A 70,320-nucleotide genomic window follows, 5' to 3' on the forward strand; every position below is an offset into this window, starting at 1 on the left:
CAGAATTCTAATTCAAATAACTGCAGTGAATCCGTGCACCCATGGTGGATTATATACATTCAGACAGAATTCTAAATCAAATGGTTGATTACAACATACAGGGCTCGAATACGAAATATACAATTTATTTTTTACGCAGACTTTTAAAAACAAATAATTAGAATTACATCAGACGATGTCGATTGGATGATTCGAATACAGATACAATAAAATTAATTCAGAGTGGCGTTGTCTGGAACAAAAATAAGATGGTACTAAAATGATTGAAATAGATATTCTGATACAAAAAGAGGTAAACCGTAATATGGGGTTAATTGGAACAAAAAATTATTGTGAATCAAATTCTATAAAACCCGTAAAGTTTCTAAGATTGTAATCAAACAACTTTTTATTTGAAATACCAGACGTTTCAACCATTTTGTTGTAGTCTTTCTCAAGGGAATTATCTGCTTGCTATTATTGTCAATATCGTTTTTTTTCTTCCAACGGCTACACAGTAAAAAAAATTGAATCCTTAACAACACTGAAATAGAAAACCTTTATCATTACATGACATGGAACACGATTTATTAATGTAAATTTACAAAATAAAAAAAGTTGAATCCTTAACAGCACTGAATTCTAATGACACAAACATTACTTGACATGGAACGAGATTATTTGATGTAAATTTACATCACATATGATGTAAATAAAAAGAAGCATCAGGTGTGACGGAATTTTCAGTGCGAATTAAATTTTACATGTCTTACATATTTTACATGTCTTTCATATTTACACGTTTGTTGAAGCTTACAGATATTCAACAATTCCATCATATGTGATGCTTCTTTTTCGTTACATCATATGTGATATAATTTTCCAACATTTTTCTGGTCACATAAAATTCTTAACAGCACTGAAATATAAATTTCTTAAAATTACACGACATGGATGTTATAGGACATTGAATTCGAATTTAATTAATATTACAATACACTGAACGCGATGATGTCATGTAAAAATACAGACTGTCGAAAACAGGCACACACAAATGTCAACAAATTGTTGCGTCAAGTCGTGCACAAGAGTGTTTTATTAAAATAGTTTTCCGCGATTAAGTTAATCGATCTTGCTGGTTCCTGGAGATCTTCGAGAAGCATGAATGGAATTTTAGAAGCGACGTTACTAAATTTTGGATCCGGTACTTAAGAAAATAAAAGTAAGAATGTGACTTCTAACAAAAAATATTTATGAGATAAAAAATTTTGCCACTTAATAAAATGAATAATTATAGAAAGATTTCATTTTTTATTAAGAAATGAGAAAATTCCACTATTTAATCAAAATAACAAAAATAAAATCCTATTGAAAATTTTTCCTTCCAATATTCAGTGAGTTTATAATTTACATCATTTTTATTTTACACGTTTCTAAATTTTACATAATTTTTTATTTTACACGTAGCAAAATTTTAATGACATGTAATTTCCAACAAGGTCATGTGATGTGATTTTACGGATTTTTTTTCGTAGTGTGATAGGTGAATTTGCAGCTAATTTCAACCGGATGGGAAAGATTACTTCTCATCCGATTTCCTATGATCGCACTTCAACGAACTATTTGAACTATAAGGTTTTCGTTTCGTCATTTCATAAAAGTTGGTATGAAAGTAGGTTAGGGTGGCAGCCAAATGAGTCATGTCGAATTCCGAAAACCGACCTTGTACATCTTTTAGATTGGTCAACAAAAAGTGACCTCCGCAAAATTTCAGCTCATTCGAACCTGATTTAGAACTGTCTCAAAGCTCTCAAAGTTCCGTATTTGAGGCCTCAAATATCACCTAGGAAATCGAAAAAATAGAAATTTTAATTTTTATACCAAATGACTCAAAATTGCATAAAACGTCAAAATTTAGAGTCAAAATGACGAAATTGAAAAAAAAATTTTTGTCAAAAATCGAAAAATGGACCCAGTTCCTGAATGTCGATTTTTGGCAAGACTTTTTTTTTCGAGATAACACCAGATCTCGACGTTTCATGCACTTCTAAGCCATTTGGCATCAAAATTAAAATTTTGATTTTTCCGAATACCTTTGATTCCTCCTTAGGTGATTTTTGAAATACTAAAGTCGATTTTTGGTATTATGTATAGGAGAAAAAAATTGGTGAAAAAACTTGAACTCGTTTAATTGGTGACAAAATTTTACATAATGTATGTAAGCGCAAAGTGTGCTGAATATCTAACAGTCTGAGTAAAAATAAAAATTAAAAATGAGACAATCTATCTTCAAGTTGATTCTAAAAATAACAGATTTCCAGTAAATCAAACATATAAGATTTCAGTGAAACTTCTGTTAAGAGATCTAAATTCTACTGAAAACTAAAGCGATCATATTTCAAGGGTTTAAAAGCTAGCATCGTACTAATGCTTACACCATCAGCACATTAAACGCTATCCTATAGACCACGGTCGGTGGCACAATATTTGAATATTAGTTTTTGGGTGAAATTTGAGATACAGCTGAATCTGTAAGTATTTGAATATGGAATTCGAAATCTAATTTATGCAATATTGAAACCAAAATAACAACTCTGAATTCCATAGGCGTCTTTATATTCTGGAATTCTGTTTCATGGTCTAGGATTTTAAAATTTGACTTTATGGTCGAGAGATTTCTATTGTTCCGTTTATTGAATAGAAAAAACGAACACTATTCTTTGTAATTAAAAATATTTGTACAGTCATTATACAGATTCAATACAGTTATACAGTTACTGGTGTTTGCTGATAGAACCTTTGAAATGCAGGTTTATTTTTAAATCAAAACACAGTTATACATAACTTCAGGTTCTACATGTACTTATAAATTATGCAAAGCATGAACTTCGCTGCTCAGCAATTGCTCTAATTTGTATACGACTCCAATTTGAATATTCTTGAGCCCGGCAGCAGCCTCACGATCATCTCTAACCGTACAAGTTGACTGAGTCCGCGTGTCGCAACACCACAAGATGTTTTGAAGTTAATTGCAGTCATCTCACGTATTTAGTCGTCGTCTTCAGGAGTCACTTGGCAATTGCAATTTCCTTCTGCACAAAAGGGCGCCTATTTTCATTGATGGAGTCGAGAGTTAACCAATTTGCACACAATAGTTTGATCTTTTACAACTGATCTGATGCCAATTTCTACACGCTCCAGTGAGGTGACGCACCAAATGGCACTTCAATTTGCCATCTGTCCCGCCACGCCGGGTGAAAACATCAACGGCGAATCTCAATGGATCGTCTCTCTTCACAGCACTGGGTCAACATCACCATCACCTCCCATGTGATGGGACTCTTCATCTCCTAACCCAAACAGACAGACAGACAGATCACCCGCGCACTCTTGACACAGATTTTCGTTAATCAACTTCACATCCCATCATCGGTACAATAATTTATCGCAGTCATTCCAAAGCTCATGGCTGTCAACATTCTTCGGCCGAAAGCGTGAAGCTGCGAGGAGAGTCGATCCCCATCCTGCTTCCTTCCCAACGCTCTTTCCCCCCAGAAACGGCCATGCGGAACTTGAATAGCTCGCGCGAGTATTGTGCGTTTCACGATGGGGTCACCACCATACACCCTGGAGATATTTAGAGGGGCTCCAAATGGTGACGATCCCAGTAACTAAACTGCCGACCTACCAAACCAAATATCAAACCGATCACGCTCGCGATGAAAACCGAACTAAACGGAAAGGTTGGTTTTTAAACATTTATGTCGTCAGTCAAGTCATGGAGGAGTCCGTACTCCGGATGGATGGAACCCTAAACTCGAGAGAGAAAGAAGCAGAAAAGAGCAGTCGCTTAAACTGAAAAAGTTTAAACCACTCAACTCACCTGACATCACAGGTGAGTGTTGGTTGGGGTCCAATAAGCAAAACTCCCAAACTGTACCCGTACTTCTCATATAGAATGGAACACAACACAACAGAGAGAAGAAAGAGAGTTTGAAGTACAAATAAGTTCTAATCCGTTTAATACGAACAACTTGCTTAGCTGGATACCTGAAGAAAAGAAAAATCTTGTTTGTTGATGGGTCTGGTTGGTACCCTAGAAGCCAATCAGGCTTTACCTCTCTTCTAGAGGTGTTTTCATAATCTTGTTCTCTGTTTTGTGTAAACTTTTCAGCGATCACGACGCGCTCAATCAAGAAGTTGGCGCGGGGACAGGTAAATTGCTGCCTTAGGGTCGGTTTGGTCCCGATGGGTTCGGTGTGACAAATTGGGAACCATTTTTCGACAATACTTACTCACATATGCACTTTTGATTGAGGAAGTTTTAATGATCATATTTAAATTTTTCCGGTGTCCCGAAAGGTCGTGACGACGTTTGAGAACACAATATTTTAATATTTCGAAGGCATTTGAAAGGAGTTTAAATGGGAATTTTCGGTTTTTATCCTCAAAACCACCTGAGGGAGGACCATAGTAAATCGGAAAAATCGGAATTTTATTTTTGATGCCAAATGACATAAAAATGCATAAAATATCGAAATCTAGTGTTATCTCGAATACAGAGTTTTTGCCAAGAATCGACTTTCTTGGTTTTTTATTCCAGAAAGATTTCCTTTGATGAGGGACCAGCTAATTTTTGAAATTTCAAAGTCAATTTTTGACCAAACATTATTTTTCGAGATAACACCAGATCTCGATATTGTGTGCATTTTTGCGTTATTTCATATCAAAATTAAATTCTTCACTGCATGAATATTGGAAAAAGGTCATAATCGAAACTAATTTGTGCAATATTTCAGCTGAATTGGACTTCTCAAAGGGGGTTTTTAAAGCACTAAATGTTTCGATAAATTGACCCCCAAAATTAAAAAAAGGAGAATTTAAACATGAAGGATATTCAATGTAAAGTTCAGTAGAATTTTGGTGCGTCCAGTGATACTCGGAATTGTTGGAAAACCAACGATATTTATATATTCACATTATTTTCAAAGTAAGCAGAACTCTAAAATTTTGTTATGATAAAATTTGACTTTTGAATTCAAACACAAATGATTCGGAGTTATTTTTATCGAAATAAACCTTTAAAAAATTGTAAGCTTTTAATTTATGAAAAACTAAAAATTTCAAGTAATTCCGACATTTTTTCCTGATTATTTTTTTTTATCATACCTGGATTTTGCTTTCATCAAAATTCGAATATCTCGCCAAAGCTAGGATATATTTATATGAAGTATCGACAAAAATTATTCTAGAAATTGAAAGAAAATAGCCCATGGTATTTTTATTACGATATTTTAAAATACCTATGTGTGAATTATCGATCAAAGTATGCGGAAAAGTTGCAAAAATAATTTTTTTTTATTTTTTGAAACAAGTGGTTTTTGGAAAATTGCTGTTATTTCTTAAGATTTGCAAATTCTGTCATTTTATTATATTAAATCCTAATCAATTTCAAATAACAATAACAAACTTATTAGGTGCAGGAAAAAGTTTGGAAAAAAATTGCAAAATTGTACTGCAATGAATTAAGAATTTCTTAAATAATTGCTAAACTTTTATTTGTCATAACTTTTATAATACTCAATATAACGGCTTCAAACTTGTTCAGTTGTGTAATTCTTATTGAAATGTTGTTATTCCACTGAATGAATCGATAACTGTTATTTTCATTTAAAAAAAGTAATGCATTGAAGAGTTAATACAAGAGTGGTTTTCAAGACAAAAAAAATATTTTAGGTTTTCTTGTACACTCCAGGAGTTTGAAATGTCAACTAGTTTTTCGAATGACAAACAATCAAAATGACGAGATGGATAAAAATGAAAATAAAAACCTTTTGTTCTTTATTGAAAAATGACAAAAATGACCAAAATGACAAAAATGACAAAAATTTCAAACATGACAAAAATGACATGACAAAAAATGACAAAAATGACAAAAATGACAAAAATGACAAAAATGACAAAAATGACAAAAATGACAAAAATGACAAAAATGACAAAAATGACAAAAATGACAAAAATGACAAAAATGACAAAAATGACAAAAATGACAAAAATGACAAAAATGACAAAAATGACAAAAATGACAAAAATGACAAAAATGACAAAAATGACAAAAATGACAAAAATGACAAAAATGACAAAAATGACAAAAATGACAAAAATGACAAAAATGACAAAAATGACAAAAATGACAAAAATGACAAAAATGACAAAAATGACAAAAATGACAAAAATGACAAAAATGACAAAAATGACAAAAATGACAAAAATGACAAAAATGACAAAAATGACAAAAATGACAAAAATGACAAAAATGACAAAAATGACAAAAATGACAAAAATGACAAAAATGACAAAAATGACAAAAATGACAAAAATGACAAAAATGACAAAAATGACAAAAATGACAAAAATGACAAAAATGACAAAAATGACAAAAATGACAAAAATGACAAAAATGACAAAAATGACAAAAATGACAAAAATGACAAAAATGACAAAAATGACAAAAATGACAAAAATGACAAAAATGACAAAAATGACAAAAATGACAAAAATGACAAAAATGACAAAAATGACAAAAATGACAAAAATGACAAAAATGACGAAAATGACGAAAATGACAAAAATGACAAAAATAACAAAAATGACAAAAATGACAAAAATGACAAAAATGACAAAAATGACAAAAATGACAAAAATGACAAAAATGACAAAAATGACAAAAATGGCAAAAATGACAAAAATCACAAAAATCACAAAAATGACAAAAATGACAAAAATGACAAAAATGACAAAAATCACAAAAATCACAAAAATCACAAAAATGACAAAAATGACAAAAATGACAAAAATGACAAAAATTACAAAAATTACAAAAATTACAAAAATGACAAAAATGACAAAAATGACAAAAATGACAAAAATGACAAAAATGACAAAAATGACAAAAATGACAAAAATGACAAAAATGACAAAAATGACAAAAATGACAAAAATGACAAAAATGACAAAAATGACAAAAATGACAAAAATGACAAAAATGACAAAAATGACAAAAATGACAAAAATGACAAAAATGACAAAAATGACAAAAATGACAAAAATGACAAAAATGACAAAAATGACAAAAATGACAAAAATGACAAAAATGACAAAAATGACAAAAATGACAAAAATGACAAAAATGACAAAAAATCATTTTTGTCATTTTTGTCATTTTTGTCATTTTTGTCATTTTTGTCATTTTTGTCATTTTTGTCATTTTTGTCATTTTTGTCATTTTTGTCATTTTTGTCATTTTTGTCATTTTTGTCATTTTTGTCATTTTTGTCATTTTTGTCATTTTTGTCATTTTTGTCATTTTTGTCATTTTTGTCATTTTTGTCATTTTTGTCATTTTTGTCATTTTTGTCATTTTTGTCATTTTTGTCATTTTTGTCATTTTTGTCATTTTTGTCATTTTTGTCATTTTTGTCATTTTTGTCATTTTTGTCATTTTTGTCATTTTTGTCATTTTTGTCATTTTTGTCATTTTTGTCATTTTTGTCATTTTTGTCATTTTTGTCATTTTTGTCATTTTTGTCATTTTTGTCATTTTTGTCATTTTTGTCATTTTTGTCATTTTTGTCATTTTTGTCATTTTGTCATTTTTGTCATTTTTGTAATTTTTGTCATTTTTGTAATTTTTGTCATTTTTGTAATTTTTGTCATTTTTGTCATTTTTGTCATTTTTGTCATTTTTGTCATTTTTGTCATTTTTGTGATTTTTGTGATTTTTGTCATTTTTGTCATTTTTGTCATTTTTGTCATTTTTGTCATTTTTGTCATTTTTGTCATTTTTGTCATTTTTGCCATTTTTGTCATTTTTGTCATTTTTGTCATTTTTGTCATTTTTGTCATTTTTGTCATTTTTGTCATTTTTGTCATTTTTGTCATTTTTGTCATTTTTGTTATTTTTGTCATTTTTGTCATTTTCGTCATTTTCGTCATTTTTGTCATTTTTGTCATTTTTGTCATTTTTGTCATTTTTGTCATTTTTGTCATTTTTGTCATTTTTGTCATTTTTGTCATTTTTGTCATTTTTGTCATTTTTGTCATTTTTGTCATTTTTGTCATTTTTGTCATTTTTGTCATTTTTGTCATTTTTGTCATTTTTGTCATTTTTGTCATTTTTGTCATTTTTGTCATTTTTGTCATTTTTGTCATTTTTGTCATTTTTGTCATTTTTGTCATTTTTGTCATTTTTGTCATTTTTGTCATTTTTGTCATTTTTGTCATTTTTGTCATTTTTGTCATTTTTGTCATTTTTGTCATTTTTGTCATTTTTGTCATTTTTGTCATTTTTGTCATTTTTGTCATTTTTGTCATTTTTGTCATTTTTGTCATTTTTGTCATTTTTGTCATTTTTGTCATTTTTGTCATTTTTGTCATTTTTGTCATTTTTGTCATTTTTGTCATTTTTGTCATTTTTGTCATTTTTGTCATTTTTGTCATTTTTGTCATTTTTGTCATTTTTGTCATTTTTGTCATTTTTGTCATTTTTGTCATTTTTGTCATTTTTGTCATTTTGTCATTTTTGTCATTTTTGTAATTTTTGTCATTTTTGTAATTTTTGTCATTTTTGTAATTTTTGTCATTTTTGTCATTTTTGTCATTTTTGTCATTTTTGTGATTTTTGTGATTTTTGTCATTTTTGTCATTTGGCGTCGTACACAAATTACGTAACGCAAAAAATCTAGAATGTAGACCCCCTCTCCCCCCTATGTAACAATAAGTAACGTTTGATATGACCCCCCTTCTATTGTTACGTAACGCTAAATACCCCGCCCCTCCCCCCCAACCATATTCAATTTTGAAATTAAAAGTAAAAGTACACAAAAATTTATTTGATTTGAATTACACTGCACATAAACACTGAATGAGCTGCAGTCGATGACGTGACAGTAAAATAAATTTAACATCAAAGCTCACTTTGTTTCATTCGCGCAGTGCGATTTTTCTGAATCAAACTTTATTTGGTCGCAATTCGACCAGACCGAACTGAACGCCAATTTGAAAAAAATTGAGTTATCTATTGCAACAGATGCGAAACATGATAAACTACCTATCCAATGAAAATCAGAACATTTTTACTATTTTTACTGATTTTATTAGAAAATTTCAATGTTGCAGACAGTGGAAATGGCAAAAATGCGTTGCGCCAAAGTGAACTGAGAGCCAGCTTTGAGGTGAAGATGAAAAGCATGTTTTGGTCATGAAACTGATTTTGTGCGAAATAAGCTTATGTGTGTTGGTTATTTTCTTTTCAAAACGGTTCTTCGGTTTGTCAGGAACTAATATCTAATAAATTAAATGGTAAGAAACGTTCCCGTAGCTAAAAACTGCATGTTGCGGATTGTTAACATTTATAAAAATCTCGTTTAGCCAGACTGAACCGAATCCCTTGAATTTTGTTTTCCAATTTACTTAAGGGAATGTTAGGATTTTTGACATTTAACGATAAAAGATGCTTTATTTTATTGCTTACTGTCGTTCAGAACGCAACCGGTAAGTTAAAATCACACATATTCCGCTTTTCAAAAGTGCGAAATTTGTATGGCTCGGTTCACTCTGGCTCAACGAAAAAATACATTTTTCAAGCATCAGCCATACTCGTTGGGTGCTGCTTGTAAACCGCCTATAAGTAGGCTCCTACGTTTAGAACAAATTGCCCAGTCAAATGATAGTGCATGACATTTTTTCAAACATTTTTGTTCGACCGGAGTGAACTGGGTGCAAACATAATGCTATTAAAGTTCAGTTTTCTGCTTGATGTGTAATCAGGAATCGACCAGTATAACCTCGATGGCTTTATAAGAGTCTAAATGTGATGGTAAAATGATTAAATAAGATATCTGATGAAATGGTATCAATTGGTAGGGCTGTGAACTTCGAACTCGATTTTCTCGAAATCAAGTTTATGGCGTTCAGTTCGGTCTGGTCGAATCGCGACCATTTACAAAATACTTAACCACCATTGACGCTTTCGAACAAGGGGTGCGTAGATTTGCTCGCCAAAAAAAAGAAAATTACAATTCTTTTCTTTATGTTTTTTCCATTAATTTGTTACGTAACTGAATCAAGTACCCCCCCACTCCCCTATGTAACAGTAAGTAACGCAAACTCAACCCCTCTCTCCCCCCTACATGCGTTACGTAATTTGTGTACGACGCCTTTTTGTCATTTTTGTCATTTTTGTCATTTTTGTCATTTTTGTCATTTTTGTCATTTTTGTCATTTTTGTCATTTTTGTCATTTTTGTCATTTTTGTCATTTTTGTCATTTTTGTCATTTTTGTCATTTTTGTCATTTTTGTCATTTTTCTCATTTTTCTCATTTTTGTCATTTTTGTCATTTTTGTTATTTTTGTTATGTTTGTTATGTTTGTCATTTGTGTCAAAAAAAACAGTTGAAAAAAATTCATCAAATCTTAGCAACACAAAATTTACGGATGTGTTGTCAAAAACGAACGGGGTCTGTATTTACAAAAATTCAAATATTGGTAAAGATAAAAAAATTTAAGTAACGTCAGGGATACCATTATAAGGAAATGATTTAAATTTCAATTTTACCAACTAAAAAAAATAAAATTTCCTTCACAACAATGTAAACAATTTTTTTTTTTGGAATTTTATGTTTTTTTGTTATTTTTGAAAGTTTGTGGTTTTGATCTTTTGTGTGCATTTGTGTTAATTTTTCTCTTTTGTTATTTTTGTAATTTTTTCAAAATCTTTGTTATTGGTATCCGTTTTGTGATTTTTTTTTGTCATTGTTTTAAATCATTAAGGTTTTTTGTGTTTTTTTTCTATTTTGTTTTTATCGTCATTTTTGTTTTAAATATCTTAGAGATGACTGTTTTTATTTTTACAGTTTTTCGTTGCCTTTGTTATTTTAGTAGTCATGATTTTTTTGCTGTGATTGTTATTCATCAAATTATTTTGTGATGTTTTAAATGTTTTTCATATATTTTTTATTCTTCATCCTTTTCGTGTTGCTCTCATCTCTTTACTTTTTTTTTTGCTTCTTTTTATCAGTTTTGTCATTTTGATAATGTTTAGAGGTGTTATCCTGTTTTTGTTTGTTAGATTTTTTATCAGCGATGTTTTTCATTTTGTAATTTTTGTACAAAAATCTGTATTGTTCTGTTGAAAAATGTTATAAAATTCTCAAAGATCTTGAAATTATACCTCCAACAGCTTTGCTCACATTTCTCTTTTCAAGACAGATGGCTATTTAAAAGTGAGATATATGTATGAGGTGAAAATTTTATGACGACAAGAAATTAACCGTTATGCCCTATACAGAACTTCTTAATGCTTTATGAAACTAGAACTAGCAGCACACTGAAGGCCAAAGTGTGAGTCTGCTAATGAGTTAGAAAGTTGAATTACTGTAATTTCGTACCAAAAGTTGTGGTTCTGACTAATTGGTAAAATGAAGACTGTTCTCGAGCGAAAGTGGACACTGGTTATTTTATGTTATGAATTAAATATAGAAACTAGAATTGTTGTTATGTTGAAAAGTTGTAAGTTTAGGTATTCATTTCGGTATGGGTCGAGAAAACAAATCATGTGGCAGATAGATTATTCACAAATGATAAATGAAACAGTTGAAGGATACGGAATTCACCATGAAGTATTCGGAAAGGCACTTAATGTTACAGTCGACTCTCTAGTACCCAAAACCCCCTTTTGGTGGAGTTTACTATAATTGTCAAAAAAACCACAAGGAATAGTTTTTTTTACTGTTTTTATTCGCTAAATGATAAAAAAGATGTAGAAATGTAACAAAGATGCCGGATTGATTATTTGAAAAATTTATAAAAAATGTCCGAGTTGGTTAAAAATTGTTCGAAATTTCACAAAATCATTTTTCAAAAAAAAATCATGCTATACATACTAGAGGTAAGCCGTTAAATTTACATACATCTGTTGAGATGTACACTATTTTACTATTTTTCAACCTAATTTTAAGATTTTTTTTCTCAAATACCTTTTAAAATAAGTGTCATCTTTTCTGAACACTCCTTATCTTTTCTGATAACCAACTTGAAAATATTTAAATTTTGACATTGTTTTTTTTCAGTTCAAAACAGTATATTTTAAAAGAACATTGGAAGTATTCATTACATTCCTCAATCGGGTTTCTCGTTCTGAAAAGCTCGCGAAAACTTTACCAACCGACCAGTTTCGGCACACGTGCTCTCCTCCACTTTGAATGCTCATTCCATTTCGAATAGATACCTACTCAATCCATATCGAATCTCATTCACCCGAACAGCACCGATCCTTAAGAGGAATCTCGTGTGGTTCTGGGCCACGATCGACCAAAAAGGAAGGGACTCAAGTCCAAATCCAAAACAACCAAGCAACGAGGTTAAAAGTAAACGATCGAATCTGCTGGGCTGTCTCTGCATATGCGGTGACTTTCGGTGTGTGTATAGATCAAATCGAGAAAAGCTGTGTTGTTGTACCTTTAAGAAGGAGAGAAACTGGTTCTTGAATGGGATGAGAAAAATGAAAGAAAAAACCAGTTTTTTTCTCAACTGCATTTGCAATATCCCGGAGTTTGGACCCACACGTTTCGTCCCCCGTTGAGACCAAGACTGACTGAAATGACCATAGCCGGACTGTTACGTTGCATTAGAATATTTATGTGCGTACATATTAAATGGAACAACTTACTTGCGTACATATAACTGTTAAATTATGAACCTCTGAAGCTAATCTAGTAATTTGCATGTTTTATAATGCTAAATGTTGATGTATTTTATTCCTTCATTAGAATAACAGAAACGGGAAATCAGGGAAATTCAAAACGATTTTTTTTTGAACAAATAACATAATTTGTTAAGTAATGGAATAGTTCGATTGAAATACTTGCTTTCAACCATTTATCTTAACCATCCGATGACAACGCTCTTCAATTAACGACCATAGAGAGGGCTTGTCAGCTACGATATCAGTCCCTTGAATGTCAGCATCATGAAATGTCTCAAATAATCTTCTCAAGCAAATAACAAACCATCCCTAATGCCATCTTCATCAGCTACGATTCGTGTGCCGTCGATGAGATAGTCGTCATTATGCTCATTTTATGCTTCATTCAGTGTTTGTATACGAGCAAACGGTGTTCTTACCTTACCTGAACGAGAGATAGGCTGAAATAAATAGTAAAGCTCTTTTAAGAGCTTTGTAGTATACCTATCAACGGATAAGACGGAGTGTTGATTAAAGGTTTTAATTGAAATAAAAAAAATCAATATAATCACCTGCAATATTTAAGTGTTGCATTTTTGTTTTCTAGTACACTCCTTATTGATTTTTAAAGAGATGATAAACGTGATTTAATGATCTTGAATTTTAAACTAAATATACCAACCGCTCCAACTAAACAGCAACATGCGACTTAACTAACCGATATTCTAAAATGCGTCGATGACGTGTATCGACGTCGCATTTTAGAATAAAAAAATAGAAAAAAGATAATTTCGCTTAGTGACATAATTGGACATGAGAAAGTTCGAGTTAATAGTTCTGAGCTCTTCCTACCTTAAAAAAGGGACCCTCCCATATAATTTTCGTTTTTGTTTCCACGAACCAAAAGTTAGGCACCCATTTTGTCAACCGATTTTTCCCCTTTGGTGGGTTGTTTCCACCATCACCATGGGCCGGGCATTAGAAGCAACCATCTCAAGGATGCTGAAATCACAGAAAAATCTGAAATTTCACAGAATTTTTGTAGTTATGATTCTCGACAACTTTAATAAACGTTTCATCTACAGTAGAACGTGGATAAGCGAGAGTCCAAGGGACTGAACTTTTTTTCCTGCCTCAAGAGGTTTTCCACTTATCCACTTTTACTTCACTTTTATGTAGGTTCAGTAACACATTTGCTCGAAAGATAATGGGCAAGATTCGTTCGAGCAAGTATATTACCGCATAATATGATACATATCTATATGAACTAATGTGATTAGAATACTAAATGTTCACATACAACAAAATCAATTCAATATTTTTGTCATTTTGATTTAAGTCCACCCTTACAAAAAGAGGGTGCCAATGTTTGAAGTTTTCCTAAAAGTGCTGTTTTTTCGGACCTATGAAGATCTATAAATAACTAAACTAACGTTTATTTCTCATTATTGTTGGAGTTCTTTTCCAATTGACTTTCAATTTAAATTTTTGAAAAATTTCAAAAGGAACTTCAATAGAAAACAGAATCTAAGGAGTGTATTCGAAAAAAATGCAACACTTTGTTTTGTGAATAACTTTTGAATGCATTTATTGATGAAATTTTCAGCAAAGTTACCTGGTAATGTAATGTTTATCTATGCATATTTTTGTGGTGTTCTGTCAAGTTGTTTTTGATGAAGTTTTTTTTTTTTAATTTTAATCTTTGGGCAATACGTGCGCCATCTATCATGCATACTATGAACCACCTTTTTCAAATCAAGGTTACTTTTTATTATATTTGCTGTTTCCTGAAACTTGACCTTTTAAATAAGGTACACCGGGATAAGTGGGGACGCGGGGTAAGTGGGGACGATGGCTATTAAAACAATACAACCTTTAGCGCAAATCCAACATCATATGTCAATAACATGATTTAACACGTTCGTCGCCACGCTCATTTTGGTAGTTTTGCTACCGGGCCCAAAGAAATTTTCAGAGAGAGAAAGTAAAGAGGGAGAACTCCCATATTTGAAACGTGTGGCGATGCTGAGCGGTAAACTCAAGTAAGAGAGCGTCACCTGCTTTTTGATGTGACGGGGCCCCCAAGGAAATACACCCGTCTGCCGAATATGGGTGACGTGGCGACGAACGTGTTAATAGGAAATTTCCCTGGCTACAATTTTTTAGAAGACATCACAGTGATACAAATTGAGAGAAAAGAGTTGGAATGTCACAAACAGAGTGATGATTATTTCATTTGAAAAATCTAATAAAACTTCTCACCAGTACATATTTTCGTGAAACAGGCATTTGAAAAATGTTTTTAAACCAAAATGGAACCAACTGGTCCGAATACGGTTGCGGAACAGTGTGGTTTTCGTAATTCCGTTTCCAATAGGATTGTTTTCATCAGGGATCAACTTTTAGCAGTTTTTATGGCCTGTTCGAGATACTAAGTACTTTTTGACAGACAATTGCACTTTCCAAGGTCTTCTGAAAGCATATGGAGGATCAAACCGATAAAAAACATGAAATATCTGAAGAAACTTATATGTCCATTTTACCCGATCTTGAAGTGTCCGTCTTACCTGACCTAGCAACTTTTTTTTTCAAGAGGTTTTTGCCCTTCGACCTAAATTCGATGGTTTTCCTCCAGCTGGTCAATGAGAATCCTAATAAAGATTGTAATTTTTGTCATTTTTGTAATTTTTGTCATTGTTAAGAGAATCCTAATAAAGATCCCGCCGTTGAAAACGCTTGAAATTTCCGATAATGTTGCGAGTTCTGGACTATTTTCTGAGTAGAGAAAAATACATCGAATGGTGCAGCCTGAAGGTTTTTGTTTGTTTTGTTTACTATTCTGAATCTTTGCTTGCTGCAAATCAACAAAGGGTCTCGAAAGTGTTAATACACCTAGGAAAAAAATTTCCCATCATTAGATTTTTCTTAACATTGTAATTTCCGAAATACTGAAAGCGCCCGTTTTACCCGCTGTGTCCGTCTCACTCGACTTTCCCTAGGGGGCCTTCATTTATTACGTAACTCTCCTAGGAGGGGGGGGGGGGGTTTGCGAATTGTGACATAGGTGAGGGGGGATTATGCTCATCGTTACGTAACGATTTTTTCCTTCGAAATTTTTTATTAAAATCGCAGTCATTTTGATGTCATGCAATTTTTGCAAGGGAATGATGAGCAAACCAAATTTGTTAAATTTGTATGCTTTAACAGCTTCAAAGCCGCAGCCCGTGGCGTATAGGATAGCCTTCAAGTCTTCTAAGACTGCGGGCATGGGATCGAATCCCTGTCACGGCGTACATAGTACACTTTTTGTGCGTTGGTGGTTGGCAATTTGTAAGATGTAAGATGTAAGATTTTTTTTTTTTTTTTTTTTTTTTTTTTTTTTTTTTTTTTTTTTCGATTACAGTCGTTTTACCATCTTTATGGCATTCGCGACTTTATCAACGTTACAGTTGGCGGATCGTTATTGAAAAACTCATCCGGTACAACTGTGTTCGATGTTTGCTCTTGGGCTCGAACTCACGGACATCGATTTGTAAGATGATAGCCATCATATCTTCGAAAAATGTACGTTTAGAGCTCAGAATTAAAAAATTGTTTTTTTGCCAACATTTTTGAATATTTTACTTTAAGCGAGAGTTTGTTGAGAACTAATTTAGTAATGCAACGAACGATAACTGATTTTTTTAAAGATATTGTACATATTTGTCTAAGACATATGAAAGTTGATTTCTCGGCACGAAAATCATCACTTAAGATTTTGGATTATGTTTGCATAGAAATTTCAGAAAATAAAATAGACTTATAAAACCGTCGAAGCATGAGCAGATTATTCCTACTCGATCTATTCAATTTTGAAAATCTTTTCATTTCAATCGATTTTCATTGAACAGCTTAATCTTGAATAAATGAAATAAGAATGAAGATCACCATCACCAATGTTCAGGAAATTTTTAAATCAGAACAACCAAAAGCTTAAAGAGGAATAGTTTATTTTGAAAATGGGTTAAGTAGGCATACATATGTCCCTCAGAATAAAAAAAAAAAAAAAAAAAAAAAGAGAACATTGCCGTGATTAGGTCAAATTTTCGAATAATGAAAATCTTAACGTACGTTTTTCGGTCGGATAAATAAAATACATATTTTTTCTTCTTTCAAAACCAATCGTTTCCTTGATTCATTGCGTTAAAGCTTATATGAATTTAATTTGCATTTTTAGCTTGAATAAAGAAAAACATAGTAATTTTCAGTTTAAAAAATCGCTAGAGATTTCATACCATGACAAGTGCTGATATGACAAGTGCTGATAGGACACAAGTTTAGAAATATGATACCACACATGGTCAACCATTTTTATAACATGGTTTTTACGGTATTTGGGTACGAGATATGTTTCTATGATTGCAGTGTGGAGAAGGGAGGGGGTTCTATTTTTTTTTTCACTTAAGAACTTATCAACCAATGAGGGCTTCCATACAAGTTTTTGGCATAAATCAAGATCAATAAAGCAAAAGGAAACATATCTTATATGTAAGAGAGGTTGTTTGAGTACGAATAAGTTTGAGTACCCTTATTCAGGGCTATTTCAGGTAGAAGGCGGCGAGTTTTTATTTATATTACCTATATTTGGCAAAAAAAACTTATCAAAAAAATGGAACATAATGTTACTAAACAAAATTTTTCTTTCGTAGTTCGTGCAACACATATTATGAAATTATTATAAAATCCATGAAGCTTATAAAAACAGAATAAAAGTTTTAGATCTTGAAAAACGAATGAGGAGCGTTTCATATGTTGCTGCATAACTATTTGTACTGACTTAGTGCTGAAAAATAATGGACCGATTTTTATAAATTGCAGCGTTTTGGAACCAACCATTTGCATATAATTGGATTTCCTCATAGAGAAAGAAAAAAATAATTAAATTCTGTGTTATAAGTTGAAGACTGGAATCTCAATGCTTTGATAGTCGTGTAGGAATTTAAATGGGGGATTAGACTATTGAACGTGCTTTGTCTGGAAAAAAAGAAAGGTAATAAAAATTACATTACAAAGCTTACATTGCTAAACATGGGGCTAAATTTCTCATAAAGATGCTTCCAAAATTTCGCAAAGTCGAACGACTTATTTTAATTTATATTTTATGTGAACCCGATTCAAATCAGCTATATAAAAATACAAAATCAGATTGTGAGTAGATTTTTAACATTTTTTTTTAAATTTATAATAACCCAAATCTAAGACTAAAATTAGGAAAAAATTGGAATAAAATGTTGTCATTGCACAGGACATGTCTATGTTATGGTTTTACTAAACCCAAGCTTTTCGAAAGTTTTGTTTATGGCATACAGTGCTAGCAATCCTATAAGAGCACTAACATTTTTGAGGTTTATTATCAACTGGAATAACAAATCACAAAAATTATTCAATTTGATTATCTTAGATTTTCAATACTACTTTGTCTCTTTAACATGTTTTCAGCCCATGAACTTCCAATAGAAACCAGATTTGCAATCTGGAAAATAAATTTTCTTCTCGGAAAATCCTTCCAAAGTACTCTTGAAAACATGAATCACGGCATTATTTTTCTTAAATTTAACGTCCATTTTATTATTCGTCAAAAGGACTAGGAGTTTTGTGTACATTATATTTTGTACATTAGTTAGACCGCTGCAAGCCCATACTTTTATTCTGTTAACTATATCGGGCTAACATCTGTTTCCACATACAGACAGAATTCCCATAAAAGGCACTTTGGTATTTGGAAAGGCCGAACCGCATTTCATTGTCGTGTCGTGATCACCCCCAGCAGCAGCAACAGTGAGTAGGAGTTGCTCTAACCTTGATAAGTAGGTATCTATGTGTACAACGTATAGCTGACCATTATGCTGCGGCACAAATTTGCATCAATCAAACAAAGCTTTTCACTGGGCTCCAATGTGAGTTGGTTTGAATGAAAACGATGAAAGAACAATACTATTTCAAACGTCAATGAACAAAAGTGTTTGGTTCTGGGGAGGTGACCTGATGTTTTTATGGTGATTCGAGAGAAAAAAAATTCTGATCGGTTTGGATATTGAATCTCCACTTTTTCGACCCTGGTTGCATGTTAATGCGATTTTTTTGGACTGTTCTTTTACAATTGATTTTTTTTCAACAAAATGTCTCTGTGACAACTGTAAGTACCTATTGTATTTTGAAATATTTTGCAAAGTGTCTTCATGTACATATATGAATGAGAAGTGGATTTCGACAAATTCGTTTTAATTTAACCATAAATATGGTTGAATAAAAATGACTTTATCGATAAACTTTTTCAATAATAGTTTCATTCAACCACACTTCACAACGAAAACTATTTCTTCACGTTTGTTTGTTAAACTCCATCCTATGCCAGAAGTAGTCAATCCCTTCAGTTGCCCGCTGGACATTGAATTCCTGGTAGTGTGGCATATTCTTTTCCAAATGCTTCATGTATGCTGCCAGCTTCGGATATTTGCCGGAATCGACCGGAAAAAGGCCAGCTGCCGTTGACAGCGAAGTGCTCACACTTATATCAGCCAAAGTTAATCGATCTCCCACGAGATAATCCGACTGCAGGGTTGCTTCCAACAAGTCATATGCGGCATGGATGGCATCGACCTTGACCTGTGGAATTTCCGTAGATCCTTGGTAGATAACTGGTTCCAAAATTGCTCTAACTCGGGGAAACATAACACCTGCTTCGAAAAATAGAATCGAATTTATCCGGGCACGCATCACCAAATCCTCCGGGTACAGGTCATCATTTTTGGCGTATTTTGATACCAGGTAAATCATTATCGAATGACTGTCGAACAATGGCACTCCATTATCTGTGATTGTTGGAATCGTATGTTGGGGATTCATCTAAAACAAAATTACTACATTAATCGTATCTTCGAAAATGTACCTTAAATTATGTGAGCTCACCTTCAGGTATTCCGGGGTGAGATGCTCCTTTTTAGTCAGATCAAGCCACTTCACCTCCAGCTCCAAACCGATAAGCTTGGCCGTCAGTTCTACAGCTCGACCTGGCGGTGTTCGGCGAGTTGTATAGATCACTATTGGAGGCATTTTTCTTGAACTTCTCAGATCGGCGACTCAATGAAGACTGACTTCGCTTTCGTCTTAAAACTAGAGACAAAACAATTCAATCTAATCGTTGCCAAAAAAGAATAACAGATTCAAAATGTGCATATGTTTTCGAAGATAAGATAAATCATCAACACATCAGCTTCTTTCAGCGTGGCTTGATGGAGCGTGGAAATCCGAATCTGAAATTAAAAATCAGAATCTGAACCCGACATCTGATTCTGGAATCTGAATTTAAAATATGAAATCTGAATCTGAGATCTGGATCTGAAATCTGAATCCGAAATCTGAATCTGAATTTTGAATCTGAATTCTGAATGTGAATCTGGAATCTGAAATCTGAATCTGAAATCTGAATCTGAAATCTGAATCTGAAATCTGAATCTGAAATCTGAATCTGAAATCTGAATCTGAAATCTGAATCTGAAATCTGAATCTGAAATCTGAATCTGAAATCTGAATCTGAAATCTGAATCTGAAATCTGAATCTGAAATCTGAATCTGAAATCTGAATCTGAAATCTGAATCTGAAATCTGAATCTGAAATCTGAATCTGAAATCTGAATCTGAAATCTGAATCTGAAATCTGAATCTGAAATCTGAATCTGAAATCTGAATCTGAAATCTGAATCTGAAATCTGAATCTGAAATCTGAATCTGAAATCTGAATCTGAAATCTGAATCTGAAATCTGAATCTGAAATCTGAATCTGAAATCTGAATCTGAAATCTGAATCTGAAATCTGAATCTGAAATCTGAATCTGAAATCTGAATCTGAAATCTGAATCTGAAATCTGAATCTGAAATCTGAATCTGAAATCTGAATCTGAAATCTGAATCTGAAATCTGAATCTGAAATCTGAATCTGAAATCTGAATCTGAAATCTGAATCTGAAATCTGAATCTGAAATCTGAATCTGAAATCTGAATCTGAAATCTGAATCTGAAATCTGAATCTGAAATCTGAATCTGAAATCTGAATCTGAAATCTGAATCTGAAATCTGAATCTGAAATCTGAATCTGAAATCTGAATCTGAAATCTGAATCTGAAATCTGAATCTGAAATCTGAATCTAAAATCTGAATCTGAAATCTGAATCTGAAATCTGAATCTGAAATCTGAATCTGAAATCTGAATCTGAAATCTGAATCTGAAATCTGAATCTGAAATCTGAATCTGAAATCTGAAATCTGAATCTGAAATCTGAATCTGAAATCTGAATCTGAAATCTGAATCTGAAATCTGAATCTGAAATCTGAATCTGAAATCTGAATCTGAAATCTGAATCTGAAATCTGAATCTGAAATCTGAATCTGAAATCTGAATCTGAAATCTGAATCTGAAATCTGAATCTGAAATCTGAATCTGAAATCTGAATCTGAAATCTGAATCTGAAATCTGAATCTGAAATCTGAATCTGAAATCTGAATCTGAAATCTGAATCTGAAATCTGAATCTGAAATCTGAATCTGAAATCTGAATCTGAAATCTGAATCTGAAATCTGAATCTGAAATCTGAATCTGAAATCTGAATCTGAAATCTGAATCTGAAATCTGAATCTGAAATCTGAATCTGAAATCTGAATCTGAAATCTGAATCTGAAATCTGAATCTGAAATCTGAATCTGAAATCTGAATCTGAAATCTGAATCTGAAATCTGAATCTGAAACCTGAATCTGAAATCTGAATCTGAAATCTGAATCTGAAATCTGAATCTGAAATCTGAATCTGAAATCTGAATCTGAAATCTGAATCTGAAATCTGAATCTGAAATCTGAATCTGAAATCTGAATCTGAAATCTGAATCTGAAATCTGAAATCTGAAATCTGAATCTGAAATCTGAATCTGAAATCTGAATCTGAAATCTGAATCTGAAATCTGAATCTGAAATCTGAATCTGAAATCTGAATCTGAAATCTGAATCTGAAATCTGAATCTGAAATCTGAATCTGAAATCTGAATCTGAAATCTGAATCTGAAATCTGAATCTGAAATCTGAATCTGAAATCTGAATCTGAAATCTGAATCTGAAATCTGAATCTGAAATCTGAATCTGAAATCTGAATCTGAAATCTGAATCTGAAATCTGAATCTGAAATCTGAATCTGAAATCTGAATCTGAAATCTGAATCTGAAATCTGAATCTGAAATCTGAATCTAAAATCTGAATCTGAAATCCGAATCTGAAATCTGAATCTGAAATCTGAATCTGAAATCTGAATCTGAAATCTGAATCTGAAATCTGAATCTGAAATCTGAATCTGAAATCTGAATCTGAAATCTGAATCTGAAATCTGAATCTGAAATCTGAATCTGAAATCTGAATCTGAAATCTGAATCTGAAATCTGAATCTGAAATCTGAATCTGAAATCTGAATCTGAAATCTGAATCTGAAATCTGAATCTGAAATCTGAATCTGAAATCTGAATCTGAAATCTGAATCTGAAATCTGAATCTGAAATCTGAATCTGAAATCTGAATCTGAAATCTGAATCTGAAATCTGAATCTGAAATCTGAATCTGAAATCTGAATCTGAAATCTGAATCTGAAATCTGAATCTGAAATCTGAATCTGAAATCTGAATCTGAAATCTGAATCTGAAATCTGAATCTGAAATCTGAATCTGAAATCTGAATCTGAAATCTGAATCTGAAATCTGAATCTGAAATCTGAATCTGAAATCTGAATCTGAGATCTGAATCTGAAATCTGAATCTGAAATCTGAATCTGAAATCTGAATCTGAAATCTGAATCTGAAATCTGAATCTGAAATCTGAATCTGAAATCTGAATCTGAAATCTGAATCTGAAATCTGAATCTGAAATCTGAATTTTTATTCTGAATCTGAAATCTGAATCTGAAATCACCCTTTAAAATGAACGTTTGTTTATTTTATTTAGGATTTCAGTACGTGGTTTTTTATTTGAAAAAAAAAAACTGAGTTAAGTTATTCTTAAATGTTATGCTTGTTGAGATTGTTAAATTATACAAGGCCAAAAACGAAACTACGGGTAGTAGACAAAATCCGATAAAAGTTCTCCAACATCAGTTATTGAAACATAGGCTCCAAAAATGCTGTTCCCTCGTGTTATAAGCTTATCGCTAAAATAAATAAAACACAATTATTTGCCGACATTTCTAATATGAGTTTATTTCTTTTTGTTCTCCTCCATCTTCAGCTTGAAGTGCGCTTGTGCTTCTCCAGCACGGACAGTGTTGTACTCTTGGTAACCGGGGATGGCACTTTCCAAACGTTTCAAATAAGCCACTAGCTTAGGACACTTTCCAGCATCAATTGGGAACAGCGTGGCCAAAGTTGACAGTGAAGTGCTGCAGCTAATATCGGCCAAGGTTAGCGAGTTTCCTACCAAGAAGTCCGACTGAAGTGTCGCTTCCAACAGATCGTAAGCTCCATGGATGGCGTCCAGCTTTTCCTGTGGGACTTCCGCTGATCCCTTGTAGAAGATGGGTTCAAGCATTCCTCTCAGGCGCGCGAAAAGAATCCCTGATTCAAAATGCAGCATAGCATTGATCCGAGCTTGTGCAACCAAATCTTTCGGGTACAGGCTATCATCTTTGCCATACTTCGACACCAGATAGATGATTATTGCATGACTGTCGAAAAGTGCCACTCCATTATCGACAATCGTTGGGACGGTGTGTTGTGGGTTGAGCTAATAACAAAAATGTATTTAATATATTTAATGTAATGTATTAATGTATTTAATGTTATTTAATCAAATCTACCTACTTTGAGAAATTCAGCAGTCAAATGTTCCTTGTTAACGAGATCCACAATTTTAACATCCAGCTCCAGACCGATCATCTTGGCGGTTATTTCGACAGCTCGACCGGCCGGCGTCCGGCGAGTTGTGTACAATACAATTGGGGCCATTTTACTGGAACCGTGCCACCGGGAAAGAACAACTTGAAGCAGTCAACTCTCTCGACCGACTACCAAACAGACACTGAGTGAGCGCTCTGTTGCGTGGCGCAGAAATTTGTAGAAACGTATCTAATACCTTCATATAGGGACCTACTAACGCTTAGTGAGAGTATTTATAGCAACAACGATGGCAACAGACCGGTTTCGGTTTAGTGTTGAGTCAAACGGTCAAAAGTGCGCACCGGTACAGTCAACAACGTTTAAATCTGAATTAAAAAAAAAATTCAGATGGTTGAAAAGGAAATAAGAGGTTGGAAAATCTGTTGGAGAGAGTGAGGACTCCTCACTGAGGAGACTTCATCTCTGGGGTGACTCCTCGGCCATGTCGTAACTGGAATATCTTAAAAAAATCAAATGTTCTTGAAAAATTTGCCCTAAACGACGTAGCTGTTACCTTGAAAATAAAGTTATTAAACTGTCAGAGGCCGGCATTAAAACGCTTTTGGCTAGTTAGTCCGCTACATTTTTGTTTGTATATTAATTTTTTAACTTTGGTGAAATTACGGCTAAAAAAAACTCCACCACCTTGTGGAAAATAACATTTATCAGCATTATTACTTGAAGAATTTCACCTAGTGGAGTTTGTTTATCCGTTACTTCACCAGAAATCCCGTGAGAAAATAAATTTGTCAACAAAAAAGTAGCGGACTATTAAACGCCAGAGACTGGACAAAAGCATGTATTAGCATTCTTCTTTGACTCATTGCTTGTGGTAGAGTTTTTTCATACGCAAGTACAAAAATTTTATGAAAATCTAAGTGAAAACGATAATTATCTAACAAAAACGGAGCAGGCAAATTAGCGATTAACGTTTTAATGCCGAACAATGTTAACTGTGTTAAGTGTTGTAATTGTGAATTTTGAAAGACTACTTAAACAAAATCTAGATTTATGTCTATATTTTAGCTCTTTATGTCGATGCAGGTAAACATAAACATCTTTAAAAAAAATACCAAATTCTAAATATAGACAGGACGAAGCTCATAAAATGTTGTTTACTGTTTACCGATGGGTTTCTAATAGAGAAATCAACGGGATTTGAAGTTTTTAACGAAATATCAAGCGCTTCATAAAACCTTCATTCAATATGCACACAAATTACGTAACACAAAAAATCTAGAATTTAGACCCCCTCCCCCCCCCCCCCTAAGTAACAATAAGTAACGTTTGATCGTAACGCTAAATACCCCCCCCCCCCCCCATATTCAATTTTGAAACTAAAAGTAAAAGTAACGGGGGTTCTCATCTGGGCCCCCGTCAACGGTAATAATTACAATGGGCTTGATCTCTCCTTGATAACGCATGATTTCATCGAACTCTGGTAGTTTATACACCCAGTTGAAATCCAGTCCATGGGAAAAAGCTGTTGATGAACAGTGTTTCCCTGAACGCACCTACTTAACCACCATTGACGCTTTCGAACAAGGGGTGCGTAGATTTGCTCGCCAAAAAAAGAAAATTACTAGGTATTCTTTTCTTTATGTTTTTTTTCATTAATTTGTTACGTAACTGAACCATGTACCCCCCCTCCCCCCTATGTAACAGCAAGTAACGCAGACTCAACCTCCCTCCCCCCCAACATGCGTTACGTAATTTGTGTACGACGCCTTACAGAGTAGCAGCTATGCATTGGACTTTGGACAGTGTCGCTTCACGGCCTGCTGAACCTTGCTATGTCGTAACGGATAGTTCGAGTTCTGTTAAAGCAATTACTCAATAAAACTGGGAAAGCACTCTCCGTACTTTCTCGAGAAGATACGGGATGATTTGAGTGCTTTATCAAAACGTCGCTTTTCCATCACCTTTGATAGATGATGATAAGATGACACATTTCTCACGAGAAAACTAGCCTACAGGTTAACATTTTCAAATTTCTTCACTAACTCGATAAAGTTCTTGGTGAGGACGGCTGGCAACTGCATGGCGGAAAAATGTCCTTGATTCTCGAAATGTTTGCTATGCATCAGATTGACGAAGCGATCTTTGAGGGCCCAATCGATAGTGTGAGCCAGCTCATAACGAAATTTGGCGCATCTCGTGGGTACTACAGCATGATGTTGTCCAGCAAAGCATCCATAGTGAAGTACTTCTCCAGACATCTCCGGCAAGCTGTCGGTAGGCCGGATTGGTTCAGGTCGAGACTCCAGAATGTTTGCAAGTCCTATGGGATTCCCAACGAGATTCGAGTCGATGGTTTGGTGGCCTGGATGTTCATGTATCCTGACTTGACTAAGCATCAGCTCCTTCAATTTTGATAGAGCAGGAAAATAATAAGGGACATATTTCGATGACATATGAAGGCTGGCGATGACGGTTTTCAGCATCGTGGTCGGGCTATCCAAGGCGCACATGTTCATGTGAGTTTCTAAAACGCCATCGCGGAAAAACGTAGTCAAGATGCTCGCGATTAAAGATCCCCAGTCGCCACCTTTAACGAAGAATTTCGAATGGCCGATCCGGGTCATCAATTTTTGTATAAAGCTTGCTTCAGAACAAAAACAATTGTTTGTATTTCAGTTAGTTATTATTGAATTCAAGATCTTGTTTATACAAATGTAGCATTTTCTTCATACTTTTAAAAAAAAATACGGATAAAATCATTTGTCACGGTTTCGAAAAAAACCTGATTTTTCCAGTAACACGGCTCATAAGGCGGCGCCTTCGTCCATCGCTTTAGCTACCTTATTCCACCAGGTCCATTCCATTCCAGGCATCTTCATTCATTAAAAGTCGTGAAAGCCACTCGTAATCAAAGTTGAGTCACTCGAAGCCACTTAAACCAAGAATCGCTCGAGATACTTGCCACTCGAAGCAAGAAATGTGTGGCTAGTGAACGGTAGACAATGTGCAACTCGAGACCCTATACACCCAACCTTCGGGTAGTGGTCATATAACCTCTTGTCTGCAACTCCGATTCTCTACCTCCCCGTGGTGCTAGCTGGGGTGCGAGCAACTTTAGCGGAGATCGGGTACCCAACCCCGGTGGATGTTTTGGTCGCATGCAGACTGAGTTAGGGGGCTTCGTACGCGTCTGTTCTCCATGTCAGGGGCGGCGTGCGGAGTGCAACAACGTCCTGGTGGTGTTCGGGACCCAAAACAGCAACATCACGACGGTCCTCCTGCGAGATAGTGGGGTTAGCTGCGGGCCTAGCGAGCCTGTGACTACAAAAAACATAAGCAACGAACAACGAACAACAAATTTCGGATGGAAATCGGCAAGGCCCACGCGACGAAAAGGGACTAGCGATTGGAAACTTGGAACATGGAACTGACGATCTCTAAATTTTGTGGGCAGTACCCACGTGCTCTCCAACGAATTGAAGAGCCGCAAATTCGACATCGTAGCGCTGCAGGAGGTATGCTGGAAGGGCTCCACGGTACGAACGTATCCAGATGGTCGTGCCATCTACCAGAGCTGCGGCAACACACACGAGCTTGCAACAGCTTTTATAGTGATGGGAATGATGCAAAAGCGCGTGATCGGGTGGTGGCCGATCAACTCTCGAATGTGCCGGTTGAGAATCAAGGGCCGGTTCTTCAACATCAGCATCATCAACGTGCACAGCCCTCACCTCGGAAGTAGCGGTGACGACAAAGACGAATTCTACGCGCAGCTGGAGCGTGAATACGACCGTTGCCCAAAACATGATATCAAGATCGTCATCGGGGATTTCAATGCTCAGGTCGGCCAGGAGGAGGAATTCAAACCGACAATTGGAAGGTTCAGTGCGCACCAGATGACCAACGAGAACGGCCTCAGACTTATTGATTTCGCCGCCTCCAAACGAATGGCCGTACGTAGTACCTTTTTTCAGCACCGCCTCCCACACAAGTACACCTGGAGATCACCGTACCAAACGCAATCACAGATCGACCACGTTTGGATTGACAGCCGGCACTTCTCGGACATCATCGACGTCAGATCCTGTCGGGGCGCCAACATCGAGTCGGACCATTATCTGGTGATCGTGAAGATGCGCCCAAAACTTTCCGTAGTGAACAACACGCGAAACCGGCGCCCGCCTCGGTTAAATATCGCGCGGCTGAAGCAACCTGAGGTCGCGGCAGACTACGCGCAATCAGTCGAAGCAGCGCTGCCGGCAGAGGGCGAGCTTGACGAAGCCCCTCTCGAGGACTGTTGGGATACCATCAAAACAGCCATCAACAGTGCTGCGGAGAACGTCATCGGTTATGTGGAGCGATCTCGACGGAACGACTGGTTCGACGAGGAGTGTAGGAGGGTGATGGACGAAGAGAATGCCGCGCGGGCGGCAGTAGTGCAGAGAGGCACCCGTCGAAATGTGGAAAATCACCGACAGCGGAAGAGGCAGCGAGTCCGACTTTTCCAGGAGAAAAAGCGCCGCCTGGAGGAGGAGGAGCTCGAGGAGCTGGAGCAGCTGCATCGTTCCCAAGAAACACGAAAGTTCTATCAGAAACTCAACGCATCCCGCAAAGGCTTCGTGCCGCAAGCCGAAATGTGCCGGGATAAGGATACCCCCCCTGACGGACAATCGTGAGGTGATCAAAAGGTGGAAGCAGCACTTCGATGAACAGCTGAACGGCGCACATGCAGGAGATCAAGACGGTGGGGGAAGGTACATCGCCCGGACAGGTTGGCCGATTGCCTACACCGGTTGATAATACGGATCTGGGACATAGAACAGCTACCGGAGCAGTGGAAGGGGGGGGGGGGGTGTAATATGCCCCATCTACAAGAAGGGCGACAAATTGGACTGTGAGAACTACCGAGCGATCACTGTCCTCAATGCCGCCTACAAAGTGTTGTCCCGAATCCCACTCCGCCCCATAACACCACAAGCAAACAGATTCGTGGGAAGTCATCAGGCCGGCTTCATGGAGGGACGGTCAACGACGGACCAGATATTCACATTACGGCAAATCCTCCAAAAATGCCGGGAACACCAAGTCCCTACGCACCATCTATTCATCGTCTTCAAAGCCGCACACGACACGATCGACCGTAACGAGCTATGGAAAATCATGCACGAGAACGGCTTTTCCGGGAAGCTGATCAGACTGATCAAGGCGACGATGGATGGAACGCAGTGCTGTGTGCGGATCTCCGGTGAATGGTCGAGTTCATTCGAATCGCGCAGGGGGCTTCGACAAGGTGATGGTCTATCCTGCATGATGTTCAACGTGGCGCTAGAAGGTGTTATTCGACGAGCGGTGGGCGAAATGCGGGGCACGATTTTCAACAGATCCAGTCAACTTATCTGCTTTGCCGATGACATTGATATAGTCGGCAGATCATCTGCGGCGGTGGAGGAGATCTACCGCAAACTGAAATGCGAAGCAGGAAGGATTGGGTTGATGATTAATACGTCCAAGACGAAGTATATGCTGGCCTGCGGATCCGAGACCGACCGAACCCGCTTGTCCAGTAATAACAAGGTCACGATCGACGGCGACGAGCTGGAGATAGTCGAAGACTTTGTCTATCTCGGCTCACTGGTGACCGCAGACAATGACACCAGCCGTGAGATCCGGAGGCGAATTATCAGCGGAAGTCGTGCCTACTATGGACTCCACAAGCAACTGCGGTCGAGAAGACTTAGCCCTCGCACGAAGTGTAACCTGTATATGACGCTTATTAGACCGGTTGTTCTCTACGGGCACGAGACATGGATATTGCTCGAGGAGAACCTGCGTACACTCGGAGTATTCGAGCGACGAGTGTTAAGAACCATCTTTGTCGGCGTACAGGAGAACGGAGTGTGGAGGCGAAGGATGAACCACGAGCTCGCGCGACTCTACGGCGAACCCAGTATCCAGAAGGTGGTGAAAGCTGGCCGGATACGCTGGGCAGGACATGTTGCGAGAATGCCGGACGACTGTCCTGCAAAACAGGTGTTCGCTACGAATCCGGTAGGAACAAGACGAGCGGGGGCGCAACGAGCGAGGTGGTTAGACCAAGTGGAGCGTGATCTAGCGAACGTGGGGTGCCCAGAAATTGGAGAACGGTTGCTATGAACCGAGTGAATTTTAGGAATTATGTTCGTCAAGTTATGTCGTGAGACGGAATACTATGTAAATAAAATAAATCGAAGCAAGAAATACTACCACTCAGAGTCGTGAAAAGGCCACTCAGAGTCAGAGACAGAAGCCATTCAGAGTCAATGTCGGGCCCCTAAGCCACTTAAACCAATAACCACTCGAGATACTTACCACTCGAAGCAAGAAATACTACCACTCAGAGCCGTGAAAAGCCAAATCCCAAAGGTAACCTGCTTTCATAGATTGAACCTAAGTTGGGATTTTATTCGTATATTTTCTCGTCTCATGTCCAAATATTTCTTGATATTGCTGGCAGCAATTTGTGTGGTTACTGATGAACTGGATTTAACATACAATTGAAAACAGACAAAATAAGTATAGCTCCTTAAATCCTAAAGGTATGCCTTTTAGATAAAGATTTGCAAAAATAAGGCTGGAACAAATATAAATTTCTTCTTTTGTCAAACCACCCCCCTCCCCCCTCCCCCGAAATTTTATAAAAAAACCGAAGGGGGAAATAAATAAAGTTTGAAGTATTTTATGTAAATTTAAAAAAAAAATACTGGTATCTGAAAGATTACAAGACCAAATACTAAATTGTGGAAGATAATCGTTATTTTACCTTCTGTATTCTTGATTTTCTTTAATTTTTCGTTAAAAAATTACTTGATTTGTAGGTTCCGTGCAATGATATAGTATGCAACATTGTGGCATATAAGAGGCATATTTCGTGCAATTTATTTCAAGTTCTTTGTTTTTCGCATTATTTTTTATTGACCCCCCCACCCCTCCTCGCGATGTTCCAACTCCTAGTGACAAAAGAAGGATTTGAAATTTGTTCCGGCCTTAATAACGCCATATGTTTTAAGAGAAATTGTTCTAAAAAAGGAAGCTATCCCTTTTTTAGAACAATTTTTTATAAATGTCACTTATGGATTCTATTAATCCCTTGAGTTTTCTCGTAAATTGCATCAGACCATTGCTGAACAGGATATTACTTCTATTGGTATGTATATTGTATGTTGATAATCCTCCATGGGTTCACGGATTCACCGCAGTTTTACCAAAGTATGGATCCATATACATTATTTAGATAGCTTGACAAATCTTCAATGAAGTGTCCATCATATCTGGCACTATGACTTTGTGTGAGCTGATATGTAGTGAATATATGACATGTAACTGTTAGTATAATCTGTATATTTAAGTCAATCAGGTGAATTTATAACATTTTCAATACTGTACATTTTCCACAGGTGTCACGGCATCCGTGTGTATTAGAGTTCCCCAAATCAGCCGATTTTTGAGAATGTTACGCACTGCAGGCTTAAATTGATCCTTGGCATAACACAAGGTCCCATGCTAATTTATGCCAGATCGGATCATGGAAAGGGGTCGGGGAAGCGCATGGGAAGAGGAAGCGCAACGAGTCCGTTTGAACGAGTCTCTATGATATTTTTCGTAACTTCATTCGAAGCATCCTTCCAAGTTTGAATATTCCTCTTAATCGATTAATTAATAAGCTGTAGACATACAGACACAAACATGTGTTTGTCAATATTTGAAGTTTTAAATAGGGATAAAAGAGTCCTTCTAAGAACCTTAAAATTCTATAAATAGAAACTTCAAGAACCCTATACTTTCATTTTTTAATCATCAGTTGCTTTTATTGTAGATTTTTTTAACTGGTTCTTTATCTTCTCGAGAAAAAAGATGGAAACGTTTAGACTAACGAACGAAAGCACTTAAAATAAGAACATGCAGAAGAGGTGTTATTTGTACAACCATATTCAAACTTATATTCACTTCTGATGCGCAGCTACGCCTAGTCATGCCCTCATCTCGATAAGCCATCACGCGTGGCCGTAACACAACAACTGGATGAACAGAACCAAGCTTGGAAAAAAAAGAGAAAACTCACTCATTTGAAATTTAAAGAAACTCAAGTTTATTTCTTTTTGTTCTCTTCCAGCTTCAATTTGTGATAAGCTAGAGCTTCTTCAGAACGCACAGTGTTGTACTCGTGATAATCGGGAATCACACCCTCCAACCTTTTCATATAAGCAACCAACTTGGGGCATTTTCCAGCATCAATCGGGAACAGCATGTCCAGCGTTGACAGTGTCGTACAACAGCTAATATCGGCCAGGGTGAGCGAGCTACCAACCAAAAAGTCCGATTGAAGTGTCGCTTCCATCAGATCGTAAGCTCCATGGATTGCGTTTAGCTTATCCTGCGGGACGTCTGGTGATCCTTCATAGAAGATGGGCTGGACCATTGCCAAAAGACGAGCGAAAAGAATTCCGGAATCGAAATGCAGCATAGCATTGATCCGTGCTCGTGTCACCAAATCTTTCGGGTACAGGCTATCATCTTTTGCGTATTTCTCCACCAGATAAATGATTATGGCATTACTGTCGAACAGCGCCACTCCATTGTCGACAATCGTGGGGACGGTGTGTTGTGGATTGAGCTGGATTAAAAATTGATTAACACTAACTAAACAGTGTTTGACAAATTCTGATTACCTTAAGGAATTCAGGTGTCAGTTGCTCTTTCTTCACAAGATCCACAATTTTCAAATCCAGCTCTAGACCGATCATTCTGGCGGTGATCTCGACGGCTCGACCAGCCGGTGTTCGTTTAGTGGTGTACATCACTATGGGAGCCATTTTGGAATGCTTGAACTTGAAACTCGCTAAACAAACAACTCTCGCGACCACCAGAAAGACACTGATCAGTGGTCAGTTACGTGGCGCAGAAATTTGTCGAAATCTCAATTTGCATAATCAACTTAGAATATTTATAGCAACATCGTACACTGAAGCGTGGTCGAAATTATCGGAGTAAAAAAACACGCACATATTACCAAGTTACTATCAGCCAGCATTAACAATAATACCGTGAAACAGCATGGTAAAATGATCAGTTGGAAAGTTCAAGCTAATTGGAAACAAAAAAAAAGTTCTGATAAAACTGTCCGGATTTGCTCAGCCTCTGCGGGCAGAAAAATTCTTGAAAGCTTAGTAGGCTTGAGATTTTGATAGCCAAGTAAAGGGTGTCCCACTAGACCGCTGCAAAAAGTGACTTTCTGCTCCCATATGTTTTTCCGATGCCTTTTGGGTCACCAAACTGTTTTAAACAAAAAACGGTTTCGTTTCGTGATCGATTTTCTATCACTTATCCGCTATATCATCAAAACTAGCTGTGAAAAACAAACTCAATCAACCTAAAATTCCTTCAAAATGGCTGTGATACTCATTGATTGTTTTATTTTAATTGTAACTAATAATATCCCTGGGTTTTTCAACAGCATAAATTATCTTAATATCACTTCCGATGCTCCACAAGGCAGCATCTTCGGGCCATTCATGTTTCAAACATTTATAATGTACGTGGATCTAATCCATCATTCCTTTTGCTGCCGGTCTTAAATCCAAAGAGTTGGAAAATGTCTTAAAAGAAGTATAAAAGTATGGACCGGATTAAGCGATCTATCTACATTCTACATATTTTTCAAAAAGTTGCTTTCTAATATTGAAGCTGGAATTCATTTCTTCTTGTTCTCTTCAAGCTTCAATTTCAAATGAGCTAGAGCCTCGTTTGCGCGGACAGTGTTGTACTCTCGATAATCGGGAATGGTGCTTTCCAAGCGTTTCAAATAATCCAACACCCTTGGACACTTTCCACCGTCAACGGGAAACAATGTGGATGAGGTCGCCAGCGAAGTGCTGCAGCTGATATCGGCCAACGTGAGCGAGTTACCAACCAAAAAGTCCGAACGAAGTGTTGCTTCCAACAGTCCATAACCCTCATGAATAGCGTCTAGCTTTTCCTGCGGCACTTCCGATGATCCACCATAGAAGATGGGATAAAGAATTCCTCGTAGACGCGCGAAAAGAATTCCCGAATCGAAATGCAGCATAGCATTTATGCGAGCTTGTTTCACCAAATCTTTCGAATACAAGCTATCATCCTTAGCATATTTCGACACCAGATAGACGTTAATTGCATGGCTATCGAAAAGTGCCACTCCATTGTCGACAATTGTCGGGACAGTGTGTTGAGGGTTGAGCTGGAGTGAAAATTGATTAATGATAATTTAGCTACCATTTACTCAATTCATTGAACCTTGAGGAATTCAGGGGTCATATGTTCCTTGTTCGCGAGGTCCACAATTTTTATGTCCATCTCCAGACCGATCATTCTGGCGGTAATTTCGACGGCTCGACCGACCGGTGACCGGCGAGTTGTGTACAGAGCTATTTTCGATGGAATCATAATTACCGATTTTTGCCAACCGAACAAGTCTAGAATACAACCACTCTCTCTTTGACTATCAAAAAGGCACTGAGCGCGCAGTTGCGTTGCGCATGAATTTGCAGAAACGTACCAAATACATCTAACGCTAAGTCGGAACGTTTATAGCAAACCAAAGCTTAAGACCGGTTTCGTTTTAGTATAGAAGAAACTATCTCGATGTGTGGGTTGCTGAATCAATAAATTTAATTCACAAAATGAAAACGAAAACTGTGCTATCTTTAGCTTCGGAACAAACATGCACCACTAGTATTTTGTCTGTTGTCAGTTATAATCTCACCATAATTATGTGAATCATAAGGACGAATGATATCTAAATTAAACAATAATATATATCATTGATTTAAGTTTTATATCAAGTTTGAATTTTCCTCTTGTGAGACGAATTTAAGCAATTTTTTTTTAATGAAAATTAATTGTCCTGCTAATTTTGCAGTAATTTTTAGAGATTCATTTATCAGAATTGTTAACATGGTAGTCATTAGTGCCAATTAGCCTACTCAAGTTTTAGTGTGCAACCCCGAATGAGCAATCACTGAATACAACCCTGTAAGAGAAACGTCAAGAATAAATTTTCATTCCTGTTCACTTTTTATACGACTCAACACGTGTGTTTCGTTCTTCCGTGGAAATATTGAGAGGTTATGGGCCCAGCTCAAACCCGCGGTCGGAATTGTTAAAAAGTGATCGATTGTAGTCGTCGCGCGTGAAAATGGAGGATGAAGCCAGATCCCTCAGAATTCGGCCATTCGATGGCACAGGCTTTAACAACTGGAGCTTCCGGGTACAAGCGTACCTGCAGCAGTTGGACGTGTTGCGCTGTGTTGAAGTGGCAGCGGAAGAGGAGCCATTTTGGAACATTCTTGCCAGTGACGAAGCGAAAATCAGAACCGAAAAAGAAGTTCTGAGAAACGCGCGGAGGAAGCAGGACAACTCATCCAGGCTATAGCTGACAGTCACCTGGAGTACGTGAAAGACAAGGAGAATCCGAAGCAAATCTGGGATACACTGCACAACATTTTCGAGAGAAAAAGTTTGACGAATCGCTTTCTCTTGAAAAGACGGCTGCTGATGATGAAATACGACGAAGAAGAAGATTTGCAGACCCATTTTCTTCAATTCGACAAAGCAGTGCGTGAGCTCAAAGGTGCAGGTGGAAATTTAGACGAAGAAGACACAATTTGCCACCTGATGCTCACTATGCCGACTTCTTTCGATGCTGTAAACTCGGCTATGGAAGCAGTGTCAGACCGCCTGACGATGGATCTCGTTCGCCGAAATTATTTGGATGTGGAAGCGAAGAGGAAAGGCCATCAGGAAGACACGGAGAGCCAGGATGCCGCGTTTAGTGGAAAAGCAAAAGGAAAGTGGAAGTGTTTCAAGTGTAACAATTTCGGGCATAAGCAAGCTGACTGTCCGAATAAAAGTGCTAGTGGCAAAGATGCGAAGAAAAAGAAACCGCAAGTGCAAAAAGCTAGTGCCGCCCGTAAGACAGTCACATTCGTTGCTGCAGATGTCGAAACCGAAATAGCCGTCATTGGTTCAAAAGCGGATTTGAAGTGGTATTTGGACAGTGGTGCATCGGAGCACATGTCGAATGACCGGAACGTTTTTGAAAGTTTGTGTAAATTGGACAAACCAGTAGTGATCCAAACAGCTAAGAGTGGCGCAAATTTGACAGCAAATTTCAAAGGTCGTGTAATCGCGAAATCGGTTGTGAATGGTGAATCAATAACAATCACCATCGATGATGTTCTGTACATACCCGAACTTTCATTGAACCTGTTATCGCTGAGGCGATTGGAGTGTACCGGTAAAAAGGTAGTGTTTTTCAATGGTTGTGTTACTGTCGATGTGGATGGAGATGTAGTTGCGACTGGCAGACGTTATGGTCGTCTCTACGCCATGGATTTTTCTTGCAATCGGAAGATTGATTGTGGGAAAGCCTTGTTGACAGGTCAGGTTAATCGTGATTTGGAATTATGGCATCATCGTTTTGGCCATTTGGGCAACGATAACCTTATGAAGCTATTGAAGAAGAACATGGTTCAGGGTATGAGTGTGGGTAGTGCATCAACCGATTCGGAAAAGTTTTTATGTGAAGCGTGCATTCATGGCAAACAGACAAGAGAACCTTTTCGTAGTCAGCCAGAGAAGCGAGCGATTCGACCTTTGGAAATTGTGTACAGTGATGTTTGTGGTCCGGTCTCACCCACGACATGGGATGGTTGCTCGTATTTTGTAACGTTCACGGACGATTTTACTCGTGTAACGGTGGCTTACGTTATTAAGCACAAAAGTGAAGTGTTACAGTGTTTTTCGGAATATGAGGCTATGGTTTCAACTCATTTCGGTACGGGCATCTCGCGGTTACGTTGTGACAACGGAGGAGAGTATACGGGCAAAGCTTTTCGAAAAATGTGTAAACAACGCGGTATTCGACTGGAAACTACAGTGCCATATACACCAGAGCAGAATGGTGTCAGTGAGCGTCTAAATAGGACGATAGTGGAAAAAGTGCGATGTATGCTTGAAGCTAGCGGTGCTCCCAAGAAGCTGTGGGGAGAGGCTGTTTATGCTGCTGTGTATGTGCTGAATCGTAGCCCCACTATTGCGGTCCCGGATGACGTCACTCCGTGGGAAAGATGGTCTGGAAAGAAGCCAGTGGTATCGAATCTGCGAGTGTTTGGAAGTAGTTGTTTCGTACACGTCCCAAAACCGTTACGAAAGAAGCTCGATTCGAAAACTCAGAAAGTGATGTTCGTCGGATATGCTCCGAACGGTTTCCGCTTGTGGAACGGAAAGAAGGTGATTATCGGTCGCGATGTGATCTTTCGCGAAGATGAACTGTTGTTCCGTCCGGAAAAGGAAATGAACCTTAAGCAAGAAAGTGATACCGTTGTGTTGAACGAGAGTGTTTCGAAAGATAGTGTCTTGAACGAGAGTGTTGAAGAACCAAATCCCGTTAATATTTTCTCGGATGTTGAAACCGAGGATGAGTATCACGAGACGGACGACACCTTTCCAGACGAAACCGTCGTTGAAGAATCGAATATCCGTCGCAGCGGAAGGCAGCGAGCTCCACCAAGTTGGCAACACGATTACGACATGGATGTGTCTGTTTTTGCTCTGAGTGCGGAGAATTTTGTCGATGGTATTCCCTCAGACGTGAAGGAGCTGCAGAAGCGAACGGATTGGCCGCAGTGGGAGCGAGCGATTCGGGAAGAACTGGATTCTTTGGAGAAGAACGAGACCTGGACGTTGGTCGAACCACCAGTCAACCGCAAAATAGTTGATTGTAAGTGGATCTTCAGGATTAAGAAGAAGAGTGATGGCACGATCGAGAAATACAAAGCCAGGCTTGTTGCTCGTGGATTTACGCAGCGAAAAGGCTTCGACTTTTCCGAAACATATTCGCCGGTAGCCAAAATGTTGACGGTGCGTTAAAACCTTCTGGTCCAACACTCCCGGAAATCTAGCTCAGCAGCAGGAGACCCCTGAACTATGTCTCAGGGTCGGCCTACTACTGGGTACCCGGAGGGAACGCGGAACAAAATTTAACGGAGTAAGCTGTGGTATTTCTTGCTAAACAAATGAACTTTAAAGATTGATTTTTAAGATGCTTGGTTTTTATTCAATTAAGTGTGGGTGTGGGTGTGTGGTGTGGTTCAGGGGTACTTCACGAGCTTTATGGGGTTCAATAGTACCTACCGTCGACGGTTTTCGTTGGCGCGCTTACCGGATTCTGGCTATAGCTCTGCTCTCGATGATTTTCGGGTTCTGGATGAGTGGGAACGTGGCTGATTTGGGCACAACTTGGAGGATGTTGCGCTCTGAGGATGGTTGGCAATGGCGTCTTCCCTCTTTCATGCAATCGGCGGACCACAGCAAGGCCGTATTGGTCGCGCCGAGAGGGGGGTCTCCTTAGGAATTAAGGCACTTGTGCCTGAGACAACTCTCCTTTGCGTTGATGGTTCCTCGGAACCAGAGAGTGCGAGTCCTTTACGGGTAAGACGTAGCCAGTCTAGGACTGACTAGGCCGACTCGTGTGTGGTGTGAGTATTCACGGGTGAAAAATTGATCCAAGATCAAAAGGTCCTATTAATAAAACCATTATGCGGTTAGAGGACAATCATATCGGTCAATTTAACAGCATCATTACCTGAATGATCCTAAACGACCGACACTAAAGGCCACATACAAAACAAAACGTACTTATTTTTGAACACTCACAACATTAACACACGAACGCCAAGATGGAAATGACTCATAACGGAAGCTGAGTCATTTCCCTCTTCTCTATTCTTATGCCAACCTCCGATTATGCCACCCAAGATGGAGGACCACCCCTCCCTGTTCGTGGTACTATGAACGCCTTATTTTGAAGCCCGCCTGCTTAAATCTAACAAATTCTGTTTTTGTATATTTTGTTTTTAAATTTTAAAACTAACTAATATAATCAAAATTCCCTATTTCCCTAAACAATTAACAAAATACACTACAGTTTACATCAAACATAAAGCAACACTGAAAAAACATCTAATGCGTTTTGTAACAACGGTTACAGCGTATTCTTCTTGCGCTTGCGAACCATGAAGATTGGGATGTTCATCAAATGGACGTTCGAAGCGCTTTCCTGAACGGTGCTTTGGAGGAGAAAATCTTCATGCGCCAACCGCCTGGGTTTGAGGCGGGGACCAAGCTCGTGTGCCAGTTGAAGAAGGCAATATACGGTCTCAAACAGTCTTCCCGCAACTGGAATTTGAGATTCCACAATTTCATCGTTACGTTGGGATTCCGTCGGAGCAATCATGATCACTGTCTGTATTATTCGAACAAAGATGGTGTGGTTGTGTATGTGCTCATTTACGTAGACGATGTGTTGATCACAGGAAGTTCCTTGCAAGTCATCCAGCAGCTGAAAAGAAAATTTTCATCGGAGTTCGAGATGAAAGACTTGCAGGAAGTTGATAGCTTTCTGGGATTGTGTATCAAGCGAGACCGAAAGGCGGGGGTGATGACGATTAACCAGCGGTCGTATATCCAAGGTGTTTTGGATCGTTTTTGTATGAGCGACTGTAAGCCGTCATCTGTGCCGATAGACCCGAAACTGCGTCTCGAGAAAGGCGTGCCAGGTACATTCACGGACAAGCCGTACCGTGAGTTAGTCGGGTGCCTGATGTACCTCACCGTGACTTCCAGGCCCGATATCTGTACTGCTGTGAATTACTTCGCCGGCTTCCAGTGTGGTGCAACGGAGCAACACTGGGTGCATCTGAAACGTGTCCTTAGGTATCTCAAGGGCACCGTGGACTATCAGCTGGTTTATCGACGATCGGATGCTGAACCGCTGGTAGCATTTACTGACGCTGATTGGGGCAACGATCCCAATGACCGGAAGTCGATCTCGGGATTGGTGATCCAGCTACATGGACAAACCGTCGCTTGGTGTACAAGGAAGCAAGCGTCCGTGGCCCTGTCGTCCACCGAAGCCGAGATGATGGCGCTTCGTCTAGCAAGCTGTGAGGTAATGGGGATCGTGAACTTGTTGAAGTCTATAGATAGGGAAGTTCAATTGCCTGTTACAATGTTTGAGGACAATCAAGCGTGTATGTCAGTAGTTAATGATCCTAGAAAACTTAAACGGATGAAGCACATAGAAATTCAGTTTTGTTTTGTAAAGGAGCTTATAGATCAGGGCAAGCTGAAGTTGTGTTACGTTCCAACAGATAAGCAATTAGCAGACATCATGACTAAGGGCTTAGCTTCATCCAAGTTTAGCGCATTCAGGGAGATGTTAGGAGTAGTTAATTGAGGCGGGGTGTTAACATGGTAGTCATTAGTGCCAATTAGCCTACTCAAGTTTTAGTGTGCAACCCCGAATGAGCAATCACTGAATACAACCCTGTAAGAGAAACGTCAAGAATAAATTTTCATTCCTGTTCACTTTTTATACGACTCAACACGTGTGTTTCGTTCTTCCGTGGAAATATTGAGAAGAATAACTGGAGATTAGCCAAATCTGACTTCCGATTGGAAGAACGCTTTCCCAAGCGATATCTTTGGATCTACACTACCCGTCAGAATATCTATAACTCGTGATAAAATAATCACAAATTTAAATAAATGAAACACGTAGAACCAGAGATGCCAATGTGCCTGATTTTTCAAGATTTGCCTGATTTTTTGAAGCTCACCCTGACAACCTGATAACCCGCATACGTAAATACCATATGCTGAATCATCCGTATTATTCTCTTCTGATAACATTAATAGTAACGTGCGTATCGCGTCATGGTTAAATGTGTCTCTGCTTAAATGAAAAAAATATTATATCTGGAAGATTCAAAAAATCTTCTAAATACCGAATTGATAAATTTAGCAACGCGCTGGAATGATAAAAAACTATCCCTGGAAGATACAATTAACGGTCCTAAAACTAAATTGAGGTTTTTTGCAACACGCCCCGAGTTCTCTGCTGTCACGTCAACACACGTGGTTGAATTCGTGAAAAAAATCCCCTGGCTGAATTCGGGTCAATCTCGTGGAGCTCGAAATGGAAAAGGTCGGATCAATAGGCGGTGCCAGCTTCGCAGGAAATGGTGAGTAACCTTAAATATTCATTAATTACTTATGAGCGAAATTAATGCTTCTTCCAAAATAATGTTTTTTCAGGGGCTCTTAAGAAATTGGAAGCCGCGGAATGTCACAGGAGGAAGATGGAAACCTAGCGAGATATGGCATTCCATCGCCGGGGAAGCAAAGCCGCGGAGCAACCACAGCGTCAAACAACAGTTGGATCGCACGGCCGTGGCTAAACTCAGTATTTGTGGAAACTTGTGTTCCGCGGAAGCTTCAAGATAGAACCACCGACGAACGGTCGGATGGTTATTTTGTGAAAGTGCAATTGAAAAGTTTGCAAAATTGTGAATTGTGTTAGCTACAAAAAGATTCAGATAAAAAAATAATGTGTAAAATCATGTTTTTTTTAATCCGAAAATTTAACTTAAATTAGATTGAATAACCAAAACCCCAGTATTATTTTGAATATTATAATTTTAAGTTCACGATATGCTGTATCGTTATCATTTTATGATTGGATCATTAACTTAAGATAACACGTATGATCAACTCGTTTTAGGACGTGTAAAAAAGGCAAAAAAAATGAATGGTTACTCTACTTAACGACCCGTTCCCTGTATCGTAAAGTGAGTCCAAACGATTCCATTTCATGAAAAAATGATAAGCCTTATCTTAGATTAATAATCCAAAACTATAGAAGTAATCTTTTGGGTGTCTTGGGAAGAAGATAATGGGAATAGTCACTGTATAATACTGGTTCATGCGGGAAGCCATTAAATTTCCCTGATTCTTGGAAATTTGCCTGATTTTGCCTGATTTTTGCAAATTTGATGAAAAATGGGTAATAGAAACTGGATTAGGTACCATTGCTGAAGTGGAAAAGTGAAAATGTGGCTGAATCAAAGCAATAGAAAGATTCCCTTTAATTCTTATTTAAAAAAGGGAATTAGAGGGTCGATTGCTGTGATTTAGTAGCATTATTCAACCAAGTAGGCTCACAACACATATAAGAGTGAAATGTGGAGCGATGACCAAAAAAAAGGAAAAATGTCATCACTTTGAACGAAATTTCTGTTACTTTAAAGCTGATTTTATCTGATTTTTATTTCACCAGTTTCCTGATTCCAAGGACATGAAATCCAACAAAGCGCCTGGAATCGATTGCATTCCTGCTGAAATGCTCAAAGCCGACCCTGCCTTGTCAGCACAAATGTTGCACCGTCTTTTCGCTGACATCTGGGATACTGCAACATTCCCGGCCGACTGGATGCAGGGTATCCTCGTAAAGGTCCCAAAGAAAGGAGACCTAACAGAGTGCGGTAACTGGCGTGGCATAACTTTGATCTGTACAATATTTGGTTTGGATTATTTGGTAAACGCTTAAAGTCCAGCCTGTTTACGACGCTCCAGTTTGAATAGGATTTTGGCACAATTTTGGATAGCAAAAAACTGTTAAGGCTCTAATTCTTGTGTTTGTGGATGAATGGTTCGAATTCCGAGGCACGTTATATTCAAAAAAAAATCCATTAATTAAATAATAAACAGTTCATTTTTTCAGATTTTATCACAGCAGTTTTCGGAAAAGTCAGGTTTTTACTCATCTTTAAGACCTAAACCATTTGTGAATTGTCTACACGAAAAATATTTTTGAATTAAGTTTTACGTTGCTTTTCACATAAGCTAAGCTTTTGAGGCATCACATCGATTCTGCGTGTGTTTTCAAGTAAATCCTTTACTTTTACGTAACTAGCTCATGAATTTCAAATTAAGTCTAAGCACCTAAGTAAATACATTTTGCGCATTTTTCTCAAGCGTTTGATTGTAAATTCTAATCAGAAAAAGGAATTTTCGTCAGTTAGCTGACTTGTTTACTGTAGTAAAGTAGCATCTGTTTTTGGGGTTAGTGGGTTTATTGCCGGAAAATAAACAAATGATTTGCCTACAAGTCCTCAACAATTCATTCTGTTAGCCGATTCTTTTTCCACGGGCTGTTTAGGATCTCAAATCTCCGTCCAAGCTAAAACCTGTGTGCAGATTTCCTCAACAATTTCGCAAAAACAGTTAACATTTATGCTTAACCTACAATTGAGACTTGGGATTTAATCAGGGGACTGAGATAAACGGAGAATCATCGTCAATGATCAAACAAATTTGGCAGCCAATGATTGAATTTGTGATAATTTGTGGCAATTTGTTAGAGAGAATTAGAAGGTTTAAGTTAAAATGAGAGAAACCGGTGCTCAGAGAGAGTGAAAATGTGCTAATTGTTGCAAATTGTTGCGATTTGTTTGTTGAATTTGTTGAACTTATACCGTATTTGTTTTCACCACCCGAAAGTGTTGCACCTGCCACGCTGAAAACGAGCATGAATCGAGTTTTGCACTCACCTTTGTTGGTGTGTGTGAAATCGGCAGTGTCAACAGAAAACATCAAGCTGTCAAAAATCCATTACAGCTGGTATTTTTTTTCGTTTGACTTCGAAAATTGAAATCAAATTTACTTCAGTTGATCATTATCTTGCAAATAATATAAAAATTTTAGCATGAATTTATGTACTATGTTAAATTGTGAAAATTTCAGATTGATTTTATTAGAGGCTTGCTTGGTAGATTCGCCTCTGGCCCTGATGATAATAACTGCAATACCGGCTGATTCTGGGCGGTCTATGTTTGCTGCTGCTGGACTGCAGTTACCCCAGCTTGATGGTTCCGATATTTTGTCTTGAGAGTATCGTTTATTCCTCGCAAATCTCATCTTCTTCGTTCGAGTATTTCCGTTTCAGATTACAAATAAAAAATCGAAAACGGCGAACTCGGATCGCGGAAAAGTTTAATAACATACCGAAACGAACGAAATTCAAGCCCTTGTAGGGATGAATCATCCCACAGGATGAAAATCCCGTATAAAAAAAAGAAATTCAAGCTCCCAATGCGGGTGCAGTCTCGAACTGCCTTTTTTGAAGGGCAACGGGTTGGAATCCGGGACTTGACGCAACCGAGCGTCGTCACCCTAAATAAAGCACAGTTCTTTCCCGATTTTCACGCACTCGGAGGCTTCAACGCTCGAAGCTGGCTTGTAGCAGAGTAGTTTCGAAGCAGCTTAACGCTTCTTGCTGCACGAGACCAACTTAAGGGACCCGCCCGAGCAAGAGAACTCTTCGGTTTGGGCGATTCCGTCAGATCTTTGGGTTGCAATTTTTGCACTCGGATTTGCTGCTCTTCTTCGGTATCTCCTGGAACCGATTGCAGCAAGCCTTCTGGGCACATTTCTTCTTGGGAGCGTCCGATCCGCATTTTCCATTTTTGCTTGAAGATGAAAACGAGTGACTTTTGGTAACTTTCCGGCTGCCTCCAGTTGCTTGAGGGCCGAGATTCGTTTGTTTGCTTTGGAACGTTTTCTCCTCTGCTGGAAACGGCACTGGTATTGAATCCGGAACAAGTTTCCGTAAATTAAGGAAAAACACAATGTGGAAATAGCTAGAACGCAATTTTTGCGGTATAGAAATAAACAAGACCAGCTGATATTTGTTTACATCGGGAAGCACGTCCTGTCAAAAATCATGATAGTATTGGTGAGAGCGCCAGCAACACCGAATATTTTCAGAGTGTTCCACCGTCCACTTTATGGTGCACTACCAGTGGGCCACCATCCCTGAAAACGAGCATGAAAACAGCAAAAAGTGCACTACCGGTAGTGCCCCGGTGCACCACCACACGAAAACGAATTCTCTATTAGATCATTGCCATTCCAAATGCAAAGAATTCTCTCACCACTGCAATCCCTCGGATTTAATGTATTGAAAAACCTTTCCTACTTCCTAACAGATCTTCAAAAATTTTGAACCTTGAGACGAATGTTAAAAAATATGCCTCAACTTCAACAAATTTTTAATGATATTTGTCTGAAATAGGAGGGGTGTATCTGGGATCGATCTTTAAAAGATTGATCTCAGATTTTCGATATTAAGGATCGATTCTTCTGCTTGTGAAAAATCGAACGGATCGGTTTGTTTTCAATTTGATCTTTTCGATATTTAAAATGTTTTTCATTGGTGAGCCAAAGATACGTAGATTCAATTCGATCTGCCACTCTTTGCTAACGCCAAGCCGAGTAAAGGGTGATACGGTCAAAATTTGATCAATATCAACTTGACGCATTTCTTTCAATTTTGCATTTAAAAAACCTGAACACCTCATTTGTCTGTGTAGAATGTTGCTCCTATTTTGATTTTGGAATTCACTCTTCAGTTGTCAAAATGCCATCCAAGGAAGAAGAGCAGCGTATCAAAATTTCGCATCGCGCATCGCGAAAATCCGAGCTACTCGCACGCAAAGCTGGCAAAATCGCTAAAAGTTGCCAATGCTGACTACAAGCAGCTTCCGGGACAGGAGTTTTATACGGCAAAAGGAAGGGGAAAGGTAGCAGATATTTTCAAGCACATGAAACTGTCAAATTTCGCCAAGAATATCTGGTTTGGCAAGCCATCTGTACCTGTGGCTTGAAAAGCAGAATTTTCATAGCTTCCGGTACTGTCAACCAAGAAATTTACGTGAAAGAGTGTTTGAATATTCGGATTTGAAAAAGCGGAAGCCTAACTGGATATTTTTCCTGAATTTTATACTAATTAAACTTGAAAAAGAAATTTAATTTGATTTTTTTAAATAAACGATTTCACCGATTTACACGCGTTTTCCCTTGACCAAATTTTAAACGTATCACCTTTAAAAATGGCCCACACAGCTCATGGCAGCTATAAAAACAACATGGAAGAACAGAGACGCCAAAAGGAGGAAGAAAATGACTTGAGGTTGAAGAAGATCGCACGTGCAGAGGAAGAAGAGAAGAGTAAGTTTCAACTGAATGATTTGAAGTCATCAATAGAAAAGAAGGAGGAAGAGCTTAAAGTCCTTCGAAAGGATGAGGACGAGAAGAGACGGACTGTCGATAAATATGTTTAAACTTTAATATTTTTATATTCTTTAGATTGTTTTTGGAAGCAAACAAACGACTAAAAAGGCCATCGAAACCCGTAACATGGCAGAAGTCGAGCTTACTCAAGCGATGCTAGAGGGAGTTTCGACTGTTAGGAAACAGCAGTCTTCACAACAACGAGCTGCTGACCAAGTTCAAGATACCGTAGAGAAGAAAAAAGCGTGTTTGATAAATGGCTTCCTCGCCAAAAAGCCGAAGAATTACCGAAGACGGTTGACTTGAATTCGGTTTTAGTGATACAAAAAGGAATAAATTTGTAATCCAATGAACATTTAACACTTTGCAGATCAAAAATCATCTTTATTAAACTTGATAACTACAGAATTATCTTTGGCTGACTATTTTAATTGCTTCAAAATCTATTTGGTCACATTTTTTGTATTTCAAAGTTACTTTTTTCGTTCTACATAGTCACAATTTGGTCACTTTTTTCGGTCCTCAGAGTCACTATTTGGTCACTTTTTTATCAAATTTTGGTCACTAAAGTCACTACTATTTTATTGTCAAACCGCTACCAGCCCTGATCTATAATTTAGTTGTGCTGGTTCTTGTCATAATACTTTGACTATCCGCAGTTACCGATCTGCCCTTGAGATTACGATTGAATTTTCCTTTCGCCATAAATTTATGGCGAAAGCGTAATGTAAGTATTTGAATGTAAGTAAATGTTCTTTTATTTAAAAACGCGAGAGATAATTAACTAGAAACATACTTAGAAACTCAGATAAATTTCACTCGAACGTCCTAATGTAATTCACTTGACCGGTCACTTAAGTGAATTCACTTGACCCATCACTTAAAATTCAAATGAAATTACGTATGGCGAGAATTTACTACAGATGTCACTTACTTTTTAAGTGAAAATTATTTTGGGTGTATAAGTCTCTTCCTACTGTCATCTTATTCAAGTTTATTTTTGAACTGATAAAGAAAAAAATCAGTCTGGGACATGAATTGACATGAATTTATTTTGGAACTGATAAAACAAAAATCAGTTTGGAGCCTTATCATATTTTTCTAATATGTAATTGAATAATGTAGATAAGAAATGCCTCGAGGGAGCTTGAACTGTTAATTCAGATAAATGTATGTTTTAAGAAACTGATGATTTCCAAATAAACAAGAGCTTCATTTTAGTCTCAAACCTAGATATTCCAAATATCCGAGTCATGGTTTTTTTTTCGAAAATACGCGCGTCACAACAATCGCCAGTCTGGTTCGAAGATATCGTTTAAACAAGTTCACGCTGGTGATACGTTGTCGTTTACGACTCTCTCAATATTATGTGAAACGACACACCTACACAGTTCAGTGTGAAATATAATCTCTGGCTATGTTTCTGTGAAGCCAAGGCGACTGGCCGTCCCATCATGAGATAACAACTTGTTTCATCCGAGCGACGCACCGATTCGCCAGTACATTTTGAACCGGCCGGTGAATTGGAAGTGCTTTGCAAAAATGGTCAAGCCCATTCTCTATACCCTACATCTGAGTCCCCCATGTCGTGCGGTCGAACTGACCGCCAAAGCACTGGGACTCGAGTTGGAACAAAAAGTCATAAATTTGGTTAAGGGTGAGCACCTCACTCCGGAATTTGTTAAGGTGTGAACTTACTGTTGATTATATTTTGGAAAATTATTCTTTTAACTAATCATTTTTTTATCTACAGATCAACCCTCAACATACGGTTCCGGTTTTGGATGATAATGGCACAATCATTCCGGAGAGTCACGCCATCATGATCTTTCTGGTTTCCAAGTATGGCAAAGATGACAGTCTCTACCCGAAAGATATCATCAAACAGGCTCGCGTGAATGCCGCTTTGCATTTTGAAACGGGTGTACTGTTTGCTCGTATGAGATTTCTGTTTGTAAGTATAGTTGTCATTTGAAACGTACAAAATTACTCTCTCCGGCTATTTTGACCTACCCCACAAAGTGCAAAATTAGAGAAACATATCGTGTTCAAATCAATTTATTCTCATTTCAGGAGCCAATTATCTTCCGTGGCAGCAAGGAAATGCCGGCTGAAAAAGTTGATTTCATTCAACGGTCCTATCAACTGCTGGAAGATACCCTGGTGGATGATTATGTCTGCGGATCTTCTCTGACCATCGCGGATTTCAGCTGTATTTCAACGATCGCCACCATTATGGGCGTTGTTCCGCTGGAGAAGGAGAAGTTCCCGAAGGTGCACGCCTGGATCGATCGGCTGAAGACGCTGCCCTACTACGAGGAAGCCAACGGAAGTGGAGCGGTCCAGTTGGCCCAGCACGTCGTTTCAGTCGTGGAGAATAAGTCCGGCTAAGCTGGAGACGGAACCATATGGGTTCATCTTCATTCGAAATGTACTGCGATAACATACGGTGCGGCTCGTATTTCAATTCACCATTATCAGAAAGCTTCGATTGATAAACCAGCTAATTTAGAGATAACATGTTCCATCCGTAGAGGGTTCAATCGAAAACAACTGACATACATACATTTATTTCAATAATGCGTTTGTTTGAACCTTTTGCACAATAAACATATCCACTGTCTCTAGAACGTAGATTGTATTTTAACGCCTTTTGTCCAAAGCACTCCAATCAAATACACACTCGAAAAACAGCTGGATAACCTTTAATCTATATCACAAACCCTTTCTTTTTTTTGGGTATCGCAATCAGTTGATCAATTGTAATATGTCCCCTTTTGAATGTACCCGACCTTAAGGTGTCCTTCTTACCCGACTTAGCAACTTTTTCATCAAAACGTTTGTGGCTCAAGCCCTTAGAACTAAATTCGCTAATTATCTTCCAGATGGTTATGAGAAGCCTGTTAAACATTCCACCTTTGAAAACGATAAAAATTTCCAAAAATGTCGCGAGTTCTAATTTTGAGTAGTGAAAATTACATCAAATTGAGGTTCCTCATGCCTCATGTCTCAATGTAATTTTGTATTTTTCTAAATGCTCAACGTCACATTAGAAAAGGTTTTGATAAATTACACAAGGCCCTGAAACTAAATATGCAGTTTTTCTATTACCTTTTTTTAATTGAAGTAACTTTTCAAAATAGTTAAAAACAATTTAAAGAAGTTCTGCAATTTTTAACAAAACTCGAAAACAACAAAATACTTTCTAGGAATAAAAGCTTTGAATCAACTATCAACTTTCCTCAAGACTTCAAGTAATTTTACTCTGTGTGAAAAAACTTATAGAAGTTTTTTATTTGTTTACTTTTCCTCATTTAACGAATTTTTAAAGATGTAATCAAATTGAAATTTTAGATTTTAACGCATAAATCTAATCGTTTTGCAGGTCCCAACAAAATTGTGAATGAAATCAAGTTTTTTTAACTTTCCACAGTAATGTCAAAAATACTTGCAATAATATAATCCCCCCCCCCCCCCCCCCAAAATTTGATTAAAATCAAATATAAATTCAATCTACCTTATGTTGTTTGAATAAATTTAAAAAATATGCTTCAATGATATAATCTCTAAATTTAATACAACGAAATTTGTTGTTTGGAATTATTTAAAATAGTGATGTCACACGTTTACCAGTTTGATATATGATGAAGAACTCATTCAACATTATTTTAGCGAAAAAGTGAGACAATAAGTTCAAACTGCTTTGAACGGTGACATATTTTAACAAAAACATTCTTGGTCCCATTAATCGTGGGGTCAATCGGGACATGTCCATAAAAGTGTTTAAATTCCGTCAAGATTTTGGAAAATAATATGAAACTGAAGAAGATTTACTTTTAAGATGATGCTAGAAGAAAGGGCCTGAACACCTCATTTTGAAGGTGTGTCTGTGTAGAATGTTGCTTTCTATTTTGATTTTGGAACTCACTCTTCAGTTGTCAAAATGTCGTCCAAGGAAGAAGAGCAGTGTATCAAAATTTTGCTCGCTCATCGCGAAAATCCGACCTACTCGCACGCAAAGCTGGCAAAATCGCCAAAAGTTGCAAAATCAACCGTTACAAATGTAATGAAAGTATTTGGGGAACGTTTGTCGACAGCCAGGAAGTCTGGATCGGGGGGAAATCGAAAACCGGAAGCCGCTGAGACGACAAAGAGAGTTGCCGGTAGTTGCCGAAACCCTAACCTCTCAATCCGAGATGCCGCAAATAAGCTGGGTGTATCGTCTACAACCGTGCATCGAGCCATAAAACGAGCCGGATTATCGACTTACAAGAAGGTAGTGACTCCAAATCGCGATGATAAACAATATACGACGGCCAAAACGCGATCCCGGAGGCTCTACACGACGATGCTGACGAAGTTTGACTGCGTGGTAATGGACGACGAAACCTACGTCAAAGCCGACTACAAGCAGCTTCCGGGACAGGAGTTTTATACGGCAAAAGGAACGGGAAAGGTAGCAGATATTTTCAAGCACATGAAACTGTCAAAGTTCGCGAAGAAATATCTGGTTTGGCAAACCATCTTTACCTGTGGCTTGAAAAGCAGCATTTTCATAGCTTCCGGGACTGTCAACCAAGAAATTTACGTGAAAGTGTTTGAATAAACGTCTTCTGCCTTTCCTGAAGAAACACGGTTGTTCCGTACTGTTTTGGCCGGATTTGGCATCTTGCCATTACGATAAAAAGGCCATGGAGTGGTACACCGCCAACAACGTGCAGGTGGTTCCCAAGGACAAGAACCCACCCATCACGCCAGAGCTCCGCCCGATTGAGAAATACTGGGCTATTGTCAAGCGGAACCTAAAGAAGACCAAAAAACTGCTAAGGACGAGCAGCAGTTCAAGCCAATATGGCTTTCTGCGGCGAAGAAGGTGGACGTAAGGCCCGGCAATTCGGATTTGGAAAAGCGGAAGCCTAACTGAATATTTTTCCTGAATTTTATATGAATTAAACTTGAAAAAGAAATTTCATTTGATTTTTTAAATGAACGATTTCACCGATTTACACGCGTTTTCCCTTGACCAAATTTTGATCGATCACCCTATATTTGAGTTTTTTTGCCGCAGGAGATAAAAAACAACCTACATTTCTATATTTCCACATTTCTTCGATTAAAAGTGTGGGTGACAAAGAGGGTTATTGCTGGGGATTGGAAAAAATAAAAAAAATATCTACAAAGCGAAAAACTATGCACTGTTATGCGTTTTCAATTATGGAAGCTAACATGAACGCATTTTTATTGTTTAACAGTTTCTACACCCAAAATTCAGCCTCTGTGCCAATGGCGTGTAGTCAATTACATAGCATCATTGGTACAAGAAGATAACGCGATTGGTGCTGATTCGATTTGCTCCCACCGGCATTAATCTCCCAAGTAAACCGAATTGCGTATGTCTGAAAGAAACAAAATAAAAATGCTTTCACGTCCCTACCTATCGCATCACAAGACGAAGAAGGATGGAAATAAATACCGGCCAACACCAGGCAGCCAGCGAACCGAGCGCTGTGCGTGTGAATGTAGCAAAAGCAACAACAAAAACATCCTTCTAATTCAATCCCTTCAATCCACTGGCAAACAACCACGGCCGAGCTGTGCGTGTGTATGCAGTAAAAGCAACAACAAAAAAAACATTCCTTCAATTCAATTTGCCGGCAAACAACCACGGCTAAGCTGTGCGTGTGTATGAAGCAAAAGCAACAAGAATATATTCCTTCAATTCACCGGCAAACAAGCACCGGCCAAGCTGCCCGGCTTTAGCAGCTGTGTATATGTAGCGTGTGTATGTAATAGCAGGCAGTAAGCAAAGCACAGTTCTCATTCAATGGGTTTCCCGTTTCCTCCACTCCCGTTCCCTTTCCCGTTTTCATCACAAGACAAATGAATACCTTGAAAGGAGGCCAAACGCCGGGAAGCCACTGTCGTGCGTTTCTTTTGTGATTGATCGGTGGCAGAATGCCTATGACAAATATCCCTCTTCCTGCATGAAGCTCAAATAGTACACTGGTTAAGATGTCGATCTGGCAAGACCATTTGTTTAGTGATTTGAGTTCGATTCTCCCTACGGGCGCAGTGGTTTATATTTTTATTTTCTTGTTTCTGGGATGAATTATCCAATAGGAACGAAATCCCATAAAATGTTTTTCTTGTTTTGCTTGAATGTAGTGGTCATGCATCATTTTAGTTGGGAGGCGAGTCCTTATGCCAGTTACGGTTTTTCAAACATATCATCTTCGGCACAGTGCACATTTCAGCGCATTATCGGCACAGAGATGTGCTAAATAGGCATTGGATTTTTGCAACCTCTTCTATGGGTGTAAGTACACCACACCCACAAATCAGACTCTACTCCAATAATGAACTTCCTTGGAGGTGAAGTTATTGGCATAATACTCTATGCCGGACCGGCATTAATAAGCTTTCTATTGACTGGCGTTTTCCTCCCAGCGCAACCGCATTGCAGCCCTCCCTCTGAAAGAAACCTAACAAAACATATCCAATATTCTGTTACAAGACAAAGCAGGATGGAAACAATCAGCTAGCAAGAATATTGTCGAATGATGTATCGAGCGCTGTATAAACCGGCATTAGAAAAAAAAACATTCTTTGTTTCCAACCGTCGGCAAAAAAACATCAGCCAAGATGAGCTGTGCGTATGGATGTAAATCGGCTGGTATTCGGTCATTGCATTGCGTTTTTTTTTGGTAATCTACAGTGGTAGAAAGACTATGACAATAAACCTTCGATTGCTAACCGACAGAAATGGTACACTGGGCAAGATATCGGACTGGCAAGCCGAGATGAGAATGTTGCAGTGAGTTCGATTCTCACAATGTTTTTTTTTTTGATGAATTATCCAATAGGATGCCATAAAATGTTTTTCTTGTTCCGCTTGAATGTAGCAGTCATGCATCATTTTGCTTGAGAGTCCGTGTCTTTATGCCAGTAGTGATTTTCCAATCATATCATCTTTGGCATACAGTTCACTTTTCAGCGCATTTTCGGCACAGAAAAGTGCTAAAAAGGCTTTTAATTTTTGCAACCTCTTCTATGGGTGCAGTTTCTCAATAAATAACAACTGTCCCTATTCACCCCACTTGGGGTTGTACAAAAATTATTGTTAAGAAATTGATTGTAAATTATAAAACTTTTAATCAGTTAGAAATAAACCCTTCTTTGTTAAATTCGTACACGAGTCACTTTTACCCGATCAGTAATTCCTTAATAAAATTCGATCTGTCCATGACCGCTGACATCGGTGGAATTCCAGATCACGTCCGACCCAACGTCATTCCTTCAATCTTTGCATCCAAAGTACGTGAAATTGACCCTACAAAAATGTTCTTTACTGATGGTTCTAGAATCGACGGCGCGACTGGTTTCGCAGTGTATAATGAGCGCTTTGAAGCTTCTTTCAAGCTTCAAGAGCCATGCTCCGTTTACGTTGTCGAACTAGCCGCAATTTATTGTACCTTGGAACACATTCGCACTCTGCCCGTAGACCACTATTTCATCTATTCGGATAGTCTCAGCTCCGTTGATGCGATTCGATCGATGAAACTGATGAAGCGCTCTTCCCATTTTTTGCTGGAAATTTCAGGGCTATTGGGCGCTTTGATCGAAAATTCGTACAAGATTACCTTAGCTTGGATCCCGTCTCATTGTCTTATTCAAGGCAATGAGAATGCGGACTCATTGGCTAAGGTGGGCGCGTTACAAGGTGAAATCTTTGAGAGGATAATAACTTACAATGAATATTTTTCAATACCTCGCACTTTAGCGATTAACGCTTGGCAGTCTAGCTGGGACAATGGCACAAAGGGACGTTGGCTCCATACGATTATCCCTAAGGTTCCGACGAAGGCATGGTTTAAGCATTTTAACATGAGTCGCGATTTCATTCGCGTGATTTCTCGGCTCATGTCAAATCACTGCCGGCTTGACACGCATTTGTTTCGTATACAACTAGTTACAAGCAATGTTTGTGTTTGTGGGGATGGCTACCACGACATTGATCATGTTGTGTGGACGTGTGAACGGTTTGATCGATCGAGGGCTTGGCTACTGGATACCCTTAGGGCCCGAAGTAAACTACCTGGTGTTCCAATTCGAGACATCTTTGCAAACTTAGATCTTGAATATTTGTACCCTATATACAAATATCTTAAAATGTCTGAACTGGTCGTTTAGTCCTCTTCCCCTCTGTCTGTACTCTATCTAATGCTCTTTTCGTCTATTTATTAGAACAAACTTTCATCCGACGGGTCCTACAACACCACAAAGAAGGCTGGCCAGGAAGTCGAAAACCCTGAGGTAGCTATCGAAACCACAGCTACAGGAAGCCACCACCGGACCCTAACGGAAACTGTTCTTGGAAGTGACCCCAGTTAATCCCCTTTCCTTTCCTATACATAGTTGAATTAACAGTTGAGTAGCCGCGACGATTACGGCCCCCTTCTTACTAACCCAAAGTTAGGAAAAATACTCCCGGCACATAAAAACTTTATAAGTAAAATGCCTAATAAAACCTTTTGTAAATAAAAAAAAAAAAATTGATTGTAAAAATTCTTTCAATTTATGTACTTTTTTTTCTTGATTAAGTTTGGTTCAGGTCAATGCTAATTGACCAATGCTTCAATGCTATACTGAATATTTCTCTATTCATTGTGATTGCGTTTTGACATATTTTTCGATATGATGCTTAATGAGAAAGAGTTTTGCTAGCAATGTAGAGAATATCATTTTTGTCTATAGGTATACCTTCTCAGCTGTGAACCCTATGAAACGCAGTTTCTGTTGTGATTTATTATCTAATAAAGTCGTTTTCGTTAAGAACGTTCTAACGTTGCCAGAATACCGAAATGGGTGTGCAGTTTTTCAACAGTTGAGATTGTTCGTTTTTTTTCCATGCCAAGTCATTGATAACCAAAAGTGTACCTATCAAGTACTATGACGGTTCGATGCCTTGCCAGTTGCAATAGACGAATGATGAATTATTTATTCATTTGTTATTAACTTTTGGACATGATATACGGGTTGTCACTCAGCTTATTTACATTTTTGGAGCTAAGCATCACTTGTTAAATTAAAAAGTTAGAACAGCACGAAAAGATATTTCAAACAAGGTTTTCGGTACTACCTTGTCCGAGAAAGAATGACCTTAACGGGTTAAACTCCTATCAAAAAATAAAAAAAAGTACTACCTTGTCTGAAATTTCTCTAAGGGTATAGATAATAGTTCCGAAGCAATCAAACTGTTAAGAAATATAACTATTTAAAATGTTTTTAGGCAATTGTTTTAATCAGTATAGGTAAGACTAAGCTATTTGAATCAGTCTCATCTGGCATGGAATGCAATAAACGTACAAATGCACCACACTATATATGTACGTTTGTTTTCTATCATTCATTGCAGCACGTAGAACATTTTGCTCGAAATGATAAGTTCTTGATTAGTGTAAGTATGCACTCAAATATATTTTAAATCATTATTATACAGAACCAGAAAGATAACTAAAGACTGTTCATGTCAACTTTCTTAAATACAGATGAATTATACTTACTTAAACCATGACTCTTAATCGTTCATATATTTCAAATCTATCCAAGGAAAGATGTGCTAGTATCTTTCTAAAGTTAAAGAGGAATCGAATCCTGAGGAAATCTTCTAGCTTTGAGTGTAACCGGTTTGAAATAAGTGCAATAGTTAGAAGCAGATGTTTGCCGAACAAACCTAGGAAGGTACTTGCAAATAAGCTTTAACGAGTACCTAAATGAAAACTTTCCTGTCACAATTGTGCGATCGGAATGGGCAATCCTTTTCGAACGTTTGTCCAATCCGGATCTTCAGATTTTCTGCTCAAGTTTGCTTGAACGATGGTAAAAATAGTTTTGTATACTGCAAAGCTCAGCCCTCCAGGCCGCGCTGTTGAATTAACCGCCATGGCTTTGGGACTGCAGGTGGACATAAGACCGATCAATTTGATCGCCGGTGACCATCTGAAGCCCGAATTTGTGAAGGTAAAGTGTTTGACGTTGAAATTCATAAATCATAATGCTTTGCATTCTAAACAATTATTGTTTACAGATGAATCCTCAACACACAATTCCGTTGATCATCGATGAAGATGGTACAACTGTTTTCGAAAGTCACGCCATCATCATCTATCTGTCTAATAAATATGGTGATGGTAAACTTTATCCGAGGGATAATAAGATTCAAGCGAAAATCAACGCTGCTCTGCATTTCGAATCCGGGGTGCTGTTTGCCCGTTTACGTTTCTATGTGGTAATTATTCAACTGGTATCCCGTAAAATATGCACAATTCAAATTTATTTTTTCGTGACCTCCACACACACAAACAGGAGCCAATTCTCTATACCGACTCAAGCGATACGCCTCAGTACAAGATAGACTACTTGTACAAGGCTTATCAGCTGTTGAATGACACGATCGTTGACGACTTCATCGTTGGGAACAGCATGACTCTGGCGGATTTGAGCTGCATCGCTAGTATCGCTTCGATGCATGCCATTTTTCCAGCCGATGCAGGTCATTATCCAAATTTGGTGCGTTGGATGAACCGGATGTCGAAGCTGCCGTACTACAAGGAGATCAACCAGGACGGTGCTGAAGAGCTGGCTGCACTTTATCACAAAAGATTGGAGGAGAACATTCGGAATCAGAAGTGATCAGGGCATGAAATGCAGTAACTTATATTTAAAAAGTGTAAAATTATTACGACGAAATTATTAATGAACGATTGCTGTTTCATTCAACTCTGAAATATTATATTTAAAAAAAAACGCCAATACTTTGAATGAGGTCTTTGAGCTATTAGCCGAATGTTTTCACAGTATATCAATGATTTCGTCAACTGTGCGGATTTCAGCGGCTAGACTACGCCGCCACGAGCTTCTGCCTCTTCTGCGATGCGCATCTGGATTCCAGTCAAGCGCCTCTCTGCAAATATCGTTTTCATCTCTTTGCAGCGTGTGCACAATCCATCTCCACTTACGTTCCCGAATCTCGATTTCTAGCGCCTTTTGATGACACCGGCGATGTAGTTCCACGTTTGAGATCCAGTAGCTAGGCCATCAAGCGCAGATGATGTTCCGCAGGCAGCGATTCACAAAAAAATTCAGTTTTCGCGTCGTCACCGCATATGTGCACCAAGTTTTGCATCCGTACAACAATACGGATTTGACGATTGAGTTGCGTGAGCGCCAGATGTTTCGGAGACTCGCAAATGCAAATCGAGCCTTTCTGATCCGGGTTTTGATGTCTTTCTTAGTACCACCATCCGACGTTATCTGGTTGCCAAGATACTGGAAGCACTCCATTTTCTCAACCTGATGCCCAGCTACCACGAAATTGGAACGATTTTCGGTGTTGATTTCCATCGACTTGGTCTTTCCGACTTTGATATTGAGGTCATCGAGTTTGCTCTGCATGTCTTGTTGTTGTTGGGCAGCAAAACAATCATCAGCCGAGTCAAGTTCATTAAGTTGCTCCATTGTCGAAGGATTCCTCGGTTTGGTCTACTGTCTATCGATCCAGTCAGAATCTCATCCATTACGATTAAAAAAAGTAGCGGTGAGAAGATACATCCTTGCCTCACTCCAGCAGTTACCGAGATTCGATAATACAAGACATCGTCGTGCAAGACCTTACACGAAAATGCCTTGTACTGTGCTTCGATGAGATGGACTAGTTTCTCTGGGACCCCTCGTCGCCTTAGAGCCGCCCAGATGTTTTCATGGTTAAGTCGGTCGAATGCTTTTTCGAAGTCAACGAACACCAGCAGAAGAGAGTTCTGGAATTCGTTGTTATGTTGCAGTATGATTCTTAGCGTTGTGATATGGTCCACATATGATCGTCCGGATCGGATTCCAGCTTGTTGCCGTCGGAAAGTAGTGTCGATTTTCTCGTGAATCCTGTTCAGGATCACTTTCTAGAGTACTTTGAAGGTTGTTCAGATCAACGTTATGCCTCGCCAGCTACCGCACTCTGTCAGGTCTCCTTTCTTCGAGACCTTTACGAGGAATCTGCATCTAGCCGGCCGGGGATGTTGTAGTATCCTAGATGTCAGCGAAAGGTCGGCTTTGAGCATCCCAACAGGAGTGCAATCAATTCGCCTGCGCTTTGTTGGATTTTATGTCTTTGATTGCCGCTTCTATTTCAGCCAGCGAGTGCGCTTCCGAGTTGACGTCATTAATACGACTTACTGATAGCGCTTCGAGCTGCGGGTTCTGTTGGCCATCGCTATTTGTGAATCGGAACATACTCAGCCTAACGGTTGAGCTGATATGTTCGATCTAGCAACAGCTGACCTTCTCGGTCTAAAGGGTGATACGGTTAAAATTTGGTCAAGGGAAAACGCGTGTAAATCGGTGAAATCGTTTATTTAAAAAATCAAATTAAATTTCTTTTTCAAGTTTAATTAGTATAAAATTCAGGAAAAATATTCAATAAGGCTTCCGCTTTTCCAAATCCGAATTGCCGGGCCTTACGCTTAACCTCTGCCATCAGATTTTGTACAGCCACCTTGTCCACCTGCTTCGCCGCAGAAAGCCAGTTTGCCTTGAACTGCTGCTCGTCCTTAGCAGTTTTTTTGGTCTTCTTTAGGTTCCGCTTGACAATAGCCCAGTATTTCTCAATTGGGCGAAGCTCTGGCGTGTTGGGAGGGTTCTTGTCCTTGGGAACTACCTGCACGTTGTTGGCGGCGGCCTTTTTACCGTAATGGCAAGATGCCAAATCCGGCCAAAACAGTACGGAACAACCGTGTTTCTTCAGGAAAGGCAGCAGACGTTTATTCAAACACTCTTTCACGTAAATTTCTTATTTGACAGTCCCGGAAGATATGAAAATGCTGCTTTTCAAGCCACAGGTACAGATGGCTTGCCAAACCATATATTTCTTCGCGAACTTTGACAGTTTCATGTGCTTGAAAATATCTGCTACCTTTCCCCTTCCTTTTGCCGTATAAAACTCCTGTCCCGGAAGCTGCTTGTAGTCGGCTTTGACGTAGGTTTCGTCGTCCATTACCACGTAGTCAAACTTCGTCAGTATCGTCGTGTACAGCCTCCGGGATCGCGCTTTGGCCGTCGTATTTTGTTTATCATCGCGATTTGGAGTCACTACCTTCTTGTAAGTCGATAGTCCGGCTCGTTTTTTGGTTCGATGTACGGTTGTAGACGATACACCCAGCATATTTACGGCATCTCGGAGAGAGAGGTTAGGGTTTCGCTTGAACTACCGGCAATTCTTTTTGTCGTCACAGCGGCTTCCGGTTTTCCATTTCCGCCCGATCCCGACTACTTGGCTGTCGACAAACGTTCCCCAAAGACTTAAATTACATTTGTAACTGTTGATTGCGCAACTTTTAGCGATTTTGCCAGCTTGCGTGCGAGTAGCTCGGTTTTTCGCGATGCGCGAGCAAAATTCTGAAACGCTGCTCTTCTTCCTTGGACGGCGTTTTGATAACTAAAGAGAGAATTCCAAAATCAAAATAGGAGTAACACTCCACACACACACACACACACACACACACACACACACACACACACACACACACACACACACACACACACACACACACACACACACACACACACACACACACACACACACACACACACACACACACACACACACACACACACACACACACACACACACACTCATATACCTTCAAAATGAGGGGTGTTCAGGTTTTTTAAATGCAAAATTTAAAGAAATACGTCAAGTAGATATTCAATAGATTTTGACCGTATAACCCCCCAAGCAACCAAAAGTCACATATTTACTAGAATGAAGGTTTTGAAAGTTACATATTGGCTGACAAAGAGAATCAACTGCCCAATTCCCTTCAGTGAACTTTATGTACTCATTAATGAACTTGAAAGTTGCAAAAGTGATTAATATGTACGTTGTATGTGACTTGTTTTGTCCAATTCCCATTTGTGAACTATATGTGCTCATTAACGAACTTGAAAGCTGCAAAAGTGATCTATACGTACGTTATACGGGACTTAAGTCACATTAAAGGCACAAAAGTGCCCAATACGGGATATGGTAAGTCACATAAAGGGCACAAAAGTGCTCAAACGGGATTTGATAAGTCACAAAAAGTGCATTGATGTGCTTTCAAATTCAAATCACCTCTTCGAGTTTTAGTTTCAGTTAGAACAACATCTAGGCGTGGTCTCGTGGTAGCATGTTCGATTCTCACCACGAAGGTCGGTGTTCGATCCCCAAGCCGGGCAAGTTTTTTTTCAAATAGTAATTTTGTACATGAGTGACCATTCTGATGCGATATATGTTGGAAATGTAGGAAAGAAGCAATTGAGCAATTTGTCGAGTTTGAAATCCGGCGCGTGGCATCATGGCGGCACCGGTACAGAAAACAGTAAATAATCAAGAGAAGGTGATATAAACACAAGCCAACGGTTCAGTTGAGATAGAGAGAATTTTTTTGCTCATTTTGCGATTTTTTGGAAGCTGAATTAAGAGGCCGCTAGAAGCTGAATAGAAGATCATTAAACTTGTTTTGGAACTTGAAAGTATCAATAAGAACTTAAATTTTGAGCTGCATAGAACGTACTTCATAACAATGATGGGGCTGAGTAAGCGTTTTTGTACCTGTTCTATGAGACTTTTGGTTGCTTGGGCCTTTATAAGTGGCATTTTTGCATTAGTTCTTACACCACTCAGGCGGCGAGAAATGTCATATAGTAATCGGGTATCTTCAATGGCGGCGGATCTTTCTCCCTCTTCGGCTAGGGAGTTTGTCCAGGCTCTCTTGTCTCGTCTATAAGCTCATTTAATAGCCTTTTCCAGCTCCGCATATCGTAAGCGGGCAGCTGTATTGGCTGACCCGGGACATGCCTGCTCAATTCCGACTTTACCCTTTCTCCGATCATCGATCATCCACCAAGTTTCAACCGACATCCATTCGCTTCTTCTTCCACATACTTTACCGAGAGTACCATGGTTCGTCGTGATAAAGGCATTATTGATTCCACAGCACTGTTCTTCGACTGTTCCGTCTGTCGGTAGTTCCGAGGCTCGGGATTCGAGCTGTTCAACGTACGCCCTTTTCATCTCTGGATTCTCCAACCGGCGGACGTCGTATCGACATCCGTCTTTCTCCTTTCGTCGTTGGACACGCGCAACTCTCAGTCGAATCTCACCAAGGACGAGGGTGCAATGTCTGCGCTTCGTTTGTTTCGGACATCAACAAGGCTATGTGCTGGTCGATGGGGCAAGAGCAATGCACCGATCACCATGTTATTGTTGAAATAAAATTCTACAAACAGTTTTCCGTTTTCGCTCATCTGTCCTAGACCATGTCACCCCATGAGGCGCTCAAAATCCTGATTCCTGATTATCGCAGCCAATCTTTGCGTTGGAGTTGCCTAAGTGGATTTGAGTGTCACTCTTTGGAATTTTCTCAACCACTCTGCTCAATTGACTGTAAAACTGCTCTATCTTTTGCAAAATGGCATCGTCAGTTGGCGCATAACACTGGATGATTGTAAGGTTTCTAACCCGTGGTCTAAATCTGGCTACGATTATTCTTCCGTTTATCGGTTCCCATCTTATGAGGGCCGCATGAGCCTGCGGGCTTAACAGGAAACCAACTCCTCGTTCCAGAGTAGCGTGTTCAGAGTAAAGCAAGACTTGCCCGGACTGTGTCTTGTGTTCTCCAGTGTTAGGCCGACGGACTTCACTCAGTCCCAATATCTCTAGCTTGAGGCGGCTAGCTTCTGTAGTAAGTTAAGCCAGTTTACCTGGCTGGGCAAGGATCAAAACATTCCAAGTTCCAATTCTAGTTCGTGCTTTCATGCTAAAAGTCGTTGCTGAAGTTCCAATTCGGTTATTTCTTGTCTCAGTTTCCGTAACGATTAATTTATCGGAAGCAGAAGGCTGTTAGCCTAAGGTCCCTATCCCGCGATGGGGTTGCCATCTTGGACTTAGCCGGCGGGAGCCGCATTTCATAAATTCAACAGCTCGCTGCGAGACAGTTCTAAACTGCCTGCTGAAAACTATCGTGGGGTAGCAATTTTCTCTGCCATGCCTAAACTGTTCGAGAGCATAATTTACACTAAAATGTACCCTTGGTTACAAGGATAGATGTCTGATTGAACAGGTTTTTGAAAAAGCGATCATCAGAGACGAATTCGGCAGAGCTCGTATCTACAACTTCACAATGGATGATACAAGGATCACGAGTCGATACCATATATTTACACCACCATGTCAAAAGCGTTTGGCGTGATTGACATAAGTGCTCTCCTGTAGGTGCTGTGTAAAATGGAATTTCCAGTACTTGCTTTCAGTGAATACATTCGTACCTTACAAAAACAAGTCTTTTTCGTGAAATTAGGGAATGCGAGATCCAGTGTACATATTGTCAATCAACAGGTGGTGTACCACAAGGGAGTCACTTAGGAAACATTATGTTCATCACTGTTATGAACGAGTTTTCCGAAGTGCTGCGTTACGTATTTGTACTGATATGGTAAGAAGATGATATGAAAATGTCCCTTCCAGTTAGAAACCTCAAGGATTGCTTTACTCTGTGAAACGTCCTCTATAGGTTTTCTGAGAGTTGCAGTGCTTTTGTAGTAACACAATAGAAGGATTCCAAAGAAGATTTCTGAGGTACGGCTTAATAAACCTTTGTTGACATGCCGAAATGTCTGAATGTTGAGGGTAGGGTTTAACAATAAATTGACGGTTTTTTTTTTAATTTGAACAACATTTCAAAATGACTTTCAACTTCAATGTTGCGTTCATCTTACATTATCACCAATTGTAAGAAGTTCTTTCATCCTGTAATCCACTTGATTGCTGTACTGTCAACCTTCTTAACTGTTAGATCAAAGGTTTTTTTTATTCAATCAAAAGTTACACGTCATCAGCGTCAACCAAAAGCTTCTTTGTCGAACGTTTCGTATTTGCAGTTCTTCATTAAAAATTCATACTCAAACACAGCCTTTGGCCTATAAGACCCACGTCAGGCTATTGCGGTTTCCTAGTCCTTCTCGAACGGTTGGTTATTTGTATTTCTATCCTTAGCTTGGGTTATCCTTCAATCGCGAAAAAAAAACTTTGAAACAATGGCAAAAGTTGTCCTGTATACCACCAAAGTGAGCCCTCCGGGGCGTTCCGTTGAGCTCACTGCCAAAGTGTTGGGTCTGGAGCTGGAAGTGAGACCGTTGAATTTGATTGCCGGTGAACATTTGGATCCGGAATTTGTCAAGGTTGGTGGTTTTTAACATGCTTTAAAAAATGGATAATGGGGGATCTTGACTACCTGACACTTAAGGTCTCGTGGGTTTTGGTTTTTTAGTACTGATCATCCTAGCCTTTCATATAAGTTTTTTGATAAACCAGAATGAAATATTTGTTTCAGGAGAGGAGAATTGTCTATGACTGAACAGCAAAATTTCAAGTTTTTTTAAGGACTTGGTTGACTTATTCTATTGAACAAAGCAATCAAAAGATTCCTTTTAATTCAACCACGGTATAAGAAAAGTGCAGATACCGGTGTTTTGATAGCAACTTACTATCTTCTTCAGTGAGCGTTTGAAGATATATCTAGGCAGGAAGAAATGTGGTGCTGTAAAATGAGATGAATAGAGATAGCTTTTAGATTGATTATTGCCTTTTTTGTAAATTTTGTCATTTAAGTTATTCCCGTCATATGTGTTATATTTTTGTAATTTTCCCGTATGTCCATTACTCCTCTGATATTCCTATTGTGTCAATTTTTTTTAACCTTTTCTTATACTCGCGCTTGGCGCAAAGTTTCTATGTTGCATAGATCCAGGGGTAAAAGAATTATCCATTTATCCATCTTCTGGATTCAATCCATAAACATTTCAATTTTCGTATATGGACAAATCAGTACTAGGCAATTCAGCGTTCTACAGTTAGCGGAACAATCTTATTCGCAAGTTCACTTTACATTTAGCGACAGATTTAGATCGCAATCTAAAAGTATGTGTTTTTATTGACGACTAGTGGATTAGCAGTTATTATAAGTATTTTTTAAATTTTTTTTTCAGCTGAACCCTCAGCATACCGTGCCGTTGATAATCGATGAGGATGGGACCATCGTTCGCGATAGTCACGCAATAAACATTTATCTGTCCCAAAAGTATGGAGACGGATCGCTCTATCCGCAGGACATCGTAACGCAATCGAAGATAAATGCCGCCCTTCATTTCGATTCTGGGGTACTTTTCGCAAGGCTTCGTTTCTATTTGGTAAGAAACTTCATTTGCTAATTGACTTTGTCATGTGACTAAGTGGACAAATTAATATGAACCTCTACTTTTCCAGGAACCAGTCCTTTTCACCAAGTCCACGGACACGCCGCAGGAGAAAATTGATTACATACATAAAGCCTATCAGCTGCTTAACGATACGATTGTCGATAAGTACATCGTCGGAAACCGGATGACGTTGGCGGATCTGAGCTGCATTACCAGTATTGCTTCGATGCATGCCGTGTTTCCGGTTGATGCCGGTCAGTATCCGAACTTGGGCCGCTGGATGGCCCAGATGGCTGCCTTGCCGTATTATAAACGCATCAACCAGGACGGTGCTGAGGATTTGGCTGCGTTTTTTCATGCCAAGCTGGCTGCAAATCAGAAGGAAGTGGAGTAAAATATTCCCGATCATGGTAAAGGATATCACCACAGCGTGGCAATGAAGCACATAAGTTTGAAGTTTAAACAGCACCGATTGCCGTTGAATAAAGTTTTTTAAATGCAATGCTAGATTTTTTTTTCGAATGCACGACGTGATTTTATTTATCAAGAATCATATTCCAGTAGATGCTCAGTTATTCATTCAGCTTTTCTCAGCATCCGTTTGATTTGTTTCTTTTTTCGTCCTCTCAAGATAAGCAGAACTTGGATGAAAAAAAACAAAAAGATGAAAAGTCCAAAGATGTCCAGAGAAACGTTTGAGTATCAGTTGTGGTAACCTGACTACCAGCAGTAAAACGTGTAAATTAAAAAAAAAGAAAAGTAACAAAAAATCCAAAAGAAAACAGACAGAAGGCTGTTGGAGGTTTAAACTGTATTTAATAATACAACGAGCGAGGAGTCGTTTACCCTACTAATTCGGTAGTCTTGAGAAGATTTCTTATTCTAAATAGAGCTCTCAGCACCTGAAACTCTCAGTTCTGTCTGTTCTTTCGTGTGTACCAGTTCGAATCGTTAATCCGCGAACGTTTCTTGAGTGTCGTATTTCGTACGCGAAACATAACGAATAAAAGGTAAACAACACTACAAAGATACACAGTAAGCGGAAATCAATAACATCGGTAATTTTTTACCGAATTCTCAAGATACGGAATTCGTTAACCAGTTAGGTAATTTTGTAATCTGAAACACAGTGAAAAATAGACGAATTACCGGGGATTTTTACCGAATAAGCTGTAAAAAGTTTATTAAGTTTGCATTTGTACTACCGAGAGTTCGGTATTATTTTTCTCGGTATGTTGGAAAATTCTACCGAACGATCGGTGATTTGTTTGATGAGCATTGAACATTCACAGCGGTCGATAAAAGCTCGGTAATTTTACCCAACAACAATTAATTTTACCAAATAAATTGTGAATGTTCGTTAATCTTTGCTAATTGTCTGGTAGTGTTTACCTAAACAACCGTGATTTATATATCAAAAATGATTTTTATTCCAATTTTTATAACAGTTGATCACAAAATGGAGACCAGCTACTACAATAAATCAAAACTAAATAGATGTAATATTCATATTAAATTACGAAGGTTTTTGAACTAAAGATAACCATAAATTTATAGCTTGATTGATTCATCCGTCATTTTTTCAAGCATTTTAAAAGCAAACTGTCATTCTTTAGCGATGAATACTTTTACGTATTTTGCTGCCGCTTGGAAAAAGACTGCACAGTTTGTTAAGCGTCTTTACTGAAAAAAATTAAACATGAAGATGTTATTTTAAGAAACCTACGACCTTTGGCGATTCAATCATCTCTGTCTTTTTTAAATCATTGTTGACAAATCGTTTTTGTCATTTTTGTCATTAAAGGGTGATACGGTCAACATTTGGTCAATATCAACTTGACGTATTTCTTTCAATTTTGCATTTAAAAAACCTGAACACCTCATTTTGAAGGTGTGTGTGTGTAGAATGTTGCTCCTATTTTGATTTTGGAATTCACTCTTCAGTTGTCAAAATGCCGTCCAAGGAAGAAGAGCAGCGTATCAAAATTTTGCTCGCGCATCGCGAAAATCCGAGCTACTCGCACGCAAATCAACCGTTACAAATGTAATTAAAGTGTTTGGGGAACGTTTGTCGACAACCAGGAAGTCTGGATCGGGGGTAAATCGAAAAAGCCGCTGAGACGACAAAGAGAGTTGCCGGTAGTTTCAAGCGAAACCCTAACCTCTCTCTCCGAGATGCCGCAAATAAGCTGGGCGTATCGCCTAAAACCGTGCGTTGAGCCAAAAAACGAGCCGAACTATCGACTTACAAGAAGGTAGTGACTCCAAATCGCGATGATAAACAAAATACGACGGCCAAAGCGCGATCCCGGAGGCTGTACACGACGATGCTGACGAAGTTTGACTGCGTGGTAATGGACGACGAAACCTACGTCAAAGCCGACTACAAGCAGCTTCCGATACAGGAGTTTTATACGGCAAAAGGAAGGGGAAAGGTAGCAGATATTTTCAAGCACATGAAACTGTCAAAGTTCGCGAAAAAATATCTGGTTTGGCAAGTCATCTGTACCTGTGGCTTGAAAAGCAGCATTTTCATAGCTTCCGGAACTGTCAACCAAGAAATTTACGTGAAAGAGTGTTTGAATAAACGTCTGCTGCCTTTCCTGAAGAAACACGGTTGTTCCGTACTGTTTTGGCCGGATTTGGCATCTTGCCATTACGGTAAAAAGGCCATAGAGTGGCATGCCGCCAACAACGTGCAGGTTGTTTCCAAGGACAAGAACCCTCCCAACACGCCAGAGCTCCGCCCAATTGAGAAATACTGGGCTATTGTCAAGCGGAACCTAAAAAAGGCCAAACCGTATCACTCTTTCTTGACAAACGTGATCTTTGATAATTTTAGTCATTTAAGCCATTTTTGAAAAACGTCATTTTTGTCATTTTTGTCATTTTTATCATTTTTGTCATTTTTGTCAATTGTGTCATTTTTGTCAATTTGGTGATTTTTGTCATTTTTGTAATTTTTGTAATTTTTGTAATTTTTGTAATTTTTGTAATTTTTGTAATTTTTGGTATTTTTCTATTTTTTGTAATTTAAGTAATTTTTGTAATTTTTGTAATTTTTGTAATTTTTGTTATTTTTGTCATTTTTTTAATTTTTGTAATTTTTGATATTTTTGTAATTTTTAATTTTTGTAATTTTTGTATTTTTTGTATTTTTTGTAATTTTTGTAATTTTTGAAAATTTTGAAATTTTTTTAATTTTTGTCATTTCTGTAATTTTTGTAATTTTGGTAATTTTTGTAATTTTTGTAATATTTGTAATTTTTTGAATTTTTGTAATTTTTGTAATTCTTTTAAATCTTGTAATTTTTTGTAATTTTTGTAATTTTTGTAATTTTTGTAATTTTTGTAATTTTTGTAATTTTTGTAATTTTTGTAATTTTTGTAATTTTTATAATTTTTGTAATTTTTGTAATTTTTGTAATTTTTGTAATTTTTGTAATTTTTGTAATTTTTGTAATTTTGTAATTTTTGTAATTTTTGTAATTTTTGTAATTTTTGTAATTTTTGTCATTTTTGTCATTTTTGTCATTTTTGTCATTTTTGTCATTTTTGTCATTTTTGTCATTTTTGTCATTTTTGTCATTTTTGTCATTTTTGTCATTTTTGTCATTTTTGTCATTTTTGTCATTTTTGTCATTTTTGTCATTTTTGTCATTTTTGTCATTTTTGTCATTTTTGTCATTTTTGTCATTTTTGTCATTTTTGTCATTTTTGTAATTTTTGTAATTTTCGTTATTTTTGAAATTTTTTAAATTCGTGTAATTTTTGTCATTTTTGTCATTTTTGTCATTTTTGTCATTTTTGTCATTTTTGTCATTTTTGTCATTTTTGTCATTTTTGTCATTTTTGTCATTTTTGCCATTTTTGTCATTTTTGTCATTTTTGTCATTTTTGTCATTTTTGTCATTTTTGTCATTTTTGTCATTTTTGTCATTTTTGTCATTTTTGTCATTTTTGTCATTTTTGTCATTTTTGTCATTTTTGTCATTTTTGTCATTTTTGTCATTTTTGTCATTTTTGTCATTTTTGTCATTTTTGTCATTTTTGTCATTTTTGTCATTTTTGTCATTTTTGTCATTTTTGTCATTTTTGTCATTTTTGTCATTTTTGTCATTTTTGTCATTTTTGTCATTTTTGTCATTTTTGTCATTTTTGTCATTTTTGTCATTTTTGTCATTTTTGTCATTTTTGTTATTTCTGTCATTCTTGTAAGTTTTGTCATGTTTGTTATTTTTTTTCTGTTTTAATATTTTATTAAATTTTTGTCCTTTTTTGTTTATAAATTTCGTATTTTTATTTTTAACATTTTTGTCAAATTTCAAATTATAACCTTATGTACTGTACATATTATGTGTAGTTTAAGCTGGATCTATTCAAACATTTCAATTTCTCACTTTGAACTATCGAGAAGCATCGAAGAAATTTAATCTGAGCTCCAGCTTCGCGATGTCACCTTTGCGGTTAACGAGCTAAATCAATTCAAGTTGGTAGACGACATCAATTAAAATCCACCCAACTGTATAGGAACCACGGATATCAAATTCTTAACTCAAACTCTGAACGACTCTACGACGATTCAATACATATTGCTCAAATGGCTTCTTGTTTTCTGTTTTTATCGTCGACAATTGTTAGTGAACATTAAGAATATTGATTTCCTAGGACTTAGTTTAAATAGAATTTTAGTAGTTTGGGTATCTTAAAAGAAGAAAAAGATCTTTTTTGTTGAAAATATTGCACAAATGCTTCCTAACAGGTCCATTTACAGGTCCATTTACTAACGCGACTAAACTAGATTTTTTAACATGGTGGCATCGGAGGGAAAAATTTAAAAGATAAAAATCCAACTGTTCTTGTTGTTGAAAACCTCCTAGAACTGTTTGTCTGATTCCCCCGCCATGATAAATTTTCCGCAGTGAAAATCGGGATAAAAACAGTTCTAGGAAGTTTTAAACAACAAGACCAGTTTGACTTTACACCACCATATTACATACACTATAGTTGTGTCGCGTTTTTGATTTATTGACAAAATAAGATTTTTTCACGTTCATTTTCACGGGAAGTATGATATTTTCAAATGGAAATCTAGATTTTTTCGAATTTTTCTTATAAATGTTAAGATATTCGAATAAATTTTTGATGATGCTAATTTTTGTTATTATTCATATTGTGTACTGAAAGTCCTTTAAACGAAATAAGGTACAATCTATTGACCAACCCATTCAATAATCTCAAATGACATTAAGTTTAAATACTAATTATAAAAGTGGCAATGAAATGCAAAAATGCAAAATGCTGGATTGGTCGAGAGGCTGGTGAGTTTCATTGCAACCTAGAGAGCTGCGGTTCAATTCTCTAGGCGTAAGCAGCTTTTGTAATCAAAACAATATATGTAAATAAAATCAATGAGATAGACCATGATAGACCGGCAACCTAGTAATCTGACATCTGGTTGTCAGAGCAATCTGTCAATCGGATTTTTGTTTCGGCGCGTAGAAGTTTCTTGACATTCTCTTAGAAGCTGAATAGCGTTCTCTACAGCCACCTAAACGAACTTCAAAGTAGCTTTAAGAACTTAAATTTTGGGCTGATTAGCATTCTCTTCAGAAACAAACGAGAGCTGATTAAGCTTCTATTCCTTTTTAAAGGAATTCTGGTTGCTTGGGTTGCAAGTTAAATGTACGTATTACAGTTCTGATTTCATGCCATTCTACAAAAGAGGTATAAGCTTTTAAAACACATCGTTTAAATAGTAACACCAAGAATATTTTTTGTAAATTATCATATTCAAAAATTTACATTAAGATTTACCAATATTAAATGTATAGTTTTGTTTTACCCAAAGGCTGCGAAATCATGCCCAATCCGGTTCTCTACTATGATGACATTAGCCCACCAGTTCGAAGCGTTCTGCTGACACTTGCAGCTCTAGGAATCAAAGATAAAGTTGACTTCAAATGGATTGATCTATTTTCTCGAGGTCATTTGGAGGAAAGTTTCGTTGAGGTAAGATTTATATTCAGTACACTCAAATAAGTGTATTTTTCACAGCCTTTTCATATTTCAGCTCAATCCACTGCACACGGTACCGGTTTTGCAGCACGATGACCTCATTTTAACCGACAGTCATGCAATATTGATGTACCTCTGCGACGAGTACGGGATGGATTCGCCGTTTTCATTGAAAGATCCTAAGAAACGGGCCCGAGTGCACAATAGATTGTGCTTCAACAATGCCGTCCTGTTCAGACGGGATTCAGAATTATTTGTAATTATCTAAATGCAACATTCAACGATTGAAAATTTTATCAATTGAACCAATCATTATTTTCCAGCAACAAGTGTTTCGAGGGACAATCAAAAACCTATCGGAACACACAAAACCAATCGAGGAAGCATTCGACTATTTGGAGTC

The 70,320-nt window shown here is 37.8% G+C and overlaps 9 protein-coding genes across 11 annotated transcripts in view; 3 read left to right on the top strand and 6 right to left on the bottom strand.

Annotated features, from left to right (window-relative positions):
• LOC129746744 (suppressor APC domain-containing protein 2-like) overlaps nt 1–3,703 on the bottom strand; it is a 19,172-nt gene extending 15,469 nt beyond the window's left edge. Inside the window, exon 1 of the mRNA XM_055740615.1 lies at nt 3,668–3,703. The gene's annotated coding sequence lies outside the window, so the exon portion shown is untranslated. The remainder of the gene's footprint in view (nt 1–3,667) is intronic.
• Nucleotides 3,704–18,896: 15,193 nt separating this feature from the next.
• Nucleotides 18,897–19,834, bottom strand: LOC129746752 (glutathione S-transferase 1-1-like). Its single transcript, XM_055740625.1, has 2 exons — nt 19,671–19,834; nt 18,897–19,607 (listed from the first exon to the last, which is right to left on the bottom strand). The coding sequence occupies exons 1-2, from the start codon at nt 19,812–19,814 to the stop codon at nt 19,083–19,085; spliced, it is 669 nt and encodes a 222-aa protein (XP_055596600.1). The 5' UTR covers nt 19,815–19,834; the 3' UTR covers nt 18,897–19,082.
• A 3,135-nt stretch (nt 19,835–22,969) lies between these two features.
• LOC129746751 (glutathione S-transferase 1-like) lies at nt 22,970–23,819 on the bottom strand. Its single transcript, XM_055740624.1, has 2 exons — nt 23,589–23,819; nt 22,970–23,511 (listed from the first exon to the last, which is right to left on the bottom strand). Exons 1-2 carry the CDS (start codon nt 23,730–23,732, stop codon nt 22,987–22,989), a joined length of 669 nt encoding a protein of 222 aa, XP_055596599.1. The 5' UTR covers nt 23,733–23,819; the 3' UTR covers nt 22,970–22,986.
• Nucleotides 23,820–25,633: 1,814 nt separating this feature from the next.
• On the bottom strand, nt 25,634–26,134 carry LOC129741727 (uncharacterized). The gene has a single exon (XM_055733507.1). It carries the CDS (start codon nt 26,132–26,134, stop codon nt 25,634–25,636), a length of 501 nt encoding a protein of 166 aa, XP_055589482.1.
• Nucleotides 26,135–31,725: 5,591 nt separating this feature from the next.
• Nucleotides 31,726–32,966, bottom strand: LOC129746753 (glutathione S-transferase D5-like). The gene is made up of 2 exons (XM_055740626.1): nt 32,330–32,966; nt 31,726–32,274 (listed from the first exon to the last, which is right to left on the bottom strand). The coding sequence occupies exons 1-2, from the start codon at nt 32,471–32,473 to the stop codon at nt 31,750–31,752; spliced, it is 669 nt and encodes a 222-aa protein (XP_055596601.1). The 5' UTR covers nt 32,474–32,966; the 3' UTR covers nt 31,726–31,749.
• A 180-nt stretch (nt 32,967–33,146) lies between these two features.
• LOC129746749 (glutathione S-transferase 1-like) lies at nt 33,147–34,137 on the bottom strand. The gene is made up of 2 exons (XM_055740620.1): nt 33,933–34,137; nt 33,147–33,876 (listed from the first exon to the last, which is right to left on the bottom strand). The coding sequence occupies exons 1-2, from the start codon at nt 34,080–34,082 to the stop codon at nt 33,352–33,354; spliced, it is 675 nt and encodes a 224-aa protein (XP_055596595.1). The 5' UTR covers nt 34,083–34,137; the 3' UTR covers nt 33,147–33,351.
• Nucleotides 34,138–47,095: 12,958 nt separating this feature from the next.
• Nucleotides 47,096–56,384, top strand: LOC129741730 (uncharacterized). The gene is made up of 6 exons (XM_055733508.1): nt 47,096–47,297; nt 47,365–47,565; nt 47,685–47,997; nt 55,483–55,631; nt 55,699–55,899; nt 55,977–56,384. Exons 1-6 carry the CDS (start codon nt 47,154–47,156, stop codon nt 56,301–56,303), a joined length of 1,335 nt encoding a protein of 444 aa, XP_055589483.1. The 5' UTR covers nt 47,096–47,153; the 3' UTR covers nt 56,304–56,384.
• A 6,277-nt stretch (nt 56,385–62,661) lies between these two features.
• Nucleotides 62,662–64,372, top strand: LOC129746750 (glutathione S-transferase 1-like). The gene is made up of 3 exons (XM_055740623.1): nt 62,662–62,882; nt 63,690–63,890; nt 63,967–64,372. Exons 1-3 carry the CDS (start codon nt 62,739–62,741, stop codon nt 64,291–64,293), a joined length of 672 nt encoding a protein of 223 aa, XP_055596598.1. The 5' UTR covers nt 62,662–62,738; the 3' UTR covers nt 64,294–64,372.
• Nucleotides 64,373–64,821: 449 nt separating this feature from the next.
• LOC129746754 (glutathione S-transferase E14-like) overlaps nt 64,822–70,320 on the top strand; it is a 5,849-nt gene continuing 350 nt past the window's right edge. The window contains exons 1-4 of one of the 3 annotated variants that reach the window (XM_055740628.1): nt 64,822–64,909; nt 69,751–69,911; nt 69,973–70,173; nt 70,241–70,320. The exon at nt 70,241–70,320 is cut by the window's right edge and continues 37 nt beyond it. In XM_055740628.1, the coding sequence (XP_055596603.1) occupies nt 69,762–69,911; nt 69,973–70,173; nt 70,241–70,320 (431 nt within the window). In that variant the 5' untranslated portion in view covers nt 64,822–64,909; nt 69,751–69,761. Of the gene's footprint in view, nt 65,006–69,750; nt 69,912–69,972; nt 70,174–70,240 lie in introns of all 3 variants that reach the window. The other 2 variants (XM_055740629.1, XM_055740627.1) reach the window with 2 other exon arrangements.

Source organism: Uranotaenia lowii, chromosome 2, assembly GCF_029784155.1.
Source record: "Uranotaenia lowii strain MFRU-FL chromosome 2, ASM2978415v1, whole genome shotgun sequence".
Classification (NCBI taxonomy): domain Eukaryota; kingdom Metazoa; phylum Arthropoda; class Insecta; order Diptera; family Culicidae; genus Uranotaenia; species Uranotaenia lowii.

Coding starts and splice junctions, on each gene's coding strand:
- LOC129746752 (XM_055740625.1), bottom strand. CDS start 19,814: ATGCCTCCAATAGTGATCTATACAACTCGCCGAACACCGCCAGGTCGA. Junction 19,608..19,670: donor TCACCCCGGAATACCTGAAG/GTGAGCTCACAT, acceptor ATTTTGTTTTAG/ATGAATCCCCAACATACGAT.
- LOC129746749 (XM_055740620.1), bottom strand. CDS start 34,082: ATGATTCCATCGAAAATAGCTCTGTACACAACTCGCCGGTCACCGGTC. Junction 33,877..33,932: donor TGACCCCTGAATTCCTCAAG/GTTCAATGAATT, acceptor TTTTCACTCCAG/CTCAACCCTCAACACACTGT.
- LOC129741727 (XM_055733507.1), bottom strand. CDS start 26,134: ATGTGCGCCTTGGATAGCCCGACCACGATGCTGAAAACCGTCATCGCC.
- LOC129746753 (XM_055740626.1), bottom strand. CDS start 32,473: ATGGCTCCCATAGTGATGTACACCACTAAACGAACACCGGCTGGTCGA. Junction 32,275..32,329: donor TGACACCTGAATTCCTTAAG/GTAATCAGAATT, acceptor TTTTTAATCCAG/CTCAATCCACAACACACCGT.
- LOC129741730 (XM_055733508.1), top strand. CDS start 47,154: ATGGTCAAGCCCATTCTCTATACCCTACATCTGAGTCCCCCATGTCGT. Junction 47,998..55,482: donor AGTCGTGGAGAATAAGTCCG/GCTAAGCTGGAG, acceptor TCAAGTTTGCTT/GAACGATGGTAAAAATAGTT. Junction 55,900..55,976: donor CCCGTTTACGTTTCTATGTG/GTAATTATTCAA, acceptor ACACACAAACAG/GAGCCAATTCTCTATACCGA.
- LOC129746751 (XM_055740624.1), bottom strand. CDS start 23,732: ATGGCCCCAATTGTATTGTACACAACTCGCCGGACGCCGGCCGGTCGA. Junction 23,512..23,588: donor TGACTGCTGAATTTCTCAAA/GTAGGTAGATTT, acceptor TTTTGTTATTAG/CTCAACCCACAACACACCGT.
- LOC129746750 (XM_055740623.1), top strand. CDS start 62,739: ATGGCAAAAGTTGTCCTGTATACCACCAAAGTGAGCCCTCCGGGGCGT. Junction 62,883..63,689: donor TGGATCCGGAATTTGTCAAG/GTTGGTGGTTTT, acceptor TTTTTTTTTCAG/CTGAACCCTCAGCATACCGT. Junction 63,891..63,966: donor CAAGGCTTCGTTTCTATTTG/GTAAGAAACTTC, acceptor CTACTTTTCCAG/GAACCAGTCCTTTTCACCAA.